Raw genomic sequence first — 72,089 nt, forward strand, 5'->3', positions numbered from 1 at the left:
AATGGCAAAGGATGCTCAGAGGGGCAAGAAGAGACCCAGGAAATCCCAAACCGGTGATTCGAATGAACCTGAGAAAATCAAGGCCATTGAGAATGTACGGGAAATGGGTATTCGCCAATTACGCGAGCAAGCGACCCTTCGAGGCGTTTCCGCAAATGGTTCGAAGAAGGAGCTTCTGGAGAGGCTCTGTACAAGTCGGGAGAAGGATTTGATGCACACTCTTCAAGGTATCTCCTTGCTTTGGATTCAATTTAAAGAGTTCTTGAGCACTAATAGTAGCTATTCTATGTTTTCAAGCTTGAATTTGTAAACATGAGTGTGGATTCAATTGCGAGGCAGGTGGTGAAGAAGATGTTGAGGAAAGTGTAAGGTCAAGAGAGAGAGGCAGCGCTGTCGTGGATCAGCATTTGCCCGATCACATAAAAACACGATAACATGTTCTGCAGCATGTGAGAAATTTATCAGATACTGTTCTTCAATTTCAAGGTCTGCTCATTTTTGGAATTTTCATCTTAACTTAGAAATCAACTCCTTTGTAGGTTTTTTGATTTTTCCAATTTGATATAGGGGGAAGAATTTGTAGGGGAGGATCAACGAGCAACAATCGCATAAGCAAAATACACAACCACAATACAACACCAGATTTACGTAGTTCGGTCCACTGTGACCTACGTCCACGGGAGCACACACAATCCACTTTAACCGGGAGTACTACAAGGAGTAGGAGGAGGCTACTACCCTCAACTCCACTCTCTCTCAATAAAGATTTACTCTGCCTCACACAATACTCTGTTCCTTGCACAACACACCGCACAACTCAGCACACCGCACGCCTCTCTACAACAACACATCTCTCAGCCCACTACATAACATTGCAACCCACATATATTTATACATAGATTGGAGAGGGGAGGGGGGGAGAAGTCAAACAGAGGTGGCTACAATTCAACATGGTAGGCAGAGTTTGGTTGCCGTCGGTTTCCAGCATCAACGATTGCGGTTGGGTGGTGCAACTGCCGACTCCAATACGAGTCATACCCTAACAATCTCCACCTTGGCGAGTACTCGCAAGTCCACAACTCCACCTTGATGCGAACTCGATCAAGGCAAATCTCCATAGCTTGGTTCAAACGTTTGAACTATACAAAGAGCACCGCCTTCTTCATCAGCAAACCAAACTTGTTTGTTCGTTTCTAACGACGTGCAGCTATCATCATCTGAGGTCAAACCACCAACCACTGTGGTTCCCATCAACTGATACGGCCCACAAGACTTTTTCCCAGTAAATACCATTGAGTCACGTCGGGCCATCTCCATAGCTCCACCTGCGACAGAGATTTGGCAACCCTTAGAATCCAACCGACTAAGGGAGATCAAATTTTTTTGCATCCTTGAAACGAAGTTTACGTCATCCAAAATACGAACCACTCCAACAGACATCTTCAGCTTCACAAATTCAATCCCTCTGACATCGCATAAAGATCCATCACCAAGTGATACCGTACCATGAACTTCTTTGAAAGAATGGAAAAATTCTTTCTTAAAATAAACATGAACTGAACTCCTAGAGTCCAAAACCCATCTATCATCGTTTGGACTGCTACAAGCGTTCATGTTCTTTCTCATCAATTTTCGGCACTCCCTCTTCATATGGCCGTACTTGCAGTATCAATACTGTACATTTCTTCGATTGATTTGTCGATGTAAACTGCTTGCCGTTACAAGGACCTCATCATTACCATGTCATGTGGCATGCTCCAATACATTGACACCATCTCATGTTTTCTTTTCTTCTTCATATCATTTTCGATCTTCACAATCTCTTTTGAAGTGACCCTTTTTATCACACCAATAGCATACGATCTCGCTTGTATCTCGTCCTCTTGATTTTGAACGCCATTGTTTACCTGCAAACTTTCGATCTTTGTTTCTTCCTTGTTTCTCACTATTAACCACCAAAGCTTGCTCATTAGAAGTCACAACCAGCTTTCTTAACTTCTTAGAATCTTGAAGTGATGTCATCACATCATCCAATTTCAAGGTATCCTTCCCCAGGAGCAATGTAGTTACCAGACCAGCAAATGAAGCTAATAGAGACGATACAAGTAGAAGCGTCTTATCCTCTTCATCAATTTTTACGTCGAGGCTCAACAACTGGGTCAAAATCTTGTTGTAATCATTTGTGTGATAAAAAAGACTACTTCTCTCATTCATTCGGAGTTGATAAAGTTTCTTTTTCAGAAACAACTTATTGGTAAGGGACTTCGACATATATCTAAGCTCCAATTTCTTCCAAAGCTCCATCGGTAATGTTTTGTCTAACACAGAATATTTGACTTCATTTGTCAGACACAATCGGATTGTGCTGACCGTCTTCATCTCCAATTCAGTCCAATCATCATCTTTGATATTATCTGGCTTCTTCTCGATTAGCGGCTTGATCAAGCCTTGTTGAACAAAAATATCCTTTACCATGCTTTGCATCAAGCTGAAGTTGTTTTGCCCATCAAACTTCTCCACCTCAAATTTTGAAGTGCCAACACTTGCCATTCTCCTCTGAATCTCACAAAACAAACACCGCCAATGGCTCCGGAACAACCAAAAATCTTCGAAATGATTCAATTCGTTCGAAAAACCGACCAGAAATGGCTCTAGAAAGCCCGGTCAAACTTCTTGTCAAAATGGTCAAACTCCAGTCAACTCTCCATTAAACTTAATGGAATATTCCCTCCGTTAACGGAATATACCTGACGCCGTTACTTGACACCGTCTGTTGACGTGGCACCGTGGGGCCCACCTTCTTACGGGGCCCGCCTGCTGAAATGGCACTGTGGGTCCCACCTGCTGACGTGGTTGTGTGAGGCCCACGTGTTGCCGTGGTGGCTGACGTGGCACTGGGTCTCCGGTTGTTGATGTGTTGCGAATCCCGACTAACGTGGCTTGCTGACTTGGCGTTGATGTCAACGTCTTCGACCTCCATACGTTCGTCGGACAATCGTGGTGCATGGGAGTGGGTGATCCCACCTTCCAATCACTTGCCGGCATGGGAGGGCGTGTGAGCCCACCTGCCGATCACCTACCGGCACGTGGTGGCGCATGTGGCCTCTTCTGAGCTCTGTTCGAGTTCCGGTTACCGCCGTTGGCTTCGTTTCGACGAGAGGAACGTTTTGGTGGCCTCAAAACTGAGTTTTGAGCTATTGGATAGAGGCTCCAATCTAGGAATTTTGCTCCGATTTGGCGATTTTGCTCCAACCTCACTCTGATACCAATTGTTGGGGAGGATCAGCGAGCAACAATCGCACAAGCAAAATACACAACCACAATACAACACCAGATTTATGTGGTTCGGTCCACTGTGACCTACATCCACGGGAGCACCCACAATCCACTATAACCGAGAGTATTACAAGGAGAAGGAGGAGGCTACTGCCCTCAACTCCACTCTCTCTCTCTCTCTCAACAAAGATTCACTCTGTCTCACACAACACTCTGTTCCTCGCACAACACACCACACAACTCAGCACACAGCACACCTCTCTACAACAACACAGCTCACAGCCCACGACATAACGCTGCATCCCACATATATTTATACACGGATTTTTTTGGGGGGGGGGGGGGGGGGGGAGAGGTGGCTGCAATTTAACATGGTAGGCAAAGTTTGGTGGCCGTCGGTTTCTAGCGTCAACAATTGTGGCTGGGTGGTGTGGCTGCCGACTCCAATACGAGCCACACCCTAACAGAATTCTATGATGCCCTGCTGAATCAAACGAATGTTGGCAAGAACAATAACAAGTTCTATGTCATTCAAGTTCTTGGTTGTTTCTTACTCCCGTTGACAAGTTTTACTTTAATGTTGCATCATTCAGGTTGCCGCAGTTTTGGTGATTCCTTACTAATTTTACTAATTTGGGTTTGAAATCATTGCAGAGTCTAATGATGGTGGCAAATTCTTGGTTTACAATAGATGGGGTTGAGTTGGGGTAAAAGGTCAAGACAAGACACAGGGCCCTTTCCCTTCAAGAGATTGCGCTATTTGGGAATTTGAACAGAAGTTTTTTTCCAAAACCAACAATCATTGGTCCGACCGGAAAGAGTTCACTCGTCATCCAAAGTACTACACTTGGTTGGAAATTGACTACAGCAAGAAGGAAGCAAGAAATGTGAGTTAGTTAAATTTTCAGTTCTTTCATCCTTTTATGGTGGAATGCTTGAGATGGAAGGAGTGATTATCTTGACAATTGTTATTATATCAGTTTCAAGGCCAGCCTAAATCTATAATGGATAATCAAACTTGGCCGACTAAACTTGATCCTCAGATTGCAAACTTTATCTCTCTTATTTGCAATACAGACATGATGAAGCAGCAAATGATGGGAATAGGTTGGTGGCTTTCTCAAACTTTTTATCAAATGTTAGGGTATCAAGTTAGTTTATAAGCAATGCAGAAAAAAAGCCTGATTTTTAGAAAGCTACATTCAGCTGTTACTGCCAAATAAATGGACCAATTATGTACTTATAACCATATAACTTCCTCTATAACATCAATTGATTGAATTTGTTTTGTTCTGTTAATGATATTTTATTGTCTGTTCGTATTACTTACAGGGTACAATGCTGAAAAGTTGCCCCTCAGTAAACTAAGCAAATCTACAAGTCTAAAGGTAAACTACCTCTATTCTCAAAATCCTGTTTCTCAAATTCTCTTGTAATTGTATTGTGATTTGGGTAGAACTTAGTACAGTTGTAAGGTGAGAACAAGGAAGAAAAGATAATAACTAGTATACATAACATTTCTAGCTTGAAAGATGATTGCATATAACAAGTGGGATTACCGTCACAACAATAAGAAAATTATTTAGGGCCTGTTCACTTGTGGAAAACAGTTTTATTTTCCATTTTTAGTTTTCCAAATTTTTTTTTAAAAAAATGTCAACTTATTTTCTAGTTTTCAATAGGTTTAAAAATGATAGAAAATGACATTTTATTATTTTCCAGTTTTTCTATGCAAATGTTGAAAACTAGAAAAGAAAGTGGCAATTTTTGTAACTAGTGTAAAACTATGGAAAATGAAAATTGTTCTTCACAACTGAAAAGCCTTCAAGTTTTCTCAAAAACTTTCGTAGAGAAACCAAATGATAAGTTGAACATTATAATGATCTGACGTGAAAAATAATGGTAGCATGAGCCAAAATTGATTCTTCCACTCGTTGCAAATGTCTTCCATTTGACTATTTGAACTGTACAATGAAAAAGTGTATTTTAACTATCTTAGCATATAATCCAGCTGCAGGTCTGAAAAATTACTAATATGGGTATCATTCTTCAGTTTTTTGTCATTGTAAACAACTCTGACATGTGGTGTACGTAGAAAGTCAACCATAGGTGCAAAAACTAATGCAGATTAGTAGAATGTAAAATTTTTCATTTGCTTTTCAATGATTACTTCAATTTCCAAAAAAATGCCTTTCAGTTGCATGATATGTTTTCATTATTTCATTGCATCTTCTTGAGCAGTGTAACCTTTGAATACGTATAGGGCTATAATATCTTGAAGAGGATTGCTGATGTGATTGGCCAATCTGATAAGGAAAAACTTGAGCAGTTGAGTGGGTCAGCACTTGTTTTCTACTACTTTTCAGGTGGGCTGAGGCAGTCAGATCACATTTTCTTTCTGCATGCTACAAATCATTATCATTGAACTGAATTTGTCATGTCTCTTCTGTTATTAATATCAAATACGAGCTACCATGAATTTTGACATTTTTTTCTGAACTTGAAGTGGTTCATTGCAGAGAATTCTACACTATAATTCCTCATGATTTTGGATTTAGAAAGATGCGTAAGTTTCCTCTCTCTCCGAAAGAAATTGTGACAATGTTGTAGTTTTATAGTGTGAAAATATCATATATGGCAGATGTTGTAGTTTGATAGTGTGAAAACATTATTTATGGCAGGTGATTGTATCATTGACACCCATTACAGATTGAAATGCAAGTTGGAAATGGTAATTTCCTTTTCTGCTGTTTTGTGAATGGATTCTTCTCAATATTATACTGCAGTGAACAATTGTCTGCATTAGTATATCTGATGACCATACCATTTAATTGTTCCCTATGGATGTCAATGAGTGCATAAATCACTGGATATGAAGGCTCTTTGTCTGCCTATATCAGTGAGAATCCTAGGAAGAAAATGAGAAAAAAGGAACAATTAATTTTGAATAAGAAAAATAAGAGAACAAATATCATATAAATGATCTTCCAGAGCCTCCCTATGGGAGAAAATTATATGTTCCATCTGCTTCAGTTTTTCTAATGTAACTTGAGTTTAATTATGGAATTGCATTCACTTATTTATTTGCAATTACAGGTTGAAGCCCTAGGTGAAATTGAGCTAGCAAATTCATTAACCAATGATGATATATACATACACACAGGTACTGCTTATTTTGTGGTACTTTTGTTCATTGTCAGACCGGTGTGCTTGCCCTTCTGCACTAACAAGCCTGTCTCATGAATGAATCATTTTGACTTGAAGGACAGCAAAACTAAATCCATGATCAATATGAGACTCATAGATCAAGCATCCATTTTGTATTGTACTGCTTGCATCTCTCTTGTGCATAGTTTATATATATATAGGGGAGAGAGAGAGAGAGAGAGATGCACACATTATTCAAAAACACTCCGCCTTTCCCAGTCCAACCATCTTAGCTAAGGCACAAGCCTGTGTTGCACTTTGTTATCAATGGCTTTCTAATTTCTTTTATGACTTTATTTATTTTTAGGACGACCCCTTGTATTCTCATTACAAATGCCTTCGTTGTGAATTGGCACTGGTTGAAGTTGATTCTGAAGAGTTTTCTCTGGTATGTTACCTTAAAAAATGTTTTGATCCCATTATATTTATTTTGCAAATATTTCTGACATTAGAATTATCTCCTCTCTCGCTCTCTCTCTCTCTCTCTCTCTCTAGATTGAGAGGTATATGCAGAACACCAATGCTGCAGAACATTATGATCCTGAAGTTGTTCAAATATTTAGGGCATCTAGAGAAGGTGAAAATGCAAGATTTGAAAAGGTGAACAACTAGTCATCCTTAAGAATTATTGTTCTCTCATGAGATGTATTCTCTTTCTATGTTCTTTGAATGTTCTTTCCCATTTTCTCTTGTATACAGTTCTCACATATCAAAAATAGAATGCTTTTGTGGCATGGTTCCCGGCTAACAAACTGGAGTGGCATTCTATCACAAGGTTATCCAATGCTAATTTCCAGTTATTTTTCCCCCTATATTTTTATAAAGCCTCTAGTTTTAGCTGTTTGATTTGATTTTTATGATGACAAAGATGCCAACTGTCTTGTAATAAGGAAAATTAGATGGTTGACTGGTGCAATAGTAGTATGCCACTGTTATGTTCGGTCGCAGAAATGTTGAGGAAGTGAGCATGGAGGTTATGGCCAAAATAAAATAGCCCAAGATAAACCTTCCCCTAGTTCAAATCAACACTAAGTAGAATAATCAATCACTAACAAAATCAGAAATCATCAGCAATCAAAAACACAAATCAGCCAAACAAACACAAAGAAGACGCCAAGATATACATGGAAAACTCTTTAGCGTGAAGGGAAAAATCCTAGGACCAAAATCCGCTTCCAATCTTCCACTATTTCAAACTAGTAGGTTATAATAGATCTTCCCTTATTAAAAATAGAGACATACATCAACTACAATAATCAAAATTACAAAATCTCAGCATAGAAAGAATACGAATCATCACCAACATGGTGGAATCAAATTGGAGTGAAAAATTGAGAGGTCTCACCCAAAATCAGAGGCTGCTGTCCTAGCTGCTAAACCAGGCCTAAAGAGCTCCAAATGACAATCGAACCATCCAAATAAAGAAGGATGAATCATTAACAAACTGTCAAAATTCCAGTCCATCTTGGACGAGAAATCACCATCTGTCAAGATCAAGATGACCATGCAGGTACCTTTACCCCAATTTTCAGCAAAGAATTTTCCTTTCTCCCTCACTTTTTTCTTGTTTGTCCCAAAGAATGTATGAAGCTCATCTTTTTCCAGCAATTGCTTCCCAAATAATTGATTTAGCTTCTCCAAAGATGACCATTCATCTCCCAACGCAAGCTATAACCAACTAATAAATAAACCACTTCATGCAACACAACTAAGTGGGCTACCACCAAGAATAAATGTCTTCTACTTCCACTTGGGCATGGACAATGACATTCAAGTAGACCATTCCATTCATGTGGGCCATTCGCTACATCGGAGGGAATCAAACAACAAGATGAATGATAATATGTTACATCCAAAATCAGAACAAAGGCATGTGAAAACAGTTTATTTTCTCTATTCCACCCGTTCCTTATTTTCTGGAGGCCAATTTCTACGAACCAAGCCCTTTGGGACCAATTGACAGGTGTCTTGAGGGTGCTTTAGCACCCCTACCACACTGGGTAAAGCAGACCATACAGCCACTAGGGTGCACTTAAGGTGGTGGTGGCATTTTCAACATTTAAAGGAAGGAGAACCAATTTTTTTTTAAGCAAGGAAGAATTGACTACACACATGACTACCATTTTATGACTTTGTTTTCAGAAATTTTGTGCAAATTTAACTGGTCTAGTTACATGATGGACTAGGTTTATGAATTGCTCCTCAAGAAGCACCTGTACAGGGTTACTCCTTTGAGAAGGGGGTCTATTTCGCAGATATGTTTTCCAGAAGTGCACCATTTTTCCAGGCACACATTGCAAATGCAGTTGGTGTGCTTATTTTATGTGAGGTTTGTACAAAGGGAGCACCTAGTTTTTTGTGCAAGCATATCCATGATGTATTTGGCTGTGTTTGTTTCATCAGTGTGTTTCTCATCTTTCCCTTATTGATTAGTTTTTCTTTCAAAAAATAATTTATAACTTCAGGTTGCACTGGGGGACATGGCTGAACTTCTAACTACGGACTATAATGCTGATAAGCTGCCAAAGGGAAAGCTAAGGTGCATTTGTAATTCTCTCTCCCTCTCTCTCACAGAAGGGGACGGCTTATTTTTTGGGAAATTTCGCACAGCCCCCTACTTGTTAATTAAATATCTAAGAAGGTAAGTAAAAGGCAAGCACAGGGGGGCATAGCTGGATACAAATTTTAAAGTAGAATATAAGAGTGCATAAAATGAAAATTCAAATTAGTCACATTTAAATTGCTAAAAAGTGCTTACAAGTAACATTTTTTTCCTGAATATTTCTCAAGCTTTAGTCTTGTAATTATCACGTGATGATTTCATTGTTTTATATGACAGAATGAACTCAATTTCTGCCATGCAAAACTTCCCTATTGCTAGCTAGGCTGCATAAATATAATTTTTTTATAGTAAAAGGAATATATTAAGAGATAAAAAGAGAAATTACAAGAGCTAAAAAACAGCTGTAGAAGAGCCAAAAAAAAAAGGCTGCATAAGTATATTTATTGAAATATATTTGTGTATTGTGGGACTCGAGGCGTTCTTAATGGAGGGCAACACTGCTTGACATGAATATTGACTTTTATCCTCTTGACTAATTTCATAGTTTTCACTACATTTCAAGATTACCAACTTTTCAAAATTTCAACCAAACCAATTCTTTCCATTCAGTATATTGGACTTTTCAATTTACAATTTATGTTCCCTAGGATGTTGAATAATGAATATCACAAAAACCATTGAATTCAAATGAAAACAAAGGAGTTCCATAGCATAGCCAGTGAGCATTTGCATTTAACCGGGAAAACAAACACCTCTGGCACATCCAAATTTTCTACCATATAGACTTTTGTGGATTATGAGATTAATGTGATTCAAAATTCAATAATGCAGCACAAAAGGGCTTGGTAAAATTGTCCCGGATCCATCAGAATCTCAAGTTCTTGACGATGGTGTGATTGTCCCACTGGGAAAGCCCAAGGAGCAGTTGGAGCCAAAGGTACTCAGGCTCATACTTCATTTCATAATTGACCATTTATCTGTTTAGATCCTTGGAGGTAGCAGACACCAAAATTTTCACATGCACAAGAAACAGAATCGTAAATAAGCCCTTACAATCCAAAAGACTTCCCATATCGTTATGATTAAATCTTATGGTGGAAACTAGAGCAAATTTTTACAAGAAGTGCAAAAAGTTACATCTATTTTGAATGTGATTGTGCCCCCTCCATTTTCATTTTTTTGCAACTTTCCTGCATTCATATTTGTGACTGCACTGAAATTTCTGACTAAAATATTCCTTGCAGGTTTACCCATGTTGTAATAATGAATACATAGTGTACAATGTAGATCCGATCCGGATATGCTACATTGTTCATGTAAATTTCAGGTGCACGTACCAGAGGTGACTTCAACTTCAACCAGATTCATTCAGTTCAGATGTAGAATTTTCCAGTCTAATCTTATATATATATATATATATATATCAATCCACGACCAAGTTGCTACATCGATCCACTTGTACTTTTATTGCCTTAAACTAAGTAAATAGAAAACTCTTCCAAATGCTTTGTATTCACTATTTTCTTACATGGTTCGTAAGTTTTGGTGCTCCATCCCATTGTGGGTACTTGTCGCTGTGAACATAAATACTTCAATTCTCCTTGTACAATATTATCATTTCTGAATTACTGGTAGACATTCTGAATGTCATAAACATATTAATAGTTTCTTACAATGTCTTTGTTATTCTCTAGATGACAATGTATGCTTCTCTCTCTCTCTCTCTCTCTGTGCACTACACTAATTGATACCTTCTCCCAATGATTCTGTATGAATATTATTGGTCCTTTGAAATTCATGATTGAAAAGCATACACCGATTGAGATCTCTATCTCATTTTTTGTGCGTAAAAGTCAGGGGGAGTATATATGGTTGATAATTTTCTTTGGGTAGCTAGGTGGTGGAAAGTAACCTGAAAATAATAAAGAACAACTTGACTACGGCACTAAGCTGCCTTGAGATGGTGCTTCACGTACATAGATCAAATAAACCGAGGCATTTGCTTTTTGTACACTCGTGCGGTAAAGGTATCTCCATTTCTCTTCCTGGAGTAAATTTAAGCAGCTCGAGCCTTTTTTCCCAAATGCAGGAAAATTAAATGCCGGCGCATCCACAGAAGCTCTGATTTGCTGATAAGCTTTGTCAACTTAAAACTCCTGCATCTGAGGGCAGCTTGGGTTTAGCAGGGAGAATTACTGATGGCTGACCGCCAGTGTACAGAAGAAGAATTACTGTTTAGAGATGCTCATTGCTAGTAACAAATTTAATGCCAATTAATTATATGTTAGGAGGGAACCATGGGTCAGTCACATTGTCCCAGGTTTGATGCCGCCTCGAGAGACTGAAGGATTTTAGAGCTTTGGGCTGCAATTTTTCGATTGTGATAAGATATTAGTATTTAAGTGGAAACGTAGATTGAAAGGGTTCTAGGCATTATCATGTCGTATTTATAAATAAAAAAAAAAAGAGAAAAAGTTATACAGCTGCTTTAAACTATGTTATGGAAATTCTGAAGCATTATGATAAGGTATTAACTATACATTTAGTACATAAGAATGAAATAAAAATGGGAGGAATGGAATCGAAATTTATCACTTGATTTTCTCATGCTTACTATTATATTTGATATGTAAAAATGAAATAAAAGTAAAAGGAATGAAATCTAATTTATCACTTGTCATATTTTTTATTTAAATTTTCATTCCATTCCTTTACCATTTCATTCCATTTTGCAAACCAAATATGATGTAAGAGATTTTTTTGGCTCATTGCATCATTGATCATAAGCATTGCCATTACTGTTGCTTGATCCACCTCAGGCTGCACAATCAACGTAAAAACATCTTTTCCCAATAAAAGCGCCGGCGCCTCCATACAACACTTCCTGCAAACCTGCATTAATAGTATCACACATTACATATAATCATGTATATATATATATATATATATATATATATATATATATATATATATATAAACTAATAAGGAAAGAAATGTGAGAAAGTCGACTATTAATTCTTCTTTTTTTGCTACAAACATGATCAAATTTTATTGTTCTATTTTGTTTTGAGAGAGAGAGAGAGAGAGATTGAGAGAGAGAGACATGATTACCTCAGCGATCGGCAGTGCAGCACCACCACCACCACCACCAGCAGGGGAGTATATCTTAGACCATCCTTGTTGGCGCGACCATCTAATTTCATACTCAGCACCAGCTGCCATTGATACTTTGCAGCAAGGAATGCCAAATAATTTCTTAGCCCTAATGAGTGGTTTTTGATGCTTTGCAGCTTCTTTATAATCCCCTTTGAACGCTTCCCACCTCTCCAACATGCTGAGTTTCTGTATATATAATTAACTATCAGTGTCTCAAAAATTTATATATATATATTATAAGATTCTTGCTTTTCATTTTCATGTCATTCTTCAGTCTGGAGCTATGAACACACACTACGAGCATAATGAAAAAAAATGATTTAAAGTTAAGTACCCATCTTCCAGTACCATTTTTTTTTAATGGGGATAAATTCACAAGTTGAATTCTCAATATTTTATACAAAGTATTTTGCAAAAAAAAAAAACTTCACATATAGCCATATACACTTATTTATATTCCAAGAGTTAAAAATTTAAGGCAATTTTCTTTGATATATAGGTGCATCATTTTCGCAAAGTTAATTCGTTGTGGCAGTAGCTCGGCACTCTATCGAACCACCTTCTGCTCATTTTCTTTGTAATCTTTTGGATTTGCTGTATCGTGTGCATTAACCTTATTCAGTCAGTTGGGCCTATTTTCTAAAACGGGAGAGCAAATTAATATTAGGGTAACTAGGAAATTAATTAATTAATTAAATACCTTTCCGGTTCGTCGGAGAGTAAACAAAACATTTCCGGCAGCATCCATGAGGAACATTTCTTCCCTTCTATCACAAGCATAATTTTCAACACGGAAAATTAGCCTGCCACTTGAATTATCATAAACTGTGTAGCCGTGGCCGTTGAAGAGCAGTGATTTATTCCAGATGGTCAGCTGAGCCGCAGCCGCCGCAGGAGCAGGAGGTGAGTGCTTGGAGCTGGCCATGTCAGCGTCCGGCCGGCGGGGCCGCTGAAGAAGATGAAGAGGTATATATAATATGCTTTGCTAGTTCCGTAATCATATTAAATTGGGCGAAAGAGACGTGTAGTATAGAATTTTCACATGCAGCAGGATTAAAATTGATGTTCTGCAATATGCAATATGCAATATGCATGCATGCATGATTGGATGTATGTGTTAGATAGGAGCTTCAAATCACACTTGACAGGGAAATGTATGGTACGTACTACTTTTCTTAATTTGAAGATGAGGTATATATATATGAGATTGACTACTTTATTCATTCATTCTGAGTCTCTGACTTTTTTCCTTATTTTATAACTAGTTTCTTAATTCATTATTGTTGAAAGTTCCATTTGTGAAGTTTGTCTCATATTGAAAAAAGTAAATATTTGATAGGTACTTATTATTAAATTATACAATCTAACTGTAGGCATGGCCTTTTTACAAACAGTTGGTATGCAAGAATCAGCATCTCTGTAATTAGTTATGATTGTTTATTGTATTATTCCTTTTCCAGTTTCATATATTCTTTTTGTAACAAATTGTTTCAGTTATACAATATTCTTTTTTTACTGTATTTATACACTGATTCCTAGAAACACCAAATCTTTAATCATATATATTATATGCGTGTGTGTGTGTATATATATATATATATATATATATATATATATATATGTCACTAGTTATCTGACTTGACTTTTAAAAGAAGAAAAAGAAAATAAGAAGTGCATTTTTCTAAACCTACAGTTAAATGATTTTCTAAATGGAAGAATCTAATTTTGTATTAATAGTATTGAGCCTCAAGAAAAGTAAAGGGCCATTGCATATTGTTGACTAAACAACTCATCCTGCATGTGCTTCAGAACAGTCAAATTCTTAAAGAAGGTTCAGCCCCATTCTTGGATTAAGTGCATTCCTTGAAAGTTCATTGCTAGCTCAACTCCACCAGCCAACTGTAACTGGGGAGTTTCAACTAATTCTTACTTAATATTAGTTTTTCAATTATGTTCTCAAACTATTAAATTAATTTTTGTAACTTACATTTGTTGTTGGCATTGGTTAGTAAGTGCCAACTTAGAGTAGTAATTTTAAAAGTATTTTTTAATTCTATAAAATAATTATAATAGTTTTTATTTTTATTATAGTTTTTTAATATGTATTATTTTTGTAATTTTATTATTTTAATCATATGCTTATACCATTATTTGATTTACAGACAAAAAAATAAGAATTTTTAATTATTTTTATTTTACAAATATTAATCAAATAGGCTATTAATTTTTGGTTTTTAGTTTTTTGTTTCTTAATTTTTTGACAGCTCCTAAGAAAATGTCTTTTTATAATCTATTACTTCATTGTGCAGAAAGAGAAATCGAAAATAGAAAGAATATGTCCTTAATTTTCTACTTAATTTTTCCTTGGTTCAATATTAGCAACAAGTAAATTTCATTGGTGGCCTGAATGTTAGCTGTGATGGTAACTTTAGTTTTTTCCCTAGTTTTTTTGGTTGATTCAATATTAGCAACAAGTTAATTTCATTGGTGGCTCGAATGGTGGCCATGAATTCAACTTTTTAACATTACCAACGAAAAGCTAGGGCTTACACATTGCGTTGAACCAAAATTACTTGTAGAGTGTAGCAACGGACCGGTTCTTCACAATATGGGGTTTTAGGTGAATGATTTAATTAGGGGCCCTTAATATTTTGTTTAATTTTTTATTTTTATTTAAAATTAATTTTTCTAACTTTTTGAGATGCAAAATTATTAATTAAAGTTTTATATTTAACCTGTATTTCATTTACTTGATAATGGGAAAGTCAATGTATGAGAAGAGAACATCATAAATAATGTTAACATTATTACATTAAAAAAAAAATTTGGGAGCCCCAAAAATTACTTGAAAAAGAAAGAATTATATTGCATTTTCTTTACATTTTAAAATATAATTTTATTTACTTGATAGTGGAAAAGTCAATATATGGGAAGAGGGCATCATAAATAATGTTAGCATTATTACATTAAAAAAAAATATTGGGCCCCAAACAAGCACTAACTATCTTAAGGTAAGGTCGGCCTTGTGTAACAAACATGTCAAAGTATGGATTCAATGACATTCTTTGGATACAAGGCGAAGCTAGCCCAAAGGTTAGAGGGCTCATTGCAGTTGGCCAACAACAAGAGAAGAGAGAGAAAGAGAGATTATAAGAGCAAATTAGAGACTTTTATAGCAAAAGAATTTATAATGAACTCATCTTATCGATATAGTTTTAATTCTATAAAATGGAGATTAAATAATAACTACTTATATCATCGCTACAAAAGAAAACTTGTGTATACAAATGGATTACAAGTTTTTTCAATATTGCCTTCTCTCTAAACTTGACAAAATGGATACAAATTTGTTAATCCAAGTCAAATCTAACCCGCTTTAATCGACTTATAATCGAACCACTTGTTAGATGAGTCGAACATGATTTTTCATTTTATATCCGCCCTCTTAACGGATCGGGCATATGAGGCAAATATTTGTCAACCCACTTAAAAGAAGGTGTTAAAAAAACAACTTAAAAGCCCATTAACCCATAAAGCCCAATCGACCTAGGTAGCAAGTCATCCCACTGCCCACTGCCTACAGACCCACGCGCATGCGGCCACACAGTCCACACCCACGAGTTTTTTCCTTTATAATTTTTTAATATTAAAATATTAAATAACGATTTATTTCCCACTTTAATGCAAAGTAAACATCGCTAAATGGTTCAATATCCAAATCTCCCCTACTGATTTTCTTGTCCAAAAATCATCAACTAGACCTCCTGCAAAGTAAGGCAGCTGCTACCTTCATCCCTTTTGGAGTCAAGTATCTCGTTGTTAAACATTATCATCTTGAGATGGTGATAGGCTTATTAATTTGAATTCTTTGACGTTGTACTTATTCATTAAATGTATGAGTTTGCTTGATCTAACTACTACAAAATCAATACTCAGTGTGTCATATCGTTAACAAGGAGCTCCAAAGGTTGAGTGTTTTTCCCGATTTATCTCTTTTTTTTTAAATATATTAAATGTTGGAGTGTCAAGCTTGCCTGAAGGAAATCCAAACCGTCCATTTATTGAGAGATCCAATGGCTGGTGTTATTTCTTTTTGTATTAGGGGCAGTGATGTAATTTACATGAGATGAATTGTAAATAATAAAAGAAAACACAGCAGGGGCAGGGGTTTTTTCATTTCAGTTTTCAGCAGCGCGGGGGGGTTCTTCACTTTCTGTTTTGCAGCTTCAGCACCACCGGGGAGGGGGTGGGGTTCTTCTCCTTTTCCCAGCCGCGAGTTCTTCCCAGCAGCAGGAGTCTTCCCAGCCGAGAGAGCACTGCAGAACCGAGAGCCTTCAGCAGCCGCGCGGGAGAGTGAAGGGCGCACGGGAGAAGGAGCCGACAGGAGGAGGTGCGGCATTGGGTATCTCCAATCTTCAGCGGAGGTTCACGCACTGGTAAGGCAAGGTAAAAGCTCAGATTTAGTTTCTTGGGGAAGGTTTCTTGTAAGCAAGTCAGGGAGGAATATAGGGAGAAACCTAGGATTCTTCGCAGGTGCGAAGAGGGGGTTTCTTGGGTTGTTCTTGGGCTGATTTTCAGAAGAGATCGATAAGACAAGAAAAGGTAAACCTTACTTGTATTTATTTTCACCGAATTTAATATAGTGTCTCTAGAGGTTAGTTTTTGCCATAGATGTAAGCTAATTTTTGAGCCGAGCCACATAAATGTGTTCTTGTGGATTATGATTGTGGCATGTTTATGTTTTGCTGAATATTGGATTGGTGAACGTATAATTTTTTTTTATCAGACTTAGCGCACACACACGCGTCAAAATAAACAGGTTTAAGTTTAGGTATGATTGTAGTTGATGCTCGGACAAAATTAGATTGTTATTGTGGTTTGTTTGGAATTAATTAAAATCTAAAAATAGAATTAGCAATCAGCTGAATTACACACAACAAGATAATACTTTTTTTGGGAAATTAATTTTCGGAATAACTCTGATGTAATCTTGCTACTTGGAGTAGCGAGATTTGCCACGTGTCATCCCAGGAATTATTTTTCCAAAAAATATATTATTTAATATATTTTTTTAAAAAATGATAAATCGGGAAATAAATTTTTGTGCATAATAAATCGAGAAATAAATTATTTTAATATATTTTAAAAAAAAAAAATGATAAATCGAGAAATAACTTATTCTGCATAATAAATTGAAATTTGAATTCTTTTAATATATATATATTTAAAAAAAAATGATAAATCCGAAAATAAATTTTTCTGCTTAATAAATTGAAAAATAAATTCTTTTAATATATTTTTTGAAGAATTTTTTTGTCTTTGAAATTTCCATTAAATTTTAAAAATAATATAGTAATTTTAAATTTCAAAATTTGATTATAGGTTCAATTTCAACTTCGATTTTGAGCTCAAATCGAATTGAAAAACTGACTATGAGATACTTTGAAATATATATATATATATAGTAACATGTTTTATCATTAATGAATGAACTATTTCAGAGTTGTGAGAATCGCATTCCTTGAGACAGATTAATACAAGATTAATTGGCTTGAGTTTATTACTTGAGATAGAAGAATTTATTATGCAGAATAATTTATTTTCTGATTTATTATTTTAAAAAATATATACATTAAAAGAATTTATTTTTTAATTTATTATGCACAAAAATTTATTTCTTAATTTATAAATTTTCTAAAAAATATATTAAATAATATATTTTATGAAAAAATAATTCCCGGTGACACAAGGCAAATACGTTAGAGTTATTCCAAAAATTATTTTTTCAAATGGGAAAAAAACTCTCCAAAGATTCCCTGCCAGACTGCCCAGAGCTACAAGGTCAGCTCCAGCCCCGCCGCCTTGGGGCTTGAGCACATGGAAGAGATGAGTGGGTAGGGTAAAATAGGGCTCCTAGGCTACTTTTACTTGCAGGTTTTGTTTGGGGGAAGTTAACAGAGTTGGGAGGGATTTCCATTGCTGGAGAAGGGGGTGACAACCATCATCCAAGATTTGGGGATTAACAATAAGTATTTATTTGAAAGAAAAATGTAAATTTCAAAACTCATCTTTTGCACTTGGACAGTTCAAAATTCAAAATGTTATGCATACATTAAGTCATAAATATGCTCTGAATTTTTGTAATTAATCATAAATATGCTCTGAATTTTTGTAATTAATAACATTAAAAATGTGATGCAATACAGTTATGAATTAAAAAAAATACAAACAACTCTCAGGGTGCGGTTCAGGTGATAGTGCGGACTGTGAGAGTGCCTCTCACGAGATCAGTTGTTCAAATCCTCCCGGATTCATTACCGTCCCTGAATTTCTGAAATTTACCTCCCTTTGTAGTTGCAGGTTCGGCTTCAAGGGGTACGAAATTAGTCACGTAAACCGTAAAACAAACACATGAAAACTCGGTACATAATCCAAAAAAAAAAAAAATACAAACATGATTATTTAAATTTTACACAAACTTGAAATAAAGTTTAAATTTTACACATGACATAAAATAATTTTTTAATAAAATTATATTTAAGAATTCGCGATTCATCATAAATTATTTGACCCGAATTGTAATCAATTCACCAATTAATGAATCGAATATGAATTATGATTTTTTTATCCGATAATTTGTTTAATTCGCTAGGAATATCGAATTTGATTCATTTTGTCAAGGATTATCTTATGTACCGTAAGGGCAAAACTCAAATTTTAGAAAATATTTTGGCAACTTACGAATTTTTCAAAAAATAATAGGAAGGGTAAAATTGGCAACTTTCAAGATTCAGTCCTTCTCTTCGTTTTCTGCTGACCAGCTTGGCAGCGTCCCGGGCCCCCTCCAACACTTTACAGTTACGGCCTCTGCCTCCGCATTTTCCTAGAGAGAGAAGAAGAAGAAGAAGAAGAAGAGGAGGAGGAAGAAGGGGCTTGATGCTGTCTGTCTGCTCGTCCAGTGTCTTTTAGCCTTCTCATAAAAAATCCCTAATTTTCCCGAGGTAATATTTCTATTTCTTCGCCTTGTTTTTCTGATAATCTGTTTGAAACTTGAAGTGCAACCCCAATTTGAAACTTTCGGGACGGCCATGACCCTAGTTTCTTTGAAGTGGAAGCCAAAGTGAAATGTTGAAATTTTTTTGGTGAAAAATTATTACTTGGATTTTATAATAGGATTGTGTTGTTGAATAATTAAAATTTATTGCTCAAAATTTTTTCAAAGGCCTAAGACACATCGTTTAAAAAGAAATTGTTTTGAAAAATTGTTGCTGGTATTTTATAATAAGACTGTTTGGAATTTTTTTTTGGCTGAACTTTAAAGATACATACTTGTTTTGAAATTTCTTGATATCAATGTTTAATATAGTATCTGTCAAATTTGATGTCATGATAGTTGAATGCCCCCGCTGAGGAAAGTCCTCCCTCTGCTAGCACTTTGAAGTCGTTCATCTTCTTGTGTAGCTGCATGAACTAGCTGTTGTTCATTCTCCACTGGCTGCTGCCTTTCGTCTTCATTCTCTCCATCAAAATTAGCAGGAATTTGTTGTTCAACACCCTCGTTGTTCCATGGCTAGAACTTATCTTCAAAAAAAACATATCAACTGATAATGATTTTCTTGGTGCTAGGATTGTATAGCTTTTAAGTTTTTGATTGATCATAAATACCAAGGAAAATAAATTTTTCTCCCTTATCGTCTAGCTTTCTCCTCTTCTCATCTGGAATATGGGCATAGACAATACACCCAAAATTTCTGAAATGATCTACACCCGGTTTTCGTCCGCTCCACACTTCCTCCAGCGTCATATTTTGAACAGCAAGAGTGGGGCTTCTATTCAAAATATGAATATTCCTATTGACTGCTTCAGGCCAAAATTTCTTTGGAGTTCCACTCCTTATTCAGAATCGTGCGATTCTTCCTATCGCACACACCATTTGGTTGGGGTGTGTATGCTGCTGTATGTTGTCTCTTGATTCCATGGGTCTCACGGAAATTTGCAAATTTATGTGAATTATATTCTCCACCGTGATTAGTGCGAAGAACTTTTATTGGGTTGCCAATCTCTTTCTCAACAAGCACTTTATAACTTTTAAAGGTTGCAAAAGCTTTAGATTTTTCTTGCAAAAAGTAGACCCAAATTTTCCAACTATAATCATCAATGAAGGTAATTATGTATCTTTTACCTCCATTAGAAGATGGATTTATTGGCCCACAAATATCGGAATGAACCAACTCCAATGTCCTTCTCGTTCTCCATGATTTTCCTTGTGGAAATTGATTTCGGCGTTGCTTGCTAACACATTCTTCACAAACTTTAGTGGGAGCTATGATTTGAGGAAGACCAATCACCGTATTTTTCTGTTGTAGAGTCTTCAATCCACCAAAGCTTAAATGACCATAGCGAAAATGGCATAGCCATGTCGCGTCCATTAGTTTTGCTGAGAAGCACGAATGAGTGGTGTTGTGGAGATAAAGTGGGAACATACGATTCACCGTCATGTTAATTTGAGCAATTAAGCCCAACTTTGCATCTTGAATTTGGCATACTCCTTTTTTTTATAGAAATCTCATATCCCTTTTCTTGCAGCTGAACCACATGAAGCAAGTTGGTCTTTAAATCTGACACAAAAAGAGCATTAGAGATAGAGTGGGTGTGATTTCCTTTGGTTTGGATTGTTACCCTTCCCTTTCCCATAACAAAAATCGTGGAATTGTCACCAAACTTAATAGTGTTACAGAAAGATTCATCCAAGTCAGAGAACGCCTTCTTATCTCCACACATGTGGTTGTTGCAGCCAGTATCTAAATACCACATGTTTTGTTGAGTTTCTTCCTTCACGTAACACACCATCAAAAGAGACACCTCTTCTTCTTTTTCTGCAAAGATAGTTCTTTCTCCACTTTGTCTATTTAAATTAGTTCGACATTCTGACTAATAATGGCCATACCTATGACATTTTTAGCATTCAACATTGGACTTGTCTGCTAACTTTGGTCTATAAGTTGTTGAATGGTGGCCTCCACATCCTCTTCCTCTTCCTTGAAATTGATTCTATTGATTCTGATTGTGTTGTTATTAGTTTCCACGATCATTATTTTCTTTGCCTCCTCTACCTTGACCTCTGCCTCTACCTCTACCTCTACCTCGTCCTCTGTCAATTCTACTTGGTGAAGAGTGATTTTCTGATAAGGCCTTCAATGCTTGTTCATCTTTCTCCCGCTGGTTAATTTTTTGCTCATGAACCAACAAAGAACTTTGTAATTCATCAATTGATGGTTCATCAACATTATGCGATTCTTCTATGGAACAACAACAAAATTAAATTTTGGCGTCATGGTTCGAAGAATCTTTTCTTCCATGGTCGCATCCTTCGTCTTGTCGTCGTGGATCCGCATCTTGTTCACGATCGACATTGTCCGAGAGAAATAATATGAGACTGATTCTCTCGACTTCATTCGAAGTGTTTCAAACTCCGTACAAAGTGCTTGAAGCTGCTGCATCTTTGATTTTGCAGAACCTTGGTACTTCTTCATGGAATCCCAAATATGCTTGGAGGTGTCTTTGCAAAGAATGGTGTTGTGTTTGTGGCTTTTATATTTGGTGGGGCTCATAAACAAAAAAAAGAAAAGCATATGTGTTGAAGTTTTGGTGCTGTGCAGTGGTCACTAGTCGACTAGTGTGTCTCACTAGTCAATGAGTGGATACCGAGAGCAAGAAAATCTCAGAGAATGGAAATACCAAGAGCAGAAAATAGACTAGTCGACTAGTGGACCCCTCTAGTCGACTAGTCCTCTCGGAGTTGCTAGAAATTTTTCAAATTTTGAATTGGTACATTGGGATTGTTGGGTATTTGGAGGGAACCTCCGAGGGGTTGTGAAATATGTCTTTTCTGGGCATATTGCAGATGGAGAGAGGGTGAGAGAAGGAGAGAAGATCATTGTATACCATTGTAGTGTGTATCTTTGATTTTCATAGTGAAACTCTTGTCGATTGTTCCCGTGGATGTAGGCTTTGCTAAACCACGTAATTCCTGGTGTCGTTGCTCTTATTATTGTTTTTCTTTATATTGCTATGGTTGTGGAAGTATTTTGTATTCACCATTTAGATTGTTGTAAGTGTATGTTTGATTCTTTACATATTGTTATTTTGCTGTGCATTGTTTGAGTGGCGTTATTTCACAACAATTGGTATTAGAGCGAAGTTGTAATGGCCTCTGCATCTTCGTCTGCAAAATTTGATGTTTTCAAATTTGATGGAACCGGAAATTTCGGTTTGTGATAGAGAAGAGTGAAGGATCTTTTGGGGCAACAAGGTATGGTGAAAGTTTCATACAGAATTCAACCGGATAGCATAGATGCAACGACTTGGAATGAATTGGGAGAAATTATTCGACTTGGTTTGGCTAGTGACGTGTTGTATTACGTCATGGATGAGAATTCTCTGGCATTAGTTTGGCGAAAACTGGAATACTGATATATGCCTAAGGGTTTGTCAAAATCTGCAAGTGTAGTGAAGAAAGATTCAGAATGTAGTGATAAAGATATGCTATGTGCTTCATCGGGTTCAGAGTGCCTCACGGGTGATTCTTGGATTTTAGATACCGGATGCTTTTATCCTAGAAAATGGTTTGACACCTTCAGGTCAGTTTATGCTGGTTGTATTTTGATGGAAAATGATATTTCATGCAAAATATTTGTTATTGGAAATGTCAAAATCAGAATGTATGATGGTGTTGTAAGAACCACATGTGATGTAAAACATGAACCGGGTCTAAGGAAAAATGTTATTTCATTGGATACTTAGACTGTAATGGATATTGTTATAAGTCTAAAAGTGGAGAAATGAAAGTATATGAAGGCAATTTGATGGGGATGAAAGGAGAAAAAGTAGCAGGAAATATCTATGCAATGCAGCATGTTATGGTTGTAGGTGGATCTGCAGCTGTTGAATCTAAGTTGGATATCTTGTGGCATATGTGGTTGAAGCATATGAGTGACTACATGTATTCAGATGTTTGTGAACTGATGATGATAGCATGAGGGGATAGATATATGTATTTCGTGGGTTTATCACAAAGGGTCTTGGTATACTTCATGCAGTGGTTGAGGTGGAGAACTAGATAGGGAGAGAGATTTTAAAGCCAAACATTGGGGCTGAGTACACTGGTTTTGTTCAAGGAGTATTGTGAGTAGGGCAGAAAACTATGTAGGGCTTGCAGGGTACTTTTTGGTGAAGTCAGTGAGTATGACGCGTTTCTCGTGTGACCAATTGCCAAAGGTATCGCTAGATGGGAAAACTGCAGGTGAATTGTGGGTAGGTTTTGCGGTAGACTACTCAGTTGTGAGTGGATGTCCATTGGTGCACTATTCTAGTGATGGAAGATCTAGACTTGGTGTTATGTCTAAATAATACATCTTTCTGATTTATAAGAAAGTTGGTTGCAAGCTGAGTGATCTTGTGGCAAACAAAGGGGTGATCGAGGACATGGCTTTTGGTGATAAAGTCATGGGGCAGCGTACTCAGGTAAAGGAAGAGAAACAAATGCCAGAAAAATGCAGTAGTAGTAATCATGTTATTCAGGTGGAGTTAGGAACTCATGGCAGAAATGCGGGGAGTTCTATCTTGGGTTAACAGTATCACAGTATGAATGGGCATGTGATGCAGGTAGAGCAACAGACTCAGGGCAGAGATGACATTTGTCATATTACAGGGAGTGTCGGCTCGGGAGACCAGCATAATCACGGCGGGCCCATGTGCACTTTCAGACCACCATTTAGGTATGAATTTGACATTCTGGAGTTTTATGCATTTATTACTACTAGTAGTAAGGTTTCTACTAATTTTTCAAGTTGCAATGCATGGCAAAGGGAAAATAGGTGGATGAGTGCTATGGTGGAGAAAATGGAGGTATTGCTTATGTACGAGGGTTGTGAGTTAGTGAGACTTCTAGTTGGGAAGACGGTGATAGTGATGTATGGAGTGATGTATGTGTTGTGTGTGAATGACATGTTATTGGTTGGAAAGGCTTTGACTGAGACTAATCAGTTGATAATTCTGTTGAAAGTTTTTGACATTAATGTGTTGGGTACGGCCAGATGAGTCTTGGTTTGCTGATTCGCATGGACAAAACTACAGGGAGATTAGTGTTATCTCAGGGTGGTTTTGTGAAAAGGGTTACAGGGAGATTGGTGTTATCTTAGGGTGGCTTTATGGATGGAACCGTAGGGAGATTTTGTTTGCTATCTCAAGGGGGTTTTTTGGGGAATCAATATGGAATGTCTACCACTTGGTACCCAAAGACGGATTGTGATGTCCGGGATATGTCAAAGGTTTCTCATAATTGTGCAATGGGGTGTTTTTGTAGGCAACAGTGGATCGTCAATTGTGAGCTTTGTTGAACACTATCCAGGGGGCTTTGGTTATAAAAGGCTTGCAGCAGCATTTATATTTACTATTGTGGGAAGGCCTTGTTAGAAGCCTAGGGTGAAGTCTTTGGGTGTTGCATCTATAATTGTATCAGGGTTGATGGTAGAAGTTGAAGTCGCCATCAGCAAGTTGAAGTGGCGTTGTTTGGATTTGGTGTTTGTCTCCAAGTGCTAGAAAGGAGGTGGTCCCAACCGAACGTTCTAAGGTCAAGGTGGAGCAATCAGATATATTTCTCTGGTTCTCCTAAGGGGCGTATAATCGCCAAGGTGGAGGTTGTTGTGTTTGTGGCTCTTATACTTGGTGGGGCTCATAAACAAAAAGAAGAAAAGCATGTGTTGAAGTTTTGGTGCTGTGCAGCAATCACTAGTTGACTAGCGTGTCTCACTAGTTGACGAGTGGAGACACCAAGAGCAGGAAAATCTCAGAGAATGGAAATAACGAGAGCAGAATATAGACTAGTTGTCTAGCGGACCCCTCTAGTTGACTAGTGCTCTCGGGGCAGCTAGAAAATTTTCAAATTTTGAATTGGAACGTTGGAATGATTGGGTATTTGGAGTGAAACCTCTGAGGGGTTGTGAAATATGTCTTTTTTGGGCATATTGCAGATGGAGAGAGGGTGAGAGAAGAAGAGAAGATCATTGTATACCATTGTAGTGTGTATCTTTGATTTTCATAGTGAAACTCTTGCCGATTGCTCCCGTAGATGTAGGCTTTGCCGAACCACATAATTTCTGGTGTCGTTACTCTTATTATTGTTTTTCTTTATATTGCTATGGTTGTGGAACTATTATGTTTTCACCATTTAGATTGTTGTAAGTGTATGTTTGATTCTTTACATATTGTTATTCCGTTGTGCATTGTTTGAGAGGAGTTATTTAACAACAAATGGTTTCCAAGATTGAGCGATCAATTGCTTGGAAAAGATAATTCTTCGCCTTGAGATCTTTCAGTCGTTGCTCTTCTAACTCCGTTTTTTGCACATCTATCAATGTCGTGCTAGTTGCTGGTTCCGTAATTCCTTCGGAGAAGACTTGCCAGTACTCCTTGGATCTGAAAAAATTCTCCATTAGCATGCTCCAATGATCAAAGTGATCATCAAAGCAGGGGATTGCTGGTTGGACAAAATATTCGGTTGCCATAGTTTTGCTGCTGCAAAAGAAAATAGAGCTACTCCTATATAACTCTTATCTCAAGAACTCTCTTGCTTTACTAATTCTCTCTCTTTCTTTGGAACCACTCAATGCAACCTTGCTCTGATACCACTGATAGAAATAAGTGGAGAGAAGAGAAGAGCTTTTTGATAGGAGATACTCCACACATTTTATTCATCACACAAACAGCCTTTATATAGGCTAATACACAAAAGTTAAAAGCATAAAAATTGGCACTAAACACAAGCACTACTAAATGCGTAAACAAACTCCTATAGAGCACTACTCAACGTGTAAAAACAGAATCCTACGGACTAGGCTGAACATCCTAAAAAGTAGGACAACAAAAAAAAACAACTTTGACTTTTCAACACATTGTCTATCCATTGTAGCTTGTTGCAAACTTGAGCTCTTATTCCACTTTGAATTTTTGATAGGGAAAAGAGGGCTCACCATTTATCAACTATAGTTTGTATCAAGTAAATGGCAGACCGACAACCGCTCGATCAGCAGCATTCGCTTGATCCTCCTCAGTTGCAATCGTCACCATCTCCACCACCAAGAGAAGACATGATTGCATGTGTGATGGCATTAGAAGCTGCTTTGCTTCCATGCTTGCCTGCTAGAGAGCTCCAAGCAATTGACCGTTCTCCTCATCCTTCTCATCAGAGTATGTCTGTGGTAATTCTTGTATGTTTTTATGCTGCCTGCAAGTTGCTGCTGATAACTTTGCATTTGCTTTTGTCTCTTTGTTAGTGCTTGGTGTGTGTGTGTGTTTGTGTTCATAACTGATAATTTTTCCGCAGTTTTATTGGGTTACTTTTTTGGCATATGGATCTTTCTGTTACTCTTTTTTTCTGGTACTTCTGATATGTTATCCCTTACTCTTTAGTTCATAATATTGTTCAGCATATATGAGTTATATAATTGACACGTATTAGAGAAGTATCTCGAGGTATTGCCATGGGAATTTTGCGAGATTTTTAGCCACTTCGAAACAATTAAGTTTTAACGTATAGCGAAAATTTTGTGTGACTTTTTTCTAAAAATTTGAAGGCCCCCAAAACCTCTAATTTCATGGTAATGGGTGAGGTAAATAAACCATTTTATTTTTTCAAGCAGGAGATTTGAGAAAGATTATTTAAGCCAGAGAGGGTTTGAGTTTAGTGAACAGAAATTTTCTTGATGAGAAGGCCTAGAATTTGGGTTATCAAAGTAAATTTTGGGTTATCAAAGAAATTACTAGTATTGAGATAATGAGATGTTAACCCAAACAAACAGGAAAATGCATTTATTAAGAGTAGAATACGATGTTGTTTAAGAGTTGGTTGAGAGCAACACACACTGATTAAATTGATAAAATTCCTCTGTGAAGTCTGCTATCAACATTCTGATAACATTTAAAAAATGTCTTGACATTGGTGTTTGAAACTATGGTTGAGAGCATGGTTTTAAATAAAGGCCGCGACCGTTACGTAAAGGTTTTTTGGGTTACCGATACCGTTACACACCGCGAAATCGGTGGGAAGAAAAATCATGGCCGTAGCGGCTGTTATGGACCGCGACCGTTACGTAAAGGCCGCTACGGCCGTTACGTAACCTCTACAGGACTATTACACCAAAAAAAAATTTATTTTTTACTTTTTCTTCTCACTTTTTCTCTCTCTTTCATATATCATTCTCAATATTCCAAGTGGCAAGAGGGGGAAAAGATTATAATGAGGATGACAATGATACAAAATTTACTTTTTCTTTAAATACTCACAATAGATGCATTAATTAACAATTTCAAAATACTAACTTGTTGGGAATTTTTTTTTTTTAATAATATTAGTAATGTGATATTTATGTTCTTTATTTTTCAACTTCAACCTTCTTTCTTTTCTAGCTATTTTATATTTATATTATTCGTATGTCTTATGTGTCTAATAGATTAATGGAGTGTATAATGTATTTTATTTTATTAATTCATTTAGCACACATAAGAATTTATCACAGATAAGAACAATGAGAAGTATAAATACGTGCACACACGTAATTTTTTATCAATGATGGTTTAAAACAAATGTAAACTTGTTGCCCTTACCAAATAACTTAGTTACTCGAACTAAAGGGTCCAAAATACACTAAAACCCTTTCTAAGAATGGCCAAAAGCTTAAAACATGCAAGTACGCTAATATGCACAAGGTTGTGCGTGCTTCAAAAAAATTCACGGTCGTTACACCCGCTTCCCGTTATGTAACATCCGCTACTCCTGCTTCCCGTTACACCTATTACCGTTACGTTACGCTACCTGCTACCGCGATTTAAAACCATGGTTGAGAGGACCTACTCTGGACCAGATAAGAAGCTAATTGGTTTCCCATTGGTTCTTCAGGATGCAGCTGCACTTTCTAACCAATCCAGATGCATCTTTTTCAGGAATAGGCTCACTGTCTACCATAGAATACTGTTATGTTGGAGTGACTTTAATGTGGCCTGATTTTTTCCTCAGGACAGTCCAAAGTAACAACTTTTCACTTTATACTGAAGATCTCATGTGCTCAAATTTTTGCTATAATCATGTTGTAAGCTAGATGATTAAGGTTTACGTATAAACACTATGTTTCAGGAAGCCTCTTGAGGTTATTGTTTGCACCAAAAAGATTTCCGTTTGTTGATTTGAGAATAGTTTCAATTTAAAGTTCAGAGAAGATCAAGGAACCATATGGTGCTATTGTTGTTTTGTGTTATATTACTGGGTGATCAGGTTTTAATCTTTTAAAGAAATGCTGTTATGTGAGATCATATTAAATAAAAATTTGAGTTAAAATAATTGTGTAGTTATTGGTAAATATAAGGTGGAAGATTACATATAATGGAAATTTTTAATTTGGTGAAATTTTCTAAAATGCCAAATGATTAGTATCTATGACTACATGGATCATAAAATGAGATTTGAAGATTTGGATGTTGGGAGAGGTTTTGTTCGCAAAAGTAAATTGTCAAGATGTTGATGAAGGCAGGAGCATGTCAATGCATGATACAAGGAGGTATAATAATTGTGGACTTTCTAGTGTTCACTGTAAATAAGAGCAAAAGGTCAAGGATTGTTCTCAGAATTAAGGCAAACAGGACATTTGAGAATGGTGGAATGCTGAATGTGAAAATAATAAAATGCTAGTATTTATAATGAGAGAATTTTTTTACTTTGAGTTGACTGTTGTTTCAGAGGATTTCTGCCTTGGGCCTTGGTCGTAAACAAACTTGATGAATGAAGCAAAGCATGAAACTTCTTTTACTTTCATTATAGCCAGAACGCATGGAAGTGATGCTTCTTGAAATAGCTATCCTGGATGCAGAGGAAGACTCCCAAGTAATACCCTTTCGAGCTTCTCTACTTTTCTTGTTCACTAGTTGTGTGCAAAGATTGGAGAAAATTCCTATAGAGTGGTTCAGATAATTCCAGAAACTTTTATTTACATAATTGGGGTTTGGATTTTTCTTTTGTGATGATGGGTTTGGATTAAGAGAGCTGATTCCTTTCAATGAATTTTTATAGGGTCAAATGGTCGGGGAAGTTATGTGATATGTTGTGACATGAGCTGTTGTGAAGTTGAGGAAATTGGTGGTGCTGTACACAAGCCTGTAATGGATCTTTTTGAGTCTTTGGAACAGCTAGAATGGTATGAGTGTTTTTTACCCTCCATTCTGTTAGGAGGGGGAGGAGTAGGAGGGCTCTTGTGGATTATGTTCTGTTTAGGCCGTTCATGCTGAGGAAACTTAATGATTTGGGTTTACCATTTATGAATATGTTGTTGGGATAGAAGGGCTTGGACCAAGAAGATAGAATGATTTGGTTTCCAGAAGTATGGGATTTTTCCTGTTTAGTCTTATTAATGCTGGCTCTTAAGAAATAACAACTGATGTTGGGGATTGTTTTCCTTGGAAGATGTAACTGTCTTCTCAGGATTCTTTTTTAATACGGTATAGGTACTTTGGGCAAATCTCAACTATGAATAATCTGTGTAAAAGGGGTTTCATTTTAGTAAATTGGCATTGCCATGTGCAAGACTCGTGAAGAGATGATTACTCGGTGTATGCTACTACTGTACTTTGCTTTGATTGGGATCTCTTGGCTAATGCTTCTTCTCTGGAACCAATTACCAGTTTCAAAGTTAAGAAGTGCTTCGATTTTGTTCCTATGGAAATTATATGGAATATCTGCAAAGAGTGGACCAAAGAATTTTAGGGGAATGAGTCCCCAGTTTGAATGCTGAAGACAATTTTTTTTCCCTTTTTTCTTTTTATGTTTAAATGGATGCATGCTTAGAAGAGTGCCAGTTTCTTTTATTTCTTTTTTTTTTTTTAATTTACAGATTGTTTATCCATTGTTTGGTTGTCCCCCCTCCTCCCCCCCCCCCCCCCCCCCCCCCTTGTGCCATCATTTAAATGCTTCTTCTTCCAAAAAAATAAATAGAATTTTATTCATTAAAAAAAGAGAAGGAAAAAAAAAAACTATCATGGATGCATTTTTGGGATATTACTAGAAGCTGAATACTTCTTTTTAACCCTCATCCTAGTGAAGCATAGAATATGAATGATATTAACCTGCCATCCTGGGGAGAAATGCAATAGGCCCAATCTCATCCATGCATAATCTCCAGTAGTATTGCCAAAAAGGATGCTGGTAACATAGAGATGTTCTCTTTGGTGGCTTGTTTATTTATTTTTATCCAAATTTCATACAGTATTTCTCCCTGCAATTATGGTTGGAAATGAATTTGAACTTTGATTTATGTCTTGAAGTACATGATTAAAATGGCTTGCATGCAAAGTATACTTTTGTATTGATACATTCTGGAAAAGACAATTATTTTTTGATCGGTTCAGTTGACGTGGAGAGGCATGCCAGAGATTTTATGGAGGCTGCCAAGAAGCTTCAACTGTATTTTATTGGTCTACAATGCGAGGATCAGCCTACCAAAGCAGAAATGCTTAGGAAGGTACCCAATAATCACACCGGAAATAGTAACGCACTTGTGTTCCTTGTATATGATAATGCTTGAACTTTGAGATGGTAAATCATTGTCAGTTGCATTGTTTCATTTGAACAGGAGATTGCTACGATGGAAGAAGAGCTGAAGATGAAGACACGGATTGTGGAGAAGCAGGAAAGATTGATCCAAGGCTGGAGGAAGGAGTTGAAAGACCAACTGGATAAGCACAACACAGAGTTAGAGAGGGTGTAGGTTACAATGAATGAGAGATGTATAATAATTGAATAAGCAAAAGTAATTTTTTCGTGACAGGTATCTGTGGAATCAAGGCTACCACTTATTTATGATTGTTCTGTTTGTGCGTCGCTTGCTAATTGAATTTTTCAGCTCATTTGACTCGTGAGGATGCATATAACAATAATCAGTTATTGTCGCCATATATTCAATCATAATATTTATCATTGACTATTTGGTCTTTATCGACATGTGTAATACAAATATTTATGCAGTGGAAGATTCTTTACATCTTCTCAAGGAGAGAATCAAGAATTGGGATGAAGTTTGCTCATTTTTGGATCCATGAAGCCTATTACACAAGCTGCCTTTTGAAGGATCACATTTGAGCAGCTTTCTGGGCAACTAAATTTCCTTTGTTATCACCATTAAAATTGCCTCATGAGACGCAAAAGAGGGGTGAGTTCTTTTATATTACCAGCTTTTGGAAATAGATATTCTGATATTGCCATGACCTGTCTGCAGCCAGCACATCCAATATCAAGCAATGAAATACTAACTAGAATAACTGCATTTTTTATAGATAGGAATGGATTAAAATGGGTGCGAATGGTTTTCCTGTTCTATGTTTAAATTTTCTTTCCATTTCATAGATCAAACATAAATGTAAGAGTAAATAATAACATATAATAGTATAGAATGAGCATCTCACACTGCACAATGACTCCAAAGTTGTCAAGTTTTCTAAGGTAGAAATTGTTTTTAGTACAATATAAAGCAAAAAATTCCCCCAACCACAATGATACATGAAAACTTTTCACCTAAGGCTCCTCTGAATTTAATAAAACAAAGAAGTCTGCAGATGTGGCTATCACATCTCATAGAATTTGATATTCTCCTCAAGGTTTCATGATAGCAACTTTCCCCTCAAACAAACGGCAGAAACAAAAAATAAAATAAAATAAGATAATTTCATCTATTTCTTTGCATAGGTTATCAACATTGGGTTCTGCTGGGTTATCTTGAAACCTTGGAGTCCCTGCATTGCAACTGTTGATTGCATCTCATCTCCATACTCTACAAATGCAATTCCAGGCTTCGCTTCCACCATCCTAACCTCCTTAAAGCCAGGGTACTGACAGAAAAGCATCTGCAGCATCATTGGAGTTGTTTCATGTGGTAGATTCTGAACAAACAGTATGTTATTTGGAGGTGCTGGTGCCTCTGGGACTGCAGATTTTGCACCACCTGCGTATGGTAATTGTGATAGCTGCACCAGAGAGGGCAAGAGTTAAATATAAATCACTAGAAGTGCGATACACTAAGAACCTACAGAATTAAGCAGCCTAAACATTGAAAACAAGATACATGATGTCAGGACAAAAGCCAGAATAGAAGCTCATCCATCAAACTCAACACCGAGGTCTATGGGATGAGATATTGCAAAAGACAAAAAGCCAAATCATTAATCTTGTACTCAATGCAATGAAGTTCTACTTGAACACCATGAGCATCAAATAATAGAAAAGGTGATACAGCCACTGCATTTTACTAGTTTTCTAGCCACAAAGACCAACACCGGTTGTTTTAATTAGTTCACACAAAGGCTCCATTTTTCCCAAGGAGAGCCACTTCTCCTATGGAAAACATTTTAATAGGAATGTTTCCCAGAAAAATGTGGGTTTTGCCTCACACGGATAAAACAGCAGAAGAAATTCTATAAAATCTCAACAGTGGATCCGACATTTTCAGATGATTTTTTCTGTGAAACAGAGAAAAAGCAATCTGAACTTGTAAATAGCACATTCAAGATTTTTCTATCAGCTTATGTTTACATTTTGACAAGATTTGTCCCCTTTCTATTGGCAATATTCTTGAAAAATGATCCACATGCATTAGCAGGCAGCACCTCCTACTGGGTTACTTGTACAACTAATTTCTCTGACTGCAAACAAGTTATTTTCCACTGAACATCAATATAAAATCTCTTTTTTCCCCCACCATGATCCAGTTTTCATATGTAAAATTTGTTTCATTTTTTTCTATAAATTATTAAGGATCTATTAATTACCAACCTCGTGAGTACCACATTTGTGCTAAATAAGGTTAATTAAAAGATAAACAATGCCAAATGTAATATTAAACATTTCCTGCACAAATGATATAGTTTAAAGACCAAGAATTTATAGATCTAAATTTCAATAAAAATCTGAACTGGCATTCAGAAACAGAAAACATGCTTACAGGAGGTGTTGAACCATAGGCACCAGCATAAGCAGGATTCAGACCCATTCCAGCTTGATTAGCATCATGTTGATCTTTTCGCTTCTTTCCTGGAAAAATAATTTAAACATACAGATCTCAGAAAACAAAAAATATATATAACATGTGTTAAACCCAAAAGCAACGCAGTTATGCCATTCTTTACATGATTTATTTCTTACTAGAACAAGGTATGAAATGACTTTTTTTCACCCAATGTTCCTCTCCAACAACACCCCACCCCCAGGCTCCAGTCCAATTTAAAAATAGCTCGGCCTAGAGAAAGATGGCATCCAGCTCAATGAGATCGGCATGAAGATTTTCTGCCACCAGATGTTCTCTAGGAGCCTTCCCTCACTAATTTCACTTCAATTTCCATAAGGGAACTAAGGAAACACCTTCCTTTCCAAAGAACAATGTTCTTCTCAACTCATATTCATAATACCTTCCATTTTCCTACACAGGCATCCTCTCAAAGTTTGATGGAATGATTTTCTCTGGAAGGCCATTTCTTAAGTTAATGTTGCAAATAGACTCGAGTTGAACTTAAGATTGTTCATAAAGATTTTTATAAACTCCACTTGGGACATGCTTATGCTTTACCGTCAGGAGGATGACTGCACAAACTACAAACATTTTTCAGATTACTTTTCTTCCATTCGTAAGGAGAGGGTGCTGGAAGAAGCAACTTCAAATGTAAAACACTGCTCAACCCACCAACAATTAGGGATGTAAAAAGAGAAAAATTTGGATTTAGTATAATCTGAATCGGCAAATCTGCCCCCACCAAGAATGCCCTCCTGCCTACTGCCTCAAATCCCCTGTAGAGCACTACCCGTGTCTCCATCCCCATCATTATGGGTTCCACCTCTTGCCAGGGATCTAAACGTTCCCCACCAACTAAAAAAAGACATACACAATTTTGGGAAAAAAACAATACTTGTGTTTCTATTTTATTAATAATTTAACTTACTTCAATATAATTTTATCATTGATAAAACCTACACCTACTAGCATAAAAATATAAAATAAAATAACAACATTACATTCGGAAGCTATAAACAATGATTTCAAAACCTAGACCAGAATGGTCAGTCCAACAGCAGGAACTATCATCAAGTGTCTTGGAACCAAATGTACTGACCCAGAAAAGAACTAGCCCATTAAGTGAAAACCAGCCCAAAACAGCGCAAATTGGGGTCAAGGTTGGTTAACCCAGCCCCTCACACCCAGAGAGAGAGAGAGAGAAAGAGAGCTCCACCCACCATGGTTTTAAATAATGGCCACGACAGTTACGTAACGGCTTTGGGTTCCTGATACTGTTACTGCAAAATTAGTGAAAAGAAAATTCATGGCCACAGTGGCCATTCAACTGCGATTGTTATGTAAATGCTGCTACAGCTGTTGCATAACCGCTATAGGACTGTTAAGGAAAAAAAATTATTTTTTACATTTTCTTCTTTTGTTTTTTCCCCCTTTCATAAATCATTTTCAATATACTATGAGGAGAGAGGGGAAAAAGATTAGCGGAAAAGGATTCATATAGCCGACCCCACCTAGTGGGACTTAAGGCTTGGTTTTGTTGTTGTTGTTGTTTATGGGGAGAGAAAAGGGGGGGGGGGATTATAATGAAGATAATAATGATACAAAATTTACTACTTTTTTTATATACTCACAAGAGATGCATTAATTAATAATTTAATAAATACAAATTTTTTAAGAAAATATTTCATTTTGATAATATTATCAAATTGATATTTATGTTCTATTTTCAACTTCAACCTTCTTTTCTTTTTCTAGTTATTGTATATCTATCTTATTTGTATGTTTTGTGTTTAATAGATTAGTAGAGTATATAATGTATTTTATTTTATTAATTAATTTATCACACATAAGAATAATGAAAAAGTATAAATACACACATAATTTTTTGTCAATGGTGGTCTAAAACAAACAAAAATTTCTTGCCCTAACTGAACTTAGTTGAACTAAAGGATCCAAAATACACAAAACTCTTTCTAAGAAGGGTTAAAAGTTTAAAACATGCAAATCCACTAATATGCATAAGATTGTCCATGCTTGAAAAAAATTCACAGCCGTTACACCCACTTCCCATTATGTAACATCCACTACTACTACTTCCCACTACACCCATTACTGTAACATTATGCTACCTGCTAACAGCGATTTAAAACCATGCTACCCACTGCTTATGGGATTTGAACCCAAGAGATAAGGGAGGTGAGGCATGTCCTTACCAGTGGACCAAGTTGCTTTCTTGTATATTTTCAGAGCATGTGTGTGTGTAACTCAGTTTTTTCGTTGAGCCAAACCCCACACTCCCTATCTTAATGATAACAGTACGTTTCAAGAATATTTTAGGAAAATACGAAAAGTGATACAAATTCTATTTTGGTTGTCATTGATAACAATCATATAATAAGGCGTTCTTTCCTGTTTTTCTACACTCTTTTAGGTTTCCTAAGTAATATAACCTCTCATCTTTTTATCCAAAAAATAAAATAACAATAATTCTAGTGATGATTTTTACTCTTAACTGATTATAATTACTACTAATACTACACCACCGGTTCAATCACAGCTTTAACCTTTGTCTGCCAATGCAGTGACTTCAGGGGTTGGTCACCAGTCCGGGTTTCAAAACATGCATGTTGGTTTATTTATTTATATTTGGGGTAACTTCAGAGTGAGTTTTGGTTTGAGCTAGAGGAACTTGGGACAAGGCGGATTTAGCATGAGAGAATACAGTTCCCATTTATTGTCCCAAATCTGCCTCGAATCACCAAATTCATCCCAAGTACCGTCCCTAATCTGTTGAGTGAAATACCAAATCTACTGCTAAAGGGGTGAACCAAGGTTGGATATCCATTAACCTGGATGCATTTACATCCCCAATAATTATCCACACCATACATGGTAAAACATATACAATAATAATTTCATGTAACCACTTGACATTGTAGGAGTTGAGGTAGCATTTATTAAATAAAATAAAAAAAAATAAAGAAAGTAAATATAAATAAATAAATAAAAACAAGCAAAAAAAATGTCTTACCTCTGTCATCATGCCTCTTTCTTTTCTCCCGTGGAACGAAGGTACCATCAGCCTTAGCAATAACATCTGATTTTGTCTTTGCATATTGTATTCTCTGCATCAGTTACAAGTCATTAATGGCATATCCACGTTTGGCAAAAAAGAGTTTCAAGTATTATGGCAGTTGATAAAATGCTTGGGAAAACAAAAGCAATCTCAGCATGCCCAGATTAAAGAAATACAACAAGAAAGAAAGAAAGTATGGAATCACAGTGGCAAACTATTCAGTTCATTTGTCTTCAATTGACAGCATATGCATGTTATCCAAAAGGGCAACTTGCTACAGTTCATTTATCTTCACAAACTGTTCAGCATTAACTTTCCTTGAAGAGAAGTGTCAACCAAGACAATAAGACTAGAATAGGGAGGACACCTTAAATAGGGAAGAGCAAAGCATTTCAAGAGTGGTGGCAGGACTAACATAGAGCTAAGTGGGGGCACTGAAATTTTGAAAATGAAGCTCATGGTAAATTACACGGCGCCCCGCACCCCCGCGCTCCCTCCCTCCCCCCCCACTGAAAATTTTACTGTGCCCCACTCTTAAAGAAAACAAATATGAAAGCCCCTTGTCTTTTAAGTAAATAATAAAATACGGAAGATTAATTGTAATGACTAGGAGTGTTATTTTGACTTTTATTAGTATATGAACGTCATTTGAAATAATTATTTGTTAGATGTGAATGTATGTATATTAAATTACTTGCTATGGGTAATATAAAAAATAATTATTTATATTTTATTATTTGTACATTTTTTTGCCCCCACTGATTTCTGGGCCAGCCACTGTCCAAGAGCATAAACAAGCAAATAGACCACATGACATATTTAAGAGGGTATAACAAGCAAATGAAGCTCCACCACAAATAGTTTTCTTTATAATCAGCCATTTGATAAATTTAGAAGCGTTAGCAACTGATCAATCAATCAAGTTCTGAATTTGTGAATCAGTTTCTAAATGATTAAGGGGGCATTAGCCATTGGGAAAGGTAATGATGTCTTATTGATTAATCTATTCAAATGCATTTAGAGGATATTAAGTAGCAGTTAAGTGCAAAAATAAAGCCAAGTGTTAAGGCTTGACAGCATGACCTCGTTTAAATGGGGAGGATTCACTTGCCCTCGCCAAAGATTTTTAAACTGGATGTTGAATTACTTGGATGATGGCTTGTGTGGTCATCTTGTTGATTGAATATAACAACTAGTTCCACGTATCATTGAGTATGAAGGTCGCTTGTCTTCGTGAATTCATTATTGTTGGAACTGATATTTCATGACTATGAATGGCTTTCGAAAACCTCTCGAGCGTTCATGACAGCCGGATTGAACGTGTAGTTATTAGCTGACTCTGTCAAGGGAGAGCCTCGACGAGTGCCGCGCGGCCCGTTAATTGAGTTTAACTTGGAGGTCCGTGACAGTTGGTATCAGAGCACGGTGTGTGAGCTCGGTGGGCGTAAACACTATGAGTTGTAAATTGAGAATTTAAAATTTTGTAAAACAGAACAATGTAGAAGCATGTGAGGCAAGGGATGACTCAAGAGAAAGGCGTGCCAATAGAGTTTTGAGGTCACCAAAGAGAAAATTGATTTTGAAAACAGAATTGTGGAACTTGAGTAAGTCACTACATGTATAAAAAAATCCCTGGTATGGAGTAGTTGAAAGCCTCGAGAATAGGTTGAAGTACATTAAGGGCATGACTCCATCTCCCATCTCATGAAGGTGACAAACAAATTGAGCTTGCGGTATTTGAAAGGAGGATTGAGTAGTCGGAAACTCATCGGGGGCGTGATTCCATACATAATCCCAAGGGATAGTGCCAATAGAGCTTGAGGTCTCCCTACGAGAAGTAGACCAATAGAGCTTGAGGTCTTCTAGAAAGTATTGAGCTATCACCTTGAGTAGGCTGAAACACATCGAGGGCATGATGTCATCCATCATCCCAAGGGGTAGTGCCAATAAAGCTTGAGGTCTCCCTACGAGAAGCAGACCAATAGAGCTTGAGGTCTACCAGAGAATATTGAGTTATAGCAAGCCTTGAGTAGGCTAAATCACATCACCAGTGTGATGCCATCCATGATCCCAAAGGGTAGAGCCAATAGAGCTTGAGGCCTCCCTACGGGAAACAGACCAATAGAGCTTGAGGTATGTAAGAGAATATTGAACTGTCGGAGGCCTTGAATAGGCTGAAAGACATCGAGGTCGGATGAAATTCATTATCGTAAGGGGTTGAGCCAATAGAGCATGAGGCCTCCCTACGGGCGTGAATTGAGATCATTACTTATGTTGCATGTATAGAGGATGGGAAAAGAATCCATGACAATTTGATGGGCAAGTAAGTAGAGGACTTCCAGTAGGACTACCAAGAGATGGTAATGGTTCCCGCCAAGCACCCAAGAAAGTAAGCAAGGTGTCATGCCAATTGCTAAAAGTGTTGGCCAGGTGAACGTTACATGCTCTCGTGAGTCAACATGGCAGAGAAAGGGTAATGGTTCACGCCAAGCGCCCAGGAAAGTTGGTTGGGTGTCACACCATACGCTAAAGGGTTGGCAAGGTGAACAATGCATGCTTCGGTTCGTATGGCAGGGAAAGGATAATAGTTCACGCCAAGTACCTAGGAAAGAAGGCAGGGTAACACACCAAAGCGCGAAAAGGGTAGGCAGGTGAACGCTGCACGCTCTGACCAAGTTAATATAGAGACTTGGAAGCCTTTGATGACTTGAACGATGGTATGATGCGAGTTTCGGTAGATTTCAATACCCAAAAGACAACCAACTAGAATGGATGAGTCATATATCTTTTGGTTCTTTACCTGTCAGTTGTCATAGTTACCTCGCATAGTCGATGAGTCGTATCCTTTTTCCAGATCCTCAACTATCAGTTGTCATATTTATCTCACACAATCGACGAGTCGTATCCTTTTCAGTCCTTTACCAGCCAGTTGTCGTAGTTACCTCGCATAGTGGATGAGTCGGATACCTTTTTTAGTTCTTTACCAGTCAATTATTGTAGTTACTTCGCACAATGAATGAGTCGTATCTTTTTTTAGTTCTTTACAAGTCAGTGGTTGCATTTCTCTCATACCGTGGATGAGTCAATAGAGACTAAATATGTAGAGTATATAACCTGGTAGACATGCAATCAATGACAAAGGTCATCAACAACAAGAGTGGGAAGTCTTCTTACAAATACATCGACGAGGTCAACAATAGAGTGAGTGGGGGAGAATGTTAGGGCTTGACAGTGTGACCTCGGTTAAACAGGGAGGAGAGATATCTTTATTTGCCCTCGCCAGGGATTTTTATACTGGATGTTAAATAACTCGGATGATGGCTTGTGTAGTTGTCTTGCTGATTGAATATAACTAGTTCCACGTATCATTGAGTATGAAGGTCGCTTGTCTTCATGAATTCATTATTGTTGGAACTATTATTTCATGACTATGAATGGCTTCTGAATACCTCTCAAGTGTTCATGAAAGCCGGAATGAACGTGTAGTTATTGGTTGACTCTGTCAGGGGAGAGCCTCAACGAGTGCTGCGCGGCCCATTAATTGAGTTTAACTTGGGGGTCCGTGACACCAGGCATTAGGAATAAACAAAAGTGGCAATAATAATCATGCAAGCAAACAATTGCTCAAGGGGCAGCTAAAAACTCCTTCCACTCAGATAGGCCAAAAAGTAAGCACCTCAATGAATCAAGGGTTATAACTACCTCAATACACCTTCGTCTCTGCTACAAAACCAAGGTCCCAAGGGTGCATTTGCTTTGCAGGATTGAGTTTCGTACAACAGGACTAGAATGAATAGAATTAGACTGGACTAGATGACAATTATTATGTCCTGTGCTTTGCCCTCCCATTAGAATTGCCCACAAGGGACATAATAATTTTATTTTTATTCGTGTCTTTTATGCCTATAATAACATAGACATGTGTGCATTAACTTTTGCTGGCCTGTGGGTGTGGGGACTAGCCCATTCTATACCATGTGCACAGAATTGGACAAGCTAGTAACCCCACTCCCCCAACCCGACCAAAAAAAAAAAAAAATAGCCCCAAGTTGCCTATCATATCAAAGCATAAGGTTTAGATTGATGTAGGACAGGTAAGGGTGGCCTAGTCCTACGGTTTCAACCCTTAAACAAACACATACACTTAAGACACTTTGATTTAAGAACTCAATTAACTAAACATAAACACAATAAATCAAACTTCATTTCACATGTTGAATTATTAAACGGTGTATGATGCTATTCAAAAATAAGTCCCAGGAGTTCTTTCACAAAGGAATCAAGTTATATGCAACAAATATGTTATTCAAAATTTCAAGAATTTAAGTTCTATTGTTAGCAAGTAATATTCCCACAGTTGATTTTAAACTAGCAAGTATCAATATTGCAATCTATGGATTCAAAGGGCTTATCAAATATGGAATTTCAGATTTTCAGCAAAGGCTTCAATATAAGCAAGGGTTTACAATATATAGCAAGGATTCAAACAAAAGCACTAAAATTACCAAGAGAATTGTTTGATGACTTGACGTTATTCAACACAAGTCTTAGACCATGCCAGAAAATTCCTTGGAACAAGCTTTTTAACACCGAGACAAATGCAGCACTGTAATGGAGGGGAATTGGAACTGCTGTATGTAATGATCCAAATGAATGCTGAATTTACCAATCAAAATGATGGTTGACTTGACAATATTCTACACAAGATAGAACTCTCCTGAAGTCCTTCGTGCAAACTTTGAAATGTAATATGTATGCTGCAATGGAATGGTGGATTGTTGGCCTTGGGTGTAACTTGGTGGTGGCTGTGTGGGTGATGGAGGGAAGTTGTGAAAGTGGGATAGGGATGGAGTTGCTGGATAGAATAGTGGTCACCACCTGATCTTCGAGGAGAACGACGTAGCCTCTCACTTCTCACTACACAATCACAAGGATTGGACAAAGCTTAACAAGCTTCACAAAGGAAATATCCTTTAATTCAATATCAATACTTTTTCTCTCTCTACATAGTTCTCACAATGAAGGGGTATATAAAAGCTAGCATGGGGAGACAAGATTAGCTAGCATGGGGGACACTAACAATTAACACTAACAATTCCCATACAAGCATGGGAGACAAAAAAAATAAATAAAATAATTTAAAAGACATAATAAATACTAAGCACAACTTACTAACACTCCAACTTACTAGACACAATAAATGCTAACACAACTTACAACACACACAACTTACTAAGACATGCACATGCAAGCAAGCAAGTTGTCTTACAAGGTTACAAATTAAATACAAAACAAAAGTCAAAGGGAGGCCCAATTCCGTGTGGGGCCCACAAGACCGTTTGGGGCCCACATGGGTCTTCTTGCTTCAACACTTCTCTTGGATCTTCAAATAGAATCTTCAAGCACCTAATTGTCTTGAAATGAAATGTCCAAGCAAAATATAATAATGAAGTCTTTTATCAAGAGAAGTCCTCAAATCAAATAGTCTTCAAAACAAGTCTTCAAATAATCCATGCAAAACCTACAAACAATTATGAACTGATGTGGACATCGGGAGGTCATCCATGTGTCATCAAGTCGGCAAAGAAAATGTAGACATCAGAAGGTCGTCCACATGTCACAACATCTGAAAAAGAGATAGGTAAGGCATACCGATCCCCATTATAGATGTTTCAGGATGGTAGATTAAAATTTGAGGATCTGTTCCTAATTACTAGTGTTTTGAGTACAAGGCTTTAGACCCAATAAGTCATCAAGTAGACAAGTCTTGATGGCAAGTGCCTCTGCCTCGGTACGGGTGGTCTCGAGTTCGAGACTTGGGAGCGACCTCTCCAAAAATGGGGGTAAGGCTTGCCAACATCCACCTCTCCCAGACCCTACTCAAAGTGGGAGCCTTGTGCACTAGGTAGGGCCTTTTTTTTTTTTAGAAGTAAGAATATTTTCACCTTCACCAATGAATACACATCTCTAACTCTGCTTTTGAACCATGGTTTTAAAAGTTGAGGGTGATCAACCCGGTGGTGGCACTGGGTCGATCAGATCGGTCGTACTGGTGGGTCAAATGGTGATTGAACTGATAATGTTAATATATATATATATATATATATATATATATATATATATATATACATACATACATGTATATACATATATATATACACACACACACACATGTATATAAATTTATTTTACAATGATAATATTAAATTCATTAGAGATAATGCTAAAAATATGTTGGTCTTAATAATTTATGAGTTAATTGCAAGAAAAACAATTACTAGAAAAAAGTAAAATTTGTACCTCTTCTATTTTCCTAAAATATTCTTGAAACATTCTATTATAATATCAGTAAAAAAAAATTAAAAAACAAAAATAAAAGTAAATAATTTTTTTTAAAAAAATCATGCAAACCGTTTACTTGTCAAGAGCTAGTTGGTAATTAAATTATTGAGGTGTCAAATAAAATAAAAGAGAATCTAGGTGAATTACTTGTTATATATCATTTACATATTATCATAGTACAAATGTGACAACAGTAGCATTTGCCCAGGTGGTAGATGCGGGAGATGCCAAATTTTAGTCTAAAGACCTAGGTCCGAGTCCTCTTGCTGCAGCTTATCTAAACATTTATGCCTTGTTTTTTGCTAGGGGCAAAACATTGGAAGAGCCGGGTTGACCCGCCAGCAACTTCCGTTCAGACCAGTTAATGCTGGTTCAGACCGGGTCAGCCAAGTCAACACTGGTTCTATTCAAATCCAGTTTCTAGCATGCAACAGGATTGGCTTGGTGACTGGTTCAGTCGAACCGGCCAGTCTGGTCCAGGTTTAAAACACTATTTTGAACAACCCTCAGCAGCATAGCTCTTCACTAGAGAATTCACCTCTCGAGCTACTTTAGTCTCCACTATCTTCCCATCTTTCGCAAGAAACAAAACCTTATCAATGTTTAGCACCAAAATCATTTTAATAAGATTCCCCCCAGCTGCGTCTTAACTTCATCGACACATCACCAACTTGTTCAGCTGCCAGAGGATATCATACTATACCTTCCTAGACCAACTTACTACATTCCAAACCACATGCTTGGTGTCACGAGCCAAGTATTTCACACCTTTATGAAGGGTCATGCAACACTAGCTAAAGCACTCTTGCTTAACTAGTCAACCAAAAATTTGTCACGATTTACCAACAGAACACATTCATAGCAATTGAATGAAATGAAAGTGAAAGCAATAAGCAATTCATGAAGTAATGGCAAACAAGTGATAAACATCGAAGCAACGTAACTCATTAAAGCAACACCTCAGTTAATAATCTATGTCCACCCAAGGAAGCAAGTAGGCTAAACATGATTATAATGACTAGTGTGTTTTACAAGATTGATGAACATTCACTCTCCCTTAAAGAGTTTTTTATGTTAATCTAGCTCTAGCAATAGGAAACATCAAACTATCCAAGGAGTCATACTCCCATTTTTACACTAGGATAGAACTATCCTTCAAAGCAATAAGTTTATACTAGTATTTACATTAGGGTAACCCATCCCACGCACACGAGACAAGCGGTCACAAGCAAGCATAATGCCCTAAAAAAGCTTGGCTCATGACACTCCCTCACTTATGCAATCAACGTCCTTATAAACTTTGACGCTAGATACTCTTCAACTTTATCCATAAACAATTGCATGTCTTCCGCAGAAATCCAGTTGATTTTTCATCTCCAAAGCCTTTCTACTTCACTAAGAACTCGTGTGGCATCTTCCTAAATGATGTGAACTCCTTGTCTGCAAGGATGACTTCAATTTCTCTCTATCAGGTAGCTTTATCTTCACCGATGCTCTAGTTGACTGACTTCTACTTGGATTAGTAGAATCTTTGGTGTCGATGTTGAATGGCTTAAGGCAACTGATGTGAAACACAGGATGTATTTTCATCCAAGCCAAGGATCAACCTTGTCAGAGGTCTTCTCCCTTGAAGTGCAACGGTCTTCTCCCCTGATCTGCCCACTTCTTCATCTGCTTTCAAGCTTTCTCCAAGCAGGCACAGGCAATCTTGGCATTCTATCTCCATTTTTTAGGTGAAGATGTATGCTTTAGGACCCTTTCCTTTGTACAGTTCGCCCATTATGTGAGGTAACAGAGGTTGCTAGATTGTAACAAGCTCAAAAGGATTCTTGTTGGTTGTTGAGCTCTTTTGGACATTGAAACAAATGAAACCACATCAAGTAGTTGCACTCGATTCAATGAAATGACGCAAGTACTCTTCTAGTAGCCCATTGAGTCTCTTTGTCTATATGTCGATCTGTGGATGCTAACTCAAAGAGATGTCAAGTTGTGAATCAAGGATTCTAAAAAATTTTGTCCAAAAGTTGTCAGTGAATCTTGAATCTCGAGCACTGATTATGTCTTGGGGTACACCTCAATACTTCACAATATGTTTGATAAACAATTTGTCGTCCCCTCTCCTAAACAATGCTTTGGTGCAAGTATGAAGGCACCATACTTCGAAAACCCTTCTATGACCACAAGTATAAACTCTGCATCTCCCACTCTGAGCAGGATGATGATGGAGTCCAGTGAGAAAATCTCCCACAATCTGGTTGGTACTAGTAGGGACCCCAGCTGTCCCACAATCTTCTTCTGCTCCACCATGTATTGTTGCCAAGTGATACCAGTTTAGGTATAACAGACCACATCATCACGCATGTACAACAAATAATACCTCTGCTTCGGCAATACCGAAGTGTTATGTCATCTCGGATGTCCTACCCACATGGTTTCATGAACTCTCTCAGCAATTTTTTCCTCAAGTCTCCAGCTCATGGCGAGTTGGATACCATGTGTCATCAACAATCAATATTCCATCCCAGAACTAGTGTGCTCTGCCCTCGTCCATCAACTTTATGAGATTTTAGGTCACTGGATCTTAGGCAAGGTTCTCTTTGATGCACTCATGCATCGCCATGGTAGTCATACTTATCGTCGAGTGAGTTACCATTCGTAAGGTTGCTAGCTTAGCCTACCTACTCAGTGCATTTGCAGCTGGGTTTATCCGCCTTGCCTTGTGCTCAAAAAAAAAATCAAACTCTGTCAAGAAATCTTGCCAACAGCCTTGCTTGGGTGATAACTTCGACTGTGTAAACAAGTGACAAACAATCGAGTTATTTGTGTAATACCGCCACGCGCGGAGACAATGGATCATTGCTAGTATCTCCTTTTCCTAAGTTGTGTACCTCCGTTTCAACTTCACTAAGCTTACGACTCTCATATGTAATAAGATGTCCCTTTTGTAACAAAACTCCTCCAAGGCATACTCCAATGCATCTATTGTACCTCAAAGGATTTCGTGATATCCAGAAGTGCAAGTACCAAATTACTCATCATGGCATCCTTCAAGTTGTCAAAGGCGGCTCCCTCGCACATCTCTATCCAAGTTCACCCCTGACTCTTCTTCAATAGTTCAATCAAAGGAGCAGTTCTCCTCGAATACAACTCTACAAATTTTCTATAGTAATGGACAAGTCTGAGAAAGGAATGCATCTCTTTCACCGTCATTAGGATCTTCTAGCTTTGAATAGCCCTTACTTTTTCAATATCCATCCTAATATGACCTTGTTCAATCACATGATCAAGGAATTTTATACTTCGCTGACCAAAAGAGCACTTCTCTTTTGTCACATACAAACTATTTTCCTTCAGCTTATTGAACACCTTCCATAGATGCTCTTTATGTTACTCCACTATAGAACTACAGACAACTATGTCATCTAGATATACCATGACAAACTTGTCGAGGTACTCATGAAATACCTAGTTCATCAAGGTGCAGAATGTCGCAGGCGCACTCGTTAGCTCGAATGACATCACCAAGAACTCATATGCCCCGTATACTGTGTCACACAAATCATCTTCGGTACATCCACATCTACTATCCTCATTTGATAGTCCACACACATTCGCATGCTCCCATCATGTTTCCTCTAAAACAACACCAGTGCTTCGAACGATGCTTTGGAAGGACATATATATCCTACTTCCAACAACTCATCAAATTGTTTCCTCAACTTTGCTACCTCTGGAGGCGCCATTTGCTATGGCCCGTTAGCATGCAGCTTCACTCCTAAAAACAACTTGATCTCATGCTCCACACCCTATTGTGGAGGAAAGTTATGAGGTAACTTCTTTAGCATTGCAGCTTTGTACTCATTTAACACAACTTGGATGGTCGTAGGCACCTACTCTTAGCCTACTTTATTTACCACCAACATGGCTATCTATGTTTGTTCACCCCTCCTCAATCCTTTCTTGAGTTATATGGCATAAAGAAACTTCTCGTTGTCACCTTTCTTCGCAACGGCTTGCACCATACAAGTAGTAGTGGACCCATAATTTTTTGCCACTGAGGGCAGCAATATGGCTGCACAAAAATAAAGAAAAATATATAAAATAAAATAAAGCGAAAAAATTTTAAAATTGATTTTTTTAAAATTCTAAACTTGAGAGCTCCAATGTATAATATAAAAAGCCTCATAGATGTCAAACCATTAGGATGTTCCCTAAGGAACATTTAGAATAATTTTTGACATTCGCTAACAAATAATCCCTTCGCATAATTTGGGTTAACATTGTTAGCATAATCCTATTATTTTATAATTTTAGTGGAGGCAAAATCATATTTTTAATCTAGATATTTTAAAATGTTAATACAACAACAACAAACCAAGCCTTAAGTCCCACTAGGTGGGATCAGCTACCTGAATCCTTTTATACCAATTTATGCGATCATGGACAATTTCATTCGACAAATTTAGAGCTATTAAATCCTCACTCACTATTTCATTTCAAGTTATTTTAGATCTACCTCTAACCCTTCTACTACCTCTCACACTAACTCACTTTTCCTCACTAGCGCACTATATGACCTATGTTGCAAGTGCCCAAACCATTTGAGTCATCCCTCTCTTATATTGTTTTCCATAAGAGCTGCGCCTAACTTGCCACAAATATGTTTATTTCTTAATTTATCTTTTAACATTGTACCACTCATCCATCTTAACATTCTCATCTCAAAAACTTTTACCTTTTGGATATGTTGTTTCTTAATCACCTAACATTCTGATCCATATAGCATAATTGGTCTTACAACTGTCCTATAAAACTTCCCTTTCAATTTTTTTCTAACGTGCTTTAACTTTATGTATTACATGTTCTTCAATTTCTTCTTCAACTTGCATAATTGATCCTAGGTATCGAAATCTACTAGTATTATTCATTTGTTCATCATCATGCTTAATTTTGTCTCCAATATTCCTCCTAGTATGATTGAAATTACATTTCATATATCCTATCTTATTTTTACTTTTTCTAAAACCTCTAGATTGTAAAGCTTCTTTCCATAATTCTAACTTAGATTCTACACCACCCCTAGTTTTATCAATCAAGACAATATCATTTGCAAACAACATACAAATGGAGCCTCATTTTGGATACTACTAGTCAATTCATCCATCACTAAAGAAGACAAGGGTTCAAAGCAGATCCTTGATGTACACCAATTGTGATTGGAAATTCTCTAATCTCTCCACCTATAGTCCTAACACTAGTCATTATTCCCATCGTACATATCATAATGATATTTTTATACCTACTACATACACCCTTTTTTTAAACCCACCATAGAACTTCCTTAGGTACCCTATCATACACTTTCTCTAAGTCAATAAATACCATATGCAATTCCCTAAACTTTTCCATTAACTTTCTTAAAAGATATATAGCTTATGTAGTAGATCTCTTAGGCATAAAAACAAATTGATTTTCTAAGACCTTCTTTTCTAACTTTAATCTTTGTTCAACTACCTTTCCCATAGTTTCATTGCATGAAAGTATAATTCCACAATTGTTATTACAATTTTGAATATCTCCTTTACATATATAGGAATTGAAGTGATTTTCCTCCATTTGTTTGGCATTTTATAGGTTTTTATAATTGTGTTAAATAACTTAGTTAACAATATAGTTCCATTATCAGCTATGCATTTTCAAACTTCAATTGGGATGTTATTTGGTCCCATAGCTTTTCTTTTTTTCATTTTTTCAATACAACATTAACTCTAATTTTGTGAATAAATCTCATATTTTTACCCTTTTCCTCATTTGTTAATTTTAAGTTTAAGCCTTCCACTTGGTTTTCATTAAATAGCTTACTAGAGTAACTTCGCCATTTCCTTCTGTCTTCTTCCTTAACCAAAATAATATCATCCTCACTTTTTATACATTTTACATTACCTAAATGCTCATTCTTTCTTTCTCTAGCTCTAACAAGTTTAAATATGTCTATTTTCCCTTCTTTTGTAACTAATCTAGCATACAAATTATTAAATGATCTATGTTTAGCTTCATTGACGGCCTTTTTTGCATCTTTTCTCGTCTCTTTATATTTTTCAAAATTTTCCACGTTTCTATGTTTTTTATCATGTTTTATACCAAATTCTTTTTCTCTTTACAGTTTTTTAGACATCTTGATTTCACCACTATCTATCTTTGCTATTCGAGAATTTCCTCTTGGTTCATCTAAAATCTCTATTTTTATCTTTTTAATAGAGCTAGCTATCCTACTCCAATGAGGGTTTGGGTCTACATCATTCTCTATAGTCCAATCACCATCTTTGATCATTTTATCTTTAAATTTTATTATATTTTCCCCCTTTAGGTTCTACTGCCTAGATATTTTGCACTAATTTATGTTATCCTTTCTCTTCCATTTTTTAATACATATATCTAACACCAAAACTTTATGTTGTGTGGTTAAGGTTCCACCTGAGAAAACTTTACAATCCTTACATGATAAACGATCTACCCTCCTAATTAAGAAAAATTCAATTTGACTTTTATTTTGTCCACTTTTGAAGGTTATTAAGTGTTCTTCTCTCTTCTTAAAGTAAGTATTTATTGTAATAAAATCATATGACATGGCAAAGTCTAAGATCATTTCCCCAGATTCATTTTTGTCTTCATATCCATATCCTCGATGTATCCTCTCATAACCTTTATTATCCCTTCCAACATATCCATTCACATATGCTCCTATGAACATTTTCTCAATCCTTGATAATCCTTGTATAATACTATCCATATCTTTCCAAAATTTCCTCTTAAGGTTTTCTGCTAAGCCTACTTGAGGAGCATAAGCAGTAATAACATTTATTATCTCTTGGCCTAAGACCATCTTGATTTTTATAATTCTATCCCCTACTCTTTTGACATCTACAGCGCTATCTTTTAAGTTTTTGTCTACAATAATTCCTACACCATTCTTATGTTTTTCTTTTCCAATGTACCAAAGTTTGAATCTTGATTAGTTTGCAACAGATGTCAATAATGAATTGAGTCAAGAAGAGAAGGAAATTGTAATACAAGATCTTTCATTGGGTGGCGAGTGGGAGGAAGTGGAAGAATGTTATGAAATTGGAGGATAATCAGGTTGTGATTACTGAGGAGCATGATTGCATTACAAGTATTGATAACTAATTTTTTAAGGAACTTTTTTTAGGATGGTAAAAGGGCTATGATTTGAGGGGATTGAGGGGTTGGACTAAGTCCTTATTCCAATAGAGAAAGCAGAGTGCCCAGAGAGGCCTTTTGAGGAGGAGAAGATTATATCTGCAGTGTTTGAAATGGATAGGGGTTTACAATGGCTTCCTTCCAAGAAGTTTAGGAAGACTATCAAAATTCTTCATGAGTTTTTTCATAATGGGATTGTGGGTAGGAGCATTAATTCAACCTTTATTACCTTGGAGCATAAAAAGGATTCTCAACTAGAGTTAGAGACTTCAGGCCAATTAGTATGGTTACCAATGTATATAAGATCCTTACCAAAGTGTTAACTGGGAGATCAACTAGACTCTTCATGAATACTCTTTCCATAGTCAGCATGCTTTTATTGGTGATAGACATATTTTAAATGCATCTCTAGCAGCAAATGAGTTTGTTCAGGATGTTATCAGAAGAAATAAAAGAGGATTGGTTTTGAAATTGGACTTTGAAAAAGCTTACGAACGTGTTACTAGCGTTAGTTCACTTAGTCAGGGTTTCTTGGACAAAGAGATGAACAAAAATAGGTTTGGAGTAAGACAGAGGAAATGGTTTAAGGGGGACCTTTTGTTTGACATTTTTTCTATTATAGTGAACAGGGAGGGCGAAAGCCTAAACTTTGTTTAGAGCTTCTGAGGTCATCCAATCCCCTTTCCTCTTCACTATTGTGGCAGATGTTTTGAGTAGAATGACAGATAGAGGGCTAGATAGAGGTTTGTTTGCAATTTGCAAATTACATCATTCTTTTTCTTTTAGAGGATAAGCGAAGTTTCTCAAATATGTTAACAATTTTGCAGGTGTTTGAAAAAAGTGGGGCCTAAGGATTTACTTCTACAAGACTAGCATTGTGGGTGTTGGGGTTGACTCGAGTCCTTTTGCTAGGTTAGCTAGTTAATTTTGCAGGCGTTTGAAAAGGTATGGGTCTAAGAATAACCTCTCTACGAGTGACATTGTGGGTATAGGGGTCAAATCGAGTCCTTTTGCTAGGGTAGCTGGTTGTGCAGTTCATAGTTGGCCTATTACCTACTTAGGTGTCTACTTAGAGGGTAACCCTTCTTCGGACTCAGTTTTTTAGAGTGGATAGAAGGCTAGATGGGTGTAAAGGATATTTTTCACGCTTGAGTGATGTATTATCCTTGTTCATACTTGTCTATCTTCTATTCCCCTACCATGCCGCTTCAAAATTCTTGTGGGAGTGGCCCATAGACTAGACAAATTGATGAGAGATTTCAAGTCCTTAGAAATTTGTGCCTCAGAATTATCAATTTGTTTACCCTCATGTTCAATTTAGTGTTGGGAATGGGGAGAGAATCCATTTCTGGGAGGATAATTAAATTGGGGAAGCTCCTTTGGTTATCAAATATCCTTGCCTCTTTCGCTTATCGCCTCCCCATGATACCAATATACCATCATTTCTGCTTACTTCCTTTTGCAAGGGAGTGGGTATTCTTGGGATTTTCTTTTTAGGAGGAATCTTAATGAAAGAGAGACCAACAAGCTTGCCCGCTTTGAGTAATGTGCTTCATTCTTTTTAGTTCCATTTGGTGAGTGGCAAAACAGTTTGAGGTTAAGAATCCTCAAGGGGTTTCTTCTTGTCGATTTTCTTTCCTTGCTTAATTTGCATCATTATGCTTCTCTTTGCTTTAGAAAGCCAAAGTCCCTTCCAACTTCTACGACCAAGGCCTTTGTGCAGACAGGGATCTAGGGAAAATTAATACTACCGAGTCATTTCAGAAATGAACACCTAATAAGTTTTTGAGTCCTGAAGTGTGAGTCCTATGTTTTAATAGTCGATAGACTTGTTCGCACTTGTTTTTCCATTGCCAATTCTCTTGGACCCTCTAGAGTAGTTGTTTGAAATTTCTCAGAGAGAGTTGAGTGTACCCTTCCTATTTGGATGTTTTTTTTTTCTGCAAAGGGGGTTCAGGATTGGGAAAGAGAGAAACGCTTTGTACTGTTGTTCATTTATGGCTACCTTTTGGTGCATTTGGATGGAAAGAAATGGTAGAATTTTCAAGAATATGGATACTTATATTTTCTTACTTTGGAATAGAGTGGTGTTCCTAGCATCATTGTAGGTTTCAGCAAATGGGTTCTTTCAGCATTTACAATGAGCAGATTTACAGCCGGATTATAATTATTTTTTATCCAGTTTTTTTGCATCGTTTTTTATTCTTTTCTCCCTTTTTTCTTTCTTTTTTGCTTGTGTACTGTTTTTCTCTCTCTATAATAAAATTCTTAGCTCGCCCAAAAAAAAGTATGCAAAATTTTCAATAATGGAAATGTAGTTTCCTCAATGCTGGGAAGAAGACAGTAAAATTTCATCTCAGTTCACAGCGCATAACTGCAGTTAGTGCTACTGACTACTCTAAAATTCTAATAAATCACAAGAAAGTTATGAAATATCAAAATAACAAAAAATCAACTCAAGATATTTTATCGCTGTTCTGAAAACAAAAGGGAAATAACAAAATCAAGATTAGTGATATTTTGATAGGTGGGGAGGCAGTGGAGGTGTTTCATCTTAAGTTTGAGCACGACACCTTTTTCCCCTTGAGAATGAAGTTGAGAAACTTCAGAAGGTTCTTATTTTACTTAAGAATTTTTTAGAAAATTTCGGGGTTAAAGATTAATGTGTCTAAGAGTGGCTTAGTGGGTATCAATTTGTGTAGAGGGTTTTAGAGCTTTTTAGATCTTTAGCAGGCTGTGAATCCCAATCTCGGCCTTTATTGTATTTGGGTCTTCCTCTAGGGGGTGATCCTCATCTTATGTTTTTTGGGATCGAGAGGGCAAAATATTAGAGGGTGGAAGAAGGCTCGTCTCCCACAAGGGGTAGAATCACTTTTCTTAGTGCCTCCCTTGCCAATATCCCCATATATTTTCTTATCCCTTTTCAAATTACCTTCTAGGAGGCATAGTAGTCAAAGGTGCCACGCAAGGCACACTGAGGCACAAAGGGTACTTGGAGCCAAGGCGTGAGGCAAAAACGCACGCCTCACGAAGGTGCGGCGCACAATTATTAAAATTACGTACAATGCGTCAATGCCTATTTGGTGGGTAATCTATATATGAACACATTAGTAGTAATATTAGAATTTAAAATGCCAAAACTAAAATTGGAAATTTAATGAAATTGCCAGGCCGCAGGCCCAAAAGCATCAACATAGTTCAACATCAAAAGAAAATAGTACAATAAAAGACGAAGCAGCTAAATTCAGTAAAAAAAAAATGTTATATATTAGTTATAAACTAGCATTAAACTACATAATTAATAGCATATAATATTATAAGAAGAAGCAGCAAGCAGCAGGCAGCAGGCAGCAGAAGAACTGAAGAAGAAGAAGAACTGAAAAACAAGAAGCAAAAGAAGAATTGAAGAAGAAGAACTGAAAAAGAAGCAGCTGAATAACTGAAGAAGGGGAATAAGATGACTTACTAGTTTGAACTTCAAAGCAGATGAACTGACGACTCACGAAGGCTCGAACCTCAAAGATGAAAGGCTCCTGCTGGTTCGAAGGCTTGAAGATGAACTCGCGAAGCTCCTGCTGGTTCAAAGGCTCGAAGACGAACTCATGAAGCTCCTGCTGGCTCAAAGGCTAGAAGATGAACTGACGAAGGGCTCCTTCTGGTGTCGTGCTGCTTCGAAGGGTCAAAGAAGAAGGGCTCCAGCTGGTTTCGTGCTGGTTTGAAGGGTTGAAGATGAATCATGCTGGTTTGAGTTGAAGGCTCGAAGACGAAGGGCTAGGGCAGTAGGGCTGGTTAGAGTTGAAGGCTGGATTTCTGGAAGAGGGCTAGGGCTCGTTCTGGCTACATCTTCTTTATTAACAACTTCAAAAATTTCAAGGTGCGATTCACAGCGCCTGGCGCATCAGTGCGCCTGCCTGCACGTCTCGCCTCACTTCAACAGGAATGAGGCGCTAGACTCATCGCCCCTCTGCACCTCACGCGCTTTTGACAACTATGCTAGGAGGTAGCTGGGAGTTCAAGAAAATTATGAGAGATTTCTTGTCATTTGACATCAAGGAGAATAAGAGGGACTGCCTTGTTGGCTGGGCTGTTAGGAGGCCAATATGAGGGGAGTCTAGGGCTTGGTATGTGGTATCAAAAAGAATATCCTTAATTAAGAAATGGTTAATGAAGGTTTCCTTTAGAATCTAATTCTTTATCGCATCAAGTATTAAAAAGTATATATGGAATGCATAGGGATGGGTGGGATCCCAAAGAGAGTAGCAATGCTACTCATGCAAGCCCTTGGAAGTTTGTTTCACAGGCAGCTTGCATTTTCTTTCCTTTCACACATTTCAAAGTGGGGATTGGGGATAAAATTCATTTCTAGGAGAATATTTGGGTTGGTGAGCCTTCGTTGGAGCTATTGGTGCTGCATTTGTTTAGATTTTCTTCAGTTCATGAGACTAATTTCAGCGTTTTATTTCATTTTCTGGGTGCATTGGATTCTTTTTTACCAAATTCGCAGGGGAATACAAAGCTTTGGATTGGAAAAACTTTGGCGTCTTTATCTTCAAAGTCTTTGGTTTCTAATCTTACTAAATCCACAAATTCTAGCCCCTTCATTTCAAACAGAGTTGTTTGTAAAGGAAAGGTTCCATTTAAAATATGGGCTTTCATATGGATTCTAATTCTCAACAAGATCAATGCAAACAATGTGTTTACAAATAAGGAGGCCATACAAAGCCCTTAGTCCAGACATTTGCATGCTGTACAGTGTGTTAAATGAGACTTCTAGCCATATCTTCCTTCATCATAAGGTTGCAAGATACAAGTGGAACAATCTGTTTTCATATTTTAGAGGGAATTGGGTCGCTCTAGAATCTATTCATGTTTTTTTTTATGGTGAAGTTTTGGGGTTTAGGGATGAATAAAAAGGAAGGACTTTTTGGAGCTCTGCAGTTTTTATAGTGCTTGTCGTGCCCTGGATTGGGAGGAATGCTAGAACTTTCAAGGATAAAAAACACTTCTCCATTCTTGCTTTGGGAGAAATTTACTTTTTTTGTTTCTTTTTGGGCACATTCTTTTGGGTTATTTGGAAGTCTAAGGCTGCCTGATATCCAAAGAGATTGGAAGGCAGCTTTGATGTAATTGTTTTTTAGTTAGTTTTTTTTTGTTTCTTTCTAGGAGGATTTCTTATCCTCCGTCCGTTGTAATTATTTATTCTCATTAATAGATTCATTTTGTTGACAAGAAAACATACGCATGCATAAGCAAAATGGGAAGCATCAAACAACCACTCCAGTTGGACGAACGGTTCATCGCTTGTGTTCTCCAAACTGGTGTCTAGGGGGTGACTTTAATGTTATTAAATCCACTAATGAGAAATTGAGAGGATCACTCCTAGCATGAGAGATTGTCTCTTTTACTAGGGATTGTGATGAAGGGATATTCCTCTTTCTAATGCTCAGTTCACTTGGTTTGCTGCTGGTAATAGTTCAATAACTACTAGGATTGATATATTCCTTCACGAAGGATTGTGATGAATGGATATTCCTCTGTCTAACGCTCAGTTCACTTGGTTTGCTGTTGGCATTAAGTCAATAACTACTAGGATTGATAGATTCCTTTTCTCTACAATTTGGGAAGACGCCTTTCCTAACCTTTCTCAAGAAAAGTTTTCTAGATAGGCTTCTGATCACTGCCCCCCGAGTGCTGGAATCTAATTCTATGAAAGGGGACCCAACTCCATTTAGCTTTGGAAAGACGTGATTTACCAATTATGATTTTAGGAGGCTGGCTAGAGAGTGTCGGATGACTGTACCATGGAAAATTGGGAGGGTCTTAGCTTTATAAGACAGCAGAACTTTTTGAAAGATTACTTAAAATTTGGAATTTGGAAAGAGCATTCTAGGAAAAAAAGATATCTTACATGAATTAAGTGCTTTAGATTGGTTAACTGAGGAGGGGCTGCTTTCAAAAGATTTAGTGGGTAGTACGGTCGGTTGACTAATGAGTTTGATCAGGTTTTTTTGAGGCAAGAGGTTAGTTGGCAACACAAGTCTATAATGAATTGGATCGGGGAGAGAAGGAGATTCTAATACAAGACTCTTTCATTGTTGGAGAGTGAGAAGAAGAAGAGAAATTTTTAAAAAAGAACTGGACGATCATAAGGGTGTGATTACTAGGGATCTTGATTACATTACTAGTATGATTACTATTTTTTTAGGAACCATTTTTTGGGAAGGGTAACAGGGCTATGATCGAGGGATTGAGAGGTTGGACTGGTTCCTTATTCCCATAGAGAAAGCAGAGAGCATAGAGAGGCCATTTGAGGAGGAGACTAGATGTGCAGTTTTCCAAACAAATAGGGGTTTACAATGGCTTTCTTCCAAGAAAATTGAAATTTGTTGAAGGAAGAACTGGAAGTTTTTCTCAAACTTTTCATTATTTTTTCATAAGGAATTGTGGTAGGAGCATTAGTTAAATCTTTATTACCTTAATACCTAAAAAAGATTTTCAACTACTAGATTTAGAGACTCAAGCCAATTAATTTAGCAACTGGTGTATAAAAAATCCTTACCAAAGCATTATCTAGGATATTGGCTAGTGTCTTGGTGGACAATATTTCCCATAGTCAGAGTGCTTTTATTGGTCATGGAGATTTTATATGCAGCTAAGGTGCAAATAAGGTTGTTAAATTGGACTTTAAAAAAGCCTATGATTGTGTTAGTTGGGGTTTCTTGGATGGAGTGATGGACAAGAAAGGGTTTGGAATGAGATAGAGGAAATGAATTAAGAGGGACCTTTTGTGGGGAGGGCGGGAGGCTAAACCTTCAAGGGTCTAAGAAAGGATACCCTCTATCCTCTTTCCTTTTCACTATAGTGGAAGATGTTTTGAGTAGAATGATTGATAGAGGGATGGATAGAGGTTTGGTGGAAGGCGCAAAGGTGGACCATGAGAACTTATCCATATTACGTTTACAATTTGCAAATGACACCATTCTTTTCTTTTAGAGGATATGGATAGTTTCTCAAATATTTTAACAATTTTTCGAATGTCTAAAAATGTTTGTGGTCTTAGGATTAACTTCTCTAAAAGTGACATTTGTGGGTATTGGGGTTAACTCAAGCCCTTTTGCTAGGTTAGCTGGTTGTCGAGTTCATAGTTGGCCTATTACCTATTTAGGTCTCCACTTAGGGGTAACCCTTTTGGGGGCCCAATTTTTGAGATACTAGCTAGAAGGCTAGTTGGATGTAAAGGAGCATTTTTCACTCTTGAGGGAGGTATTATCCTTATTCATGCATGTTTTTATTCTATTCCCCTAATATGCCAATTCAAAATTCCTGGTTTCCTGTGAATGTGGCCCAAAGAGTAGAGAAATTGATGAGAGATTTCAAGTCCTTTGAAATTTTTCTCTTACAATTATCAATCCTTTTCCCCTCATTTTCTCACTTCTTTGCATTTTCACTTTGTTTTGCTTTGAAGCCAAGTTCCCTTCTAATTTCTAAGACCAAGGCCTTTGTGTAGACAGGGATCTTGGGAAAATTAATACTAATTATTGCTTTAGAAATGAAGACCTAATAAGTTTTTGCATCCTAATGTGGGTGCCCAATGTTTTAAGAGTGGAGAGATTTGTTTGCACTTGTTTTTCCTTTGTCACCTCTCTTGGACCCTTAGGAGTAAGTTGTTTGGTATTTTCCCAAGAGAGTTGGATGTGCCCTTCCTCTTTTGAGGTGTTTCATGCTAAAGGGGGTTTGGATTGGGAAATTGAAAAAGGCTTAGTGGTGGTGTTCATTTATGGATATCTTTTGATGCATTTGGATGGAAAGAAATGCTTGGATTTTCAAGAATATGGATATTTATATTCTCTTACTTTGAAATAGAGTGGTGTTCCTAGCATTGTTGTCAGTTTCAGCAAATGGGTTCTTTTGGCATTTACAATTGGCAGATTTACAGTGGGATTGTAATTATTCGTTCTCTAGTTTTTTGTATTGTTTCTCTTCTTTTCTCTTCTTTTCTCTCCTTTTTTCTTTCCTTTTTCCTGTGTACTCTTTTACTCTCTATGTAATAAAATTATTTGTTGATCGAAAAATAAAAAATATGCAAACTTTTCAGTAATGAAAATGCAGTTTCCTCAATGCGGCAGCCTGCCCGTGGGGAAGACAGTAAAATTGCATCTCAGTTCACGGGACATAACTGCAATTAGTGCTACTAACCGTGCTCTAAAACGTTAATAAATCACAAGCACGTTGTGGAATATCGAAATAACATACAATAAATTCAAGATATTTTATCACTGTTCTGAAAACAAAAGGGATAGAACAAAATAAGGATTATAAGGCATCCATACCATAGGCTTGTCATAGAAAGGGAACCCCTGCATTTGCCTAAGCGCACTGTTGGCAGACGAAACATCCTCGAAGACAACCCAAGCTTGCCCTTTGTGTTTCAGTGTCTTGAAAGCCAACACCTCCAGTATCTTCCCAAATTGAGAGAAAACTGCGTACAATGACTTCTTCAACTCTGCAATATTAAAAACGAATTTCAGTCCCCAGTAACACCTACACGCGTAAATGCATCGAAAGAAAGAGAGAGAATGAGGTGGGTAGAAACCTTCAAGCTTGATTTTCTCGTTGAGGTTGTTGATGTATATAGTCATGTTGGGAGAAATGTCGCCGCCGGTAGTAATCTCCGCCATGGTTGCTCCCTCTTGCTCCGATATCGAAGCTGTCGAATCCTAGCTCACAGTCTTAAACCAGAAGTGTTAGAAGACAAGTGAGATAGCTACCAGTCTACCTCTGGCAATGGACAGAATCCAATTGCATTCATCAGTGTTTTAAAATGTGCCCTAATTCAGAACCAGAGTGCAGGAAGAAGAAGCTCTCGAATTGGGCCGAAATCTCTCTAACAATTGTTGGGAGGACTTGTCTCTTCGGGCTCTGTTTTGGGCCTGGACCCTGGTGGACTGGCTGTCAAGCCTTGAAAGCTTCCAAATTTACAAGTATTTTATTTATAATAAAAAGTATCATTTTCTATTTATTTTTTAAAAAATAAGTAGGGTTAAGCTTGAATGCGGTCTTGGCGCGATTAAGGTAAGAAAAAAATAATAGTGTGATGTTATCGTTCAATTCTACCTAAATTTACATTGAATATAATAGCAATTCAATAAAAAAAAATATTCATGTCACTCTTCTCTTAGAAAGGAATGGTTCCTTTTTATGTCCTAAGACATATCTTACCTCTCATCATTATAAAAAAATACATATAACCTTGTAATGACTATATAAGAAAAATATTAAACAACGTCATCACGAGTCACATGGGTAGGGGGTTTGCTGAGAAAGTGGTGTGCGCCTCACAGTACTTAACTCAATAAACCCCTATCATATGGGTTCGTGCCATGAGGGACCACATACATAGCATGATTCAACTATATATACATTCTTTGGTGGATAGAAATTTGGATCATTATGCCTAGTTGTATATGGTTTGTGAAGCTTTGTTTACTTTTTGTGGAGGGTAGTATATACACATCAAAGGCTTCCGAGAGAGAGAGAGAGAGAGAGAGAGAGAGAGAGAGAGAGAGAGAGAGAGAGAGAGAGAGAGAGAGAGAGAGAGATAATAGCATCATTAGCAAACTAGCATACAACTTTCCTTGCTCCTATCTTTTTCTTTCTTTTTTTTTTTTTTTTTTTTTTTTTTTGCATTGCAACACCATTCAAAAAATATTCAAACCTGAAAAGTAGTCAAGGTTGGTTGCAAAACCTTGAGCACAAATTGAGGTAATGTTGTCACACTAAAACTAAATTCTTCCCTTATTTGTCTAGAAGTCTCTTAGACAGCAGGTGAATGAGTTAGACCATTTTATTCATCTATAAGCAAACTAGAATTCTCCAATGATATATTTTGATTAATCTCTGATACCCTTGATATAAGTTCATAACTCTATTTCAAAATTCCTTTTATAAATAATATCATCAATTTTAGCATTGCTTTCTTACAACCTTCATTTGTAGGAAGAATGTTAAGGCAATGCTTACAACATAACTAATGCAAAAGACTCTCAAATCATGGATCCCTCCATTGCTCTTACTCAATGTACAAATGAATAGTCGAAAGGAAAAGACAAGTGATTCAAATTCCAAAGGTTGTATTATTCCCCCCACCCCCTTTTATTCACCAATTTTGATTTAATTTATGTAGTTCTTTTTTATGCCTAACCTATTGTCGTGACGTTTCTTGGACGCAAACTTAGGACAAGGTGTTAAAATGTGATATTTTCGTGGAAAAATATGCTGCAATAGAGTCGCCACTAACATTTTAGTATGATTAAAACACTTGATTGCTACCCAATTAAGGGTAGAATCGATCTGCATTACCAGAGTTGGGCTCGAGAGTTCAGTTATACGAGGGGATGGTATTAACACCCCCTATGCGCCTGTTCTTACGAATGATACATAATTAATCAAAAATTATCCCACAAATTAATTTAATTAGCCTTTGAAAATTACTTTGTTTCGAAAATTGTGAAGAAATACACAAAATAAATATTATATAAGTATCCCCTCAGAACCAGGGCATATCAGACTCTAAAGAGCTCATGCCTCCCTTTTAAATCATTGGGATCGGAAAATTGAGAAAATAGTTTGAAAAATACACTCCCAGATTTTTGAAATTTTATAGAATTTTTTTAAGTATGAAGAATAATATTATTCTGGGAGGTTTGGGACTTCATTCGGGATGAAAAGAGCGTCAAAAATGATTTTCTAGAAAAAAAAAATGTTTTTTCTTATTTTTCTCTAATTTTCCAAAATTTTTTGATGATTTTTCACATTTTCCGAATGTTAATTAAATAACGAAAAGACAATTAAGGCAAACTCATGAAAATTAATTCTCAAAAATATTTCTTTTTCCCAATTTTCTCTAAATATTTATGGTTTTTCTGAGTGTGAAAACAGTTTTCTAGTCTTAAAACATCTTTAGAATTTTTCTAAAGTTTCTAAGTACAAAAAAAAATTTCCTACTTCAACATATATCTTTTTTGGAATGTTTGGTAGTTTTATTATTTTTTTAGGTGCAAAAATAACTTCATAGTCTCAAAATATTTTTTGGAATTTTTTGTGATTTTTTTTATGATTTTCATTGAATTTATTTACGTAAAAAAAGATTAAACCGGTTCTATACCGGTTCAAAGGACTCGAATCGGTTTGGAGAAGAACTGGTTCAAAAAGGGTCAACCTCTTTAAGGTCTGGTCAAGACCAAGAGCCATGTGGCACTCTATGAGCGGGGCAAGTCGTGGCGGCGCGGATTGCCTGTGTGACGTGATCACGTTTGTCCTTTAAAAAGGTGGATCAAGCGGTTGAAGGGAGGTCGCGCCAAGATTGCTGACACAGCGAGATCATGGCCTTTGGAAAGAAAAACACATCCAATGGCTCAGAAAGAGTCGTGTATGCCCAAAACGCTAGGTGGAGAATGCACCACGTGTTGCAGTCCCCATGGCCCGGTAGTCAAGCATATTAAAGCAAAAAAAAAAATTTGTCTCTCCTTTTACTCCCTCTCATTCTGCACGCTCTCTTTCTCTCAAACTCTTCCTACTCGAAACCCCCCTCTCCATATGCTTTCAAATGGCAACAACCTTCTTGATAAGGTGATACAGATCCTCGGGTATTTCAAGAGGAAGCCCACAAGCCTTGAGAATGCGCAAAATCTTGCTTCCCGTGATGCTCTTGACCTGCGCTATACTGTGCGAATCACGAAGAATGACACCGATTCGAGGCGGGCTCAAGACCCTTCCTCATGAACCTGCAAATGTTATCCTCAACATTTTGAGTAGAGATCTTCAGCTAAGTTGGCGGACTTCTCTTGTAAGGAAGAGCCGAAGCTGAGATACCCTTACCGCAACTGTGCATGCGGCCCATGGTGATAGTGGTGGTGGTGGCACCGATGTGGTGATGGAGAGGATGCCAAAGGTGGATGCTGGTTCGCCGGTTAAGACAGGAAAAACTAGGTGGTTGGAAGAGCTGAGGGGGAGCGAGTAGGAGATCGATTCCCTCACTAGGTCTGATATGCTAAGAAATTGGAGCTCCTCAGGTTGCAATTCCCTCCGACCATCTCCGAAAAAATCTTCACGGAGACCCAATGCTCTTTTCCCCAAATCTTTTCCTTTTTCTTTTTTTGAAACCCTAAGTCTAAACAATCGCCCTCCCTCAAATTCTCTTTTACTCCTTTTTCAAACCAACTTAAGGACTCCCCTTCTGAATTCTGAGAGTCCCCCTCTTTCCATGAACGATTCACATTTCATAGCTCCATCTCTCCCTCCAAGATACTAAAGTTCATGATTCAGGTGTGAATCGAACGCTCCAGGAGGACCGCAGACTATGAATGAAGGCCATTTGAACCTAGGGCCTATTCAAGGGTGTGAAAACCTCAAGAGATAGGTATTTTATTTCATTTTAGCTTCATGTCTCTACTGTTGTGGTGTTTGGGATTTTGAATGTTAGATGGTGTTCAGATCTTTGTGAGTTTTAAAATGAAAGTTTGTATGTCTGCTTGTGATTCAAGATTTGTGCGTGTGATTGAATTTTGCTTATGATGAAAATCGATGCATGTTGTTCAGATCTTGAGTGTCTAAGACTTTGGGCTAGTTGCTGTGCGGTTGAAGACAAGTGGACTCGTCTCAACCCTGGTGAGTGGGTGATGGGTTGACTCGTGTGAGTCAACTCGGTGAGTTTTATAAACTTGGGTGACCTCGAGTGAGTTTGGCACATGGGGGTATTGGCTTTGTCTCTGTTTCAAGCCTGAATGTGCACTTTGAAATTGGGCCTGGGTGTGACTTCAAAATTGGGCTTGGGGTTAAAATGTTTTCAGGAGCTTTTGGGTTAAAACTTTTGGGCCTTGGGTTTTATTTTAAGAAATAGTTGGGGTTATTATTTTTTAAATAAAGTTGGGCTAGGGTTATTTTTAAAATGGACTAGGCTTTGGTTCGAGTGGATTTAGAATGGGCTTAGGGGTATTTGAAAAATGGGCATGGGTCTTTTTAAAATGGGCTGGATTAAAGATTTTTGAACAATGAGCCTTGGTCATTTTGAAAAATGGGCTTGGGGTTAGGTGTTTTTGAAAATCGAATTGGGGGTGGTTTAAACAAATGGGTTGGTTTGGGTGATTCAAACCCAAATTTGGGTATGGGTTTGAGGTTCAGGTCTGGGAGATTGGCGGGTGGTTTGATTCCAAACTCAGGTTCCCGTGAGAACCCGAGGCTTAACCATGAATTCTTGCATCACTGTTAGCATGCCTAATGCAAGTAAATTGCGGGAAATAGGGAGGGGAATGATTGATTTTACCTCCAACTTCTCTCTCCTCCGGTCTTCCTTTCCAACTTCTGATTTTGTTTGTGCTTATCTGGTTGAGAGCTTGCGGACTGGTGGTGGGTTCTACTACTGCTCTCTTTTCTCCTTCTCCCAATTTGACAGGGTGTTTTAAAACTCTCCCTCTATCTATGATTCTCTCTTTTTCTCTGCCCCTTTTTCTTTCTATTTTGGCAGGTATTTTCTAATGCTTTCTTCCTCCTCTCAATTCTGCAGAATTTCTACAAAGCTCCTCTAATTTTCTAGTTTCCCTTAATTTCAACAGGGGTTTTCTATGCTCTCAGTTGGTGTCCTTAGCTACAGTGCAAGGCTTGGGACTGATTTTGGCACCAATTTCCCTACTAACCAATTTCCCCACCAACAAAATTCTTTGCGCTGGCAGGGAATAATTCATTTATTCTTTGCCCATGTGATTTTTGCATTTTATTTTATTTTTAAATTTCATGCTAACTAACTCTCTCTATTTCCCTTCTGTGCGCAGGTGAGTTTGAGGGAAACTTTCGCTTTCGCCAGGTGGCAATGTAGGAGTGGAGGGCTGGGAATTTGCTTTGCTGTTTATTGTATATATATTTTTGTATGTGTTTCTGTAATGTACCCCTTGTTTTATTTGTACTGCAATTACTGTTTGTACATTCTCTTTTATTTTGCACTTTTCACTTTTTTTTATATGTAACTTTCTATTGTATATTTTCTGCCTACTTGTGTATGTACCTCACCAGGGGCTTGTGCCCATGCTAATAAAGTACATGACTTCACACGTGATTTTTCAATTTTGACCCAAAATTGGTTGACCAATTTGTGCCTTAAAAGAAAACAGCTAATAAGATCACTTTAAGTCTTAACCAAAATCCCTGATTAAAATTAACAGACTCACTTTGGCAACTAAAAGACTTAGTTCAAAAACTCAAGTTAAAATTAACCGACACACTTTTGGCGACTAAAAGACTTGAGTTAAAATTTTGACCTAAAATTTTGGAGGACTTGACTCTAGACTTGGGACTCAATCTTTCAAATCAAAAAGACTCTATGTAAGGTGTAGGACTCAAGTTTAAGAAATTTTCGGAACACGACCAAAGATTTAGAAAAATTGAATTTTAAATTTAAAAAGGACTTAACTGAAAATTTTTAGAAGAAACTAGTTTTAAAAGAATGAAAATCTTCCTAGAACACCAAGACTCAACTCAAAACATTGGGGACTTATCATTTTTTTACAAAAGGGTAGAAGGGACAAATTTGGAAATCCGGGGTCCTAACTAAAAGTAAGTAGGCTCAGGCTTAAAATTCACAATTCGAGGACTTAATCTTTGAAAAAGGACTCAATTTAAAGCAATAGGGGCTCCAATCAAACTAAAAGTCAACTTTACTATGCCAGATTTTTTTTTTTCAAAAATGTCTGGTAAAAATTATGGTGTCTACGCCTATCACTATATTTGTTCTTATTCTGCATGTAATTTTCTCTTGCCATGCCAACAAACTAACACTTGTGTAACAAATTAGCTTGATCAATGATATGGACGAACAGCCATGATACACTCTCGACCTTGTAGTAACAATTAAAATGACCTGCTTCCTAGGGTGATGAGAGTGACTATTGTTCAACTTCCTTTACCTCAATGGGTCCTCTAATCAGCCAACTATTAATTCCAATATAGGTCCACATGGATATGTTAGTCTTTCTATCAAGTAATTTCATGAAATGTAAGAATAAATAACGATTTTAGTCCAAATGTGCAATTGCTCATATCTTGAAAAAAAAAAAGGATAGTTTGCTCCACTATGAAGACCCAAGGATGTTTGGGATCTTTGCCTCCACCTCATAATAGTTATTTAAATTATTGACTTTGAAATGAAATATATAGGCGATCGAATCTGAGAAAAAGATATTCAAGGTAGGAGATTTCATTCATTGAGAGATGATTAAAGGACATCATAATCCTTCTCATTCAAAATATCTTCCATGGAGTCATAGTAGCATATATATCAAGGATGTCTTTTGTTAGCCTAGGTGGCTACATGATCCTAATTGTCGTATTTTAATGATTAAAAAAATCTTTGTATACTAAGTTATGGTAGGTATAAGTGGCGAAATCACACAGATACAAGTTTTAGTGCAAAGATCAACCGAACATTCTCATAGGCGAAGATCGAGTGGTCAATTCAAGAAGGAAAGATCAAAGTGGACAATTACTCGAAAGGACTCAAGCACAACCATCAAAGCAAATGTAAAGTCATATGTATAATGGGAAGTGTTTGAGGTAGTGTGTATTATAACTCTTGTAGTTTTTATTCGAGTAAGTTTATTTAACAAAAGTTGAGCAAATTGCATGTGCATACTAGTTCATAAGAGTACATAGGATATCACCGAGTCATAAGTTCAGTACTTATAAGTTTTTAAAGTCAAAACAAGAGTTTTATAAAAATATCTTTTACTCAAATGTATTTTTATATGGTACAAGTTTTAAATCATATTAGTGTTATAATATTTTAAAGAGTTGGTCCTGGTTGGGTTTAAAACCTCATTTATGCACCACTCAAATTCCTTTCTCAAATTTCTTGAAACACCCTTCAATATTTGGAACATAACTTTTGCTATAGAACTCCAAAAAGGGCAGTCTTGGTATCTACGGAAAGCTAAGAAAAAATATCACAACTTTTGTGTTGAAAATTTTCACAGATGAGAAGGTTTAGATAATGAAAAAATAGGAAAAACCATCAACAGTTTGGCTAGGTGCATCGACGGTTTCAGGCAAAGAGCTGAATGATTTTTTTGCCTGAGGAAACCGATGACAGTTTGGGGAAACCATTGACGGTTTGCATCAGGACTCAGAATCCAACAGGTGAAAAATGGCTAGTTTTCAATATATTTAATTATTTTAAATGCCCATCGACCATATAACGACTATTTTGTCAATTTGCCTATATATACAATCCCAAAGACTTGTTTAAAGATTGATAGTTATTAACATCTTTAGAATATCATTCACAAGCACTTTGCATTTAGTTCATCATAGCAAGTGCTCAAAATCTCTCTCACTTTCTAATCTTGTGTTGATTCATTACTTGAGAGATTTGTGTGAGGTTTGTATTGTATCAAATATCCACTCATTCAAGGAGCTTTGTTTATAATTCTTTTTCATCTTGTAAAGGTTCTTTGTGAACCAAGTGTTAAAGGGATTGATTCCCTTGTTTGGATTCTTTGTGAGTAATAGGGATTGGTTCCCATGTGAAGGTTCTTAGTGAACTGAATTGCAAGAGTTATTGGTGAACCTTACTGAAAGGCTCTGCGTGAGCAACGTGTAAAGGTTTCTCCACCGGTGAAGGAGGTTGATAGTGGATTGTGGAATCCTTTAGAGTATCTCAAGGCGTGAACATAAGCAAGAGGCTGAACCATGTTAAAATTGTTTGTCAAACTTTTCTTCCCTACTCTTTTATTTATGTCTTGTACATGATTTATATTTTATATATTATGATATAATTGCTTGTATTTTACCAAGATTTATATTTTGTAGAGAAAAGTGAAAATACGCAAAAGAGCCTATTCATCCCCCCCTCTAGACTTGATTTTAGGGCCAACATCTTTGAAATAATTAAAGTTATAGTGGTTCTCCAAAAAATATATAGTAACATTATATGCAGAACTTTGATACAACTTAAATGTAGAAAAAGTCTTCATTGGTGTTAGTATTTCAGCTTACTACCAACAATGACATGTTCTTTTAGGAAATTTTGTGTTTTATATATTAATCAAATCATTATAAATCTAGATACTATAACCTCTTGTCTAGTTTTAATTTCTATTCAACATTTGGTATTCTTGCTTTTATAATGGAATGAAAAATAAATTATTTTTTTGTTAAAAATCCCTAATACATAATTATTTTTATTCTATAATAGTATTTCTGATTAGTTTTAATATTGTTTTTAATGTTGTTATTATTATTTTTATTTGTATACAAATTATTATCCTTAAAATAATTATTATTATTGTTCTTTTTGTTACTATTACTTTTTATAGTAATAATTATTATTTTCATTATAATTATTATTAGTTATTATTATGTTTTTACTTTTTATTAGTTATTGTCCTTAAAATATTAATAATAATAATAATAATTATTATTATTATTATTATTATTATTATTATTATTATTTCAATTTTTTATTATTATTTGTTAGTTTTGGCGAAATCCCAAGAGGGGGGTGAATTGGATATCTAAAAAATATAGGTCAATTATTTTACCTATTTTTTCGAACAAACACAATCTCAAGTTTAGGGTTTCTCAATCAATCTCAAATGCTATAATTATTCAAACATACAAGTGGAGAAATTTAAATAAGAGAAGGGATAGAGAAAAACAAACACAACGATTTTTACAAGGTTCGGCGATTCCCGCCTACATCCTTGCCTCAAGACAACCATTTGAGGATTTCCACTATCGACTCCTTCAACCAAGATAGAGCTACCTCGTACAACACTCCTTCACTCGAGTAGAGATACTTGTTACAACACTCCTTGTAGGCGAAGCTACCTCTCCAAACAATATGCTCTTATTTGGCACAGTTCAAAACCCAAACCGCAAAAATATGAATGGAAATAAAATTTTGTGTACAATCAAATGCTCCTTTAAGATCTGGTTAGTACAATGAAAAAACTTTTTCTAATGCACTCTCCCAAGATAAGAATGAAGGTCAAGAAGTTGGTGAAGATTCCCTAAAAAATAAATGAGAGTAGATGATTTTGGATGTGAGAAAAAGAGTATCAAAAGTGATCTTCAAGTGTTTAGGCTTGTATTTATAGGCAAATACAAGAAATAACTATTATATGACCGTTAGGTATAAAAATAATATTTAATTTCAAATTTTATGGTCATTTACTAGCCAGAATTACCAAAACCCGAGAGTTTCGATCGACTGAACTGAGGTTTGATCGACCGACCCAAAGGCGATTTTCCTTTTAGCGCAATTCGGTCGATGACCTGATGATCCGATTTTCCAGATCATACTTGCATTAATGTTGGTTGACCGGGCAATACATCTGGTCGACTGAACCCTTTAAGAATTTGAGTTTCAACCATTTACTACAAAAAAATAGGTTTTTAGTGACGAAAGTATTAGTGACGGTTTTAAAACCGTCACTAATAATGTCAACATTAGTGACGGTTTTAGCAGGCGTCACTAATACAAAACTATTAGTGACGGTTTGAAATCATCACTAATACTTTCGTCACTAAAAACTGCATGGTAAACAATTTTTGCGTGAAAATTTTTTCCAAAAAATATTAGCGATGATTCTATGGTATTAGTGACGGATTAAATTCGTCACTAAAAGTCATTTATTAGTGACGATTAAAAAATTGTCACTAATAATATTTATGAATATACAAAAAAAATTTAGTTAAGGGTATTAATGACGGAAAACCAAATTTATCACTAAATAGAGGATATTAGTGACGGTTTTGAAACCATCACTACTAGTTTTTTATTTAAAAAATATAAAATAAATTTAGTTAAGGGTATTGGTGACGGTTTGGGAGAACTGTTACTAATAATAGGGTATTAGTGACGGTTTTGAAACCGTCACTAATAGTTCTTCTATTTAAAAAATATAAAATAAATTTAGTTTAGGGTATTAGTGACAGATTTGACAACCGTCACTAATAAAAAAATTTAAGTTCAGAGTATTAGTGATGAATTTGTAAAGTCGTCACTATTGACCCCTTATTAGTGATGGATAGACAATGGTCACTAATACTTCCTATTTTTAAAAAATCAAATATTTTAAGTTTAGAGTATTAGTGGCGAATTTATGAATTCATCACTATTTGTCCTTTATTAGTAACGGATTTGAGAATTATCACTAGTAATTCCTTTTTTTAAAAAAACAAATAAAAAAAATTTTAATTCAGAGTATTAGTGATGATGTTGTAAATTCGTCACTAATAAGGGACCAATAGTGACAAAATTTTAAATTCGTCACTAATACTTCATTTTTAAAAAAAATATAAAAAAAATTAAGTTCAAAATATTAGTGACGAATTTATAAATTCGTCACCATTGGTCCCTTATTAGTGATGAATTTCGATATTCGTCACTACTAGTCCATTATTAGTGACGAATTTTGGACCGTCACTAATACTTTGTTATTTAAAAAAAAAATAGACGGAAAGTAGTAGTGACGGTTTTGAAACCCTCACTAATGCCCAAAAACCCTTATTCCTTTTCTGCGAGATATTTTCCCACTCTGCTTTCCCCTCCTTCTCCAGTCTGGCCTCTTCTCCTCCACCTGCTCCTGCGAACCTCCTGCTCCAGCTCCTCCTCTTCCCCGGCCTCCTGCTCCAGCTCCTCCTCTTCCCTGGCTTCTGCTCCCACCATCGTCTCTCCTAGTCTCCCCCTGCTCTTGGTCGCAAGCCACCGCCTGCGAGTCGCTGTAGGCCGTCACTCGGTTCCCCTATGCAATCTAGCTATGGCAATCTACCCTTTTCTGCAACTAGTAAGTTCTCATTTCTCTTCAGTTATTTTTGGTTGCTGTCATTAACAATTGCAGTAGGAGATCATGGGTCATGGGGGGATATGCTAATATTTATATCTTATATGCTAGTGACTCAGTTGGATCATGGATGCTCAAAAGAGATTTCAGTTTGATCCCATTTTTTGAAGTGATTTTGTTTGTGAGCTGGGGACACCGGGAGGGGGGACGGGGGGAATATATAGTATTTGCATTCTTCTACTTAGAATTTTTTTTGCAGCATGAAGACTAAAAATACACTTGGGCAAAGATTTTCTCCTCTGTAGTGTGCAGAGGACCATCCTTTGCAGGATATTATTTTCAATTTTAGTTTGGGAAATATAATTTTTGGTCTCTTAATCTAATCAGCAAGTTGCGTTAGTTCAACCTAGTAAGTAAAACTGCTTTATATTATGTAGTGTTCCTATTTCATTCTCAACATTATTCTTGTAGAATTTCTTAACCTAAAGCATAAATTTCAGGTTTTCAGATTTTCATGAATTTTGGACAAAATGCAGATTTTATATTTAGTCCCATCCAAATCTACATCAAGTTATATCTAAAACTTAAAAGTCATGGCTCTAAACACGGCCTAGCAGCCTTTAGGATGATACATAAATTTGAAACTGTATAGATCTTAAAATATGTTATATTTTTATATTTTGTTTCCGACAAGTTTGTGTACAAATTTAAATGATAGTGGCACTTAAAACTATGGTGATGAGACATTTTTGAAATTCTAGTAGGAGTTTGATTGACTTTTTAGGAGATTGTATCCAAGAGTCTCCCGTAAAGACCCTTGTGGGGCTGACACTAGTGGGATCGGCCTCGTGTCTTTCTGGGAGACTCCGGAGTACAATACAACCTCCTAGAAGCTTATTATTATTATTTTTCCCCGATTGTATGCGGGTGTAAAGGTGTGTTTTTTCATGGGCTATGAGTGGCTAGGTCTAGCCTATGTTTGACGACGAAGAAGCTGAGATTCGAGCCCAAACTAAAGATAAACTGAAGGCGAAAAATAAAATAAAATCAAAATGAAGGAAAAAAAATTACTGTCTGTTCTTTATATATAGATGACGTCGGAACTCATGTTAGGCTAATTGTTATAGCCAATTTAGTTTAATTGTGTTATTTGGCTAACCCTTGTTCAATCTAGTCTTGTAAGATCCTAATTTGGGAAACAAATGCACCTTAACCCACCACTAAGAATCAAAGACTACGTGCTCTATATTCAATACTATGTTTAGACAATTTAAAATGTGAAAACACAATTCACTTAATATGCATTTTTTTAGTTTATTTTTTTAAAAAAATAATACCAAAAGGAAAAGAGGAGTGGAGGGGCAAGTTAAGCATTCTCTTTAGTGGGTGACGTAGATGACCAGTTCTTGTGTGTGCATAAAATATTTATGTCATATTTGTCTATGAAAAACGATATACAAATCACTGTAGATGAAATTATTATAAGTATATTATTCAAATATGCATTTAATGAGTGATGATAATGGTTATTGGCCCCTCATAAATTTGAAGGCCGTGATTCATTGCAGAAATAAAATCTCGACCTAATTATTCATTTAATGAGTGATGATAATGGCTATTGGCCCCTCATAAATTCCATTTTATAACTAGGAAACTCATAATTCTTACAATGACAATCTTGTTAAATAGAACACGCAACCCCCAAAAAAAAGATTTTACTCCATTACCGCAACTCCACCAGCAGCCTTGATCTTCTCTATTAAATCATTAGCTTCCTCCTTGGTGATACCTTGTTTCACCAACATAGGAACCTTTTCAACCAGTTCTTTTGCCTCCTTCAATCCAAACCTTTTAAGACTTGTGAGAAAAATCAAATATAAATGCTTTAATGGTCTATAATTGTGTGTGTGTGTGTGTGTGTGTGTGTGTGTGTGAGAGAGAGAGAGAGAGAGAGAGAGAGAGAAGACCTATGTGAAATTTTAAGATGTTGACTATATATGTGAGGGTGGTGAAGACCCTAGGCGAGGACACTAGTAATTGGGCATCTTTTCTTTCTTTCTTTTATTTTTATTTTTTTTTATTGACATGCTCCACTTCTATATATTTATGGTAGAATATTTTAATTTTGTTCGAGAGGACTAGTGTGGTCCTCCCATCAGACCACACTATTTTACATATATATATATATATGATGGAGTTGATAGATAATACAATTTGAAACGAAGAATGGAACAATTTGCACCACACTATTAATTTGTACTCTTTTTCATTGTCAAATGCTCTCTCAAGGCTTTAATAGGTTACTAAAAAGTTAACCTATG

General features: G+C 36.7%; 3 protein-coding genes and 1 pseudogene across 10 annotated transcripts; 2 read left to right on the forward strand and 2 right to left on the reverse strand.

Annotated features, from left to right (window-relative positions):
* LOC131155039 (poly [ADP-ribose] polymerase 2-like) overlaps positions 1-10,721 on the forward strand; it is a 10,909-nt pseudogene extending 188 nt beyond the window's left edge.
* LOC131155038 (protein LURP-one-related 8-like) lies at positions 10,664-13,135 on the reverse strand. The gene is made up of 3 exons (XM_058107935.1): positions 12,903-13,135; positions 12,158-12,388; positions 10,664-11,938 (listed from the first exon to the last, which is right to left on the reverse strand). The coding sequence occupies exons 1-3, from the start codon at positions 13,125-13,127 to the stop codon at positions 11,717-11,719; spliced, it is 678 nt and encodes a 225-aa protein (XP_057963918.1). The 5' UTR covers positions 13,128-13,135; the 3' UTR covers positions 10,664-11,716.
* A 3,235-nt stretch (positions 13,136-16,370) lies between these two features.
* LOC131155718 (mediator of RNA polymerase II transcription subunit 28) lies at positions 16,371-31,227 on the forward strand. 8 transcript variants are annotated; one of them, XM_058109071.1, is made up of 5 exons: positions 16,371-16,804; positions 19,024-19,203; positions 26,217-26,449; positions 30,653-30,765; positions 30,877-31,227. In XM_058109071.1, the coding sequence occupies exons 3-5, from the start codon at positions 26,263-26,265 to the stop codon at positions 31,009-31,011; spliced, it is 435 nt and encodes a 144-aa protein (XP_057965054.1). In that variant the 5' UTR covers positions 16,371-16,804; positions 19,024-19,203; positions 26,217-26,262; the 3' UTR covers positions 31,012-31,227. The 8 variants fall into 8 exon arrangements, with proteins under 8 accessions (XP_057965054.1, XP_057965051.1, XP_057965052.1 ...); XM_058109068.1 differs by having other exon boundaries at positions 16,377-16,804; positions 30,629-30,765; XM_058109069.1 differs by having other exon boundaries at positions 16,377-16,648; positions 30,629-30,765.
* Positions 31,228-31,714: 487 nt separating this feature from the next.
* On the reverse strand, positions 31,715-59,092 carry LOC131155651 (U1 small nuclear ribonucleoprotein A). Its single transcript, XM_058108915.1, has 5 exons — positions 58,530-59,092; positions 58,267-58,439; positions 36,332-36,425; positions 33,238-33,326; positions 31,715-32,263 (listed from the first exon to the last, which is right to left on the reverse strand). Exons 1-5 carry the CDS (start codon positions 58,612-58,614, stop codon positions 31,970-31,972), a joined length of 735 nt encoding a protein of 244 aa, XP_057964898.1. The 5' UTR covers positions 58,615-59,092; the 3' UTR covers positions 31,715-31,969.
* Between the last annotated feature and the right edge of the window lie 12,997 nt (positions 59,093-72,089).

This window comes from Malania oleifera, chromosome 5, assembly GCF_029873635.1.
Source record: "Malania oleifera isolate guangnan ecotype guangnan chromosome 5, ASM2987363v1, whole genome shotgun sequence".
NCBI classification, from domain to species: domain Eukaryota; kingdom Viridiplantae; phylum Streptophyta; class Magnoliopsida; order Santalales; family Ximeniaceae; genus Malania; species Malania oleifera.

Bases quoted from the DNA above. Each gene is read 5' to 3' on its own strand.
- LOC131155651 (XM_058108915.1), bottom strand. From the start codon at position 58,614: ATGGCGGAGATTACTACCGGCGGCGACATTTCTCCCAACATGACTATA. The intron at 58,440-58,529 runs GTTTCTACCCAC...TTAATATTGCAG, and splicing joins CGAGAAAATCAAGCTTGAAG to AGTTGAAGAAGTCATTGTAC. The intron at 32,264-33,237 runs GTAAGCATGTTT...TCTCTGGTGCAG, and splicing joins CCTATGGTTCAACACCTCCT to CTATCACAATTACCATACGC.
- LOC131155718 (XM_058109068.1), top strand. From the start codon at position 26,263: ATGGCAGACCGACAACCGCTCGATCAGCAGCATTCGCTTGATCCTCCT. The intron at 26,450-30,628 runs GTATGTCTGTGG...ATTCTGGAAAAG, and splicing joins TCCTCATCCTTCTCATCAGA to ACAATTATTTTTTGATCGGT. The intron at 30,766-30,876 runs GTACCCAATAAT...TCATTTGAACAG, and splicing joins AAGCAGAAATGCTTAGGAAG to GAGATTGCTACGATGGAAGA.
- LOC131155038 (XM_058107935.1), bottom strand. From the start codon at position 13,127: ATGGCCAGCTCCAAGCACTCACCTCCTGCTCCTGCGGCGGCTGCGGCT. The intron at 12,389-12,902 runs GTATTTAATTAA...TTATATATACAG, and splicing joins CTCTCCGACGAACCGGAAAG to AAACTCAGCATGTTGGAGAG. The intron at 11,939-12,157 runs GTAATCATGTCT...CTATTAATGCAG, and splicing joins CTGCACTGCCGATCGCTGAG to GTTTGCAGGAAGTGTTGTAT.